A 60,948-nucleotide genomic window follows, 5' to 3' on the forward strand; every position below is an offset into this window, starting at 1 on the left:
GCTCAGGCGATTAGAAGATCATCAGGGGGTCCTTTTGTCCCTCTGTGGGGGGATACTCCCACTAGGTTTATATCTGGGACTCTCCACCATTTGACCTTAGAACTGAAGAAGCTTCTCGGATGAGAGGTGAAACGTCTTCAAGTAACTTAAAGAAGTCCAGACCCTTTTCTTTGCAAGCTCCTTTGACTACGATGACCTGGATGACTGAGAACCTTCACAGACTAATCAAGTTAGCACCGCCGCAAAGCATGGAGGGCCTTAAAGCGCCGCCGACGCTGGTATTGGACTCCAGTAACCTATCACAGACATGTAAGACCTGGAGGGACGAGTTTATGCTCTATGTGGCGCTGACCATGGACTCAGACGGTGAACAGAAAAAAGTAAGCCTGTTCAGTCAAAGGAGCTTGCAAAGAAAAGGGTCTGGACTTCTTTAAGTTACTTGAAGACGTTTCACCTCTCATCCAAGAAGCTTCTTTAGTTCTAAGGTCGAATGCTGGGGAGTCCCAGATTTAAACCTAGTGGGAGTTTCCCCCCAAAGAGGGACAAAAGGACCCCCTGATGATCCTCTAATCGCCTTAGCCAAGGTGTGAAAATGGGTGTGGGTCCCAATCAGCTAGGGTTTCGGGTGAGCTCATTGTGAAACCTGGCCCCACCTTATCATGCGAATTCCTGAGATCAGATGGCCCAGGATGTGAGTGGGCGTTAAGGCGTCTGGGAAGGGAACTCAAAACTGGATTATAGATGGCAGACAGTTGGTGTCGTAAACCACCGCCTCTGTTCAAAGATGGTCGCTCACAGTGGACATAGATGACTTTCTGGCACGTGAAACTGGAGGAGGAGTCGAGCTACCTGACAACATTTTCGACTCCGTTTGGACACTACAGATGGCTGAGGATGCCAATGCGGATAAGTCCAGCTCCGGAAGGGTTCCAGAGGAAGCTCACACAAGCTTTGGATGGTCTGGCAGGGATCTACATCATTGCAGATGATGTGCTGATCACGGGTCAGTGGGACACAGATGCTGAAGCAGTACGTGACCATGACGAGAAGCTGAGACAGTTTTTGACTCGTTCCAGGCAGAAAAACATTAAGTTAAACGCAGACAAGTTTAAACTTAAATAGAAGGAGACTACATACATTGGACATCAGCTGACATGCAACGGTCTGAAAATAGCTCTATAGAACAAATGCCCAGACCTACAGACATGAAGGCAGTACAGAGACTGTTAGGTATGGTGAACTACTTAGCAAAGTTTTGCCCACATCTGTCTGACCACTGCGACATACTGAGACAACTGACACAGAAAGACAGTGAGTGGAACTGGACAACTCAACATGAAGACGCATTCCAGAGACTGAAAGAGACTATAGCAGAGGCTCCAGTCCTGAAATACTACTGCCCAGAGGAGGAGCTGACAGTACAATGCGACGCTTCTGACAAAGGGTTAGGTGCAGCACTCATGCAGAAGGGTAAGCCTGTGGCTTTTGCGAGTAGAGCACTTACACGTACAGAGCAAGGTTATGCCCAGATCGAAAAGGAGCTTTTGGCTGTAGTTTTTCAGTATGGAGAAGTTTCATCAGTACACATATGGTCGTAAAGTGGTGGTACACAGTGATCACAAACCCTTAGAGACCATTGTAAGAAAACCGCTGTTGAGTGCACCCAAACGGTTGCAAAGGATGCTTATGCGCATTCAGAAATATGACTTAGATGTGGTGTATGTGCCAGGCAAAGACATGTTATTAGCAGACACGTTGAGTAGGGCATATCTTCCAGAGTGCTCACCACAGGGCTCCATAGAGGAGGAAATAGAGAGCATTAACATGGTCACTCATGCACCCATCTCACCTGACAGACTAAACAGCATAAGGACTGCTACACAAGAGGACAAAGCACTACAGATCCTCATAGATACAATTCACAGAGGTTGGCCGACTGACAAAAGAGACACTGACGGTGACATCAGACCATACTTCTCATTCCAGGATGAACTGAGTAGTCAGGATGGACTTGTGTTTAGAGGTGAACATGTTGTTGTCCCGACTACCATGAGACAGGAGACCATAACTAGACTACACTCGACACACCTAGGTGTAGAAGGTTGTCTAAGGAGAGCCAGAGAGTGTGTGTATTGGCCAGGCATGAACGAACAAATTAAGACTTTTGTGACTAAGTGTGACATCTGCAGGTCAGTTGACTACAGACAGCAGAAAGAGACTTTGGTCCCACATGAGATCCCGACTAGACCATGGGCTAAGGTGGGCTCAGACCTGTTTATGTTTGACAACAAGGACTACCTTATCACAGTGGACTACTATTCAAACTTCTGGGAAATTGACTATCTCCCGGACACTAAGTCCACTACAGTGATTAGAAAGTTGAAGGCTCACTTTGACAGACAGGGAGTCCCGGACATTGTTTCAGATAATGGACCACAGTATACGTCCGGTGAGTTTCTGAGATTTAGTCGACTGTGGGATTTCCAGCACAAAACGTCTTCACCAGGTTACCCTCAGAGTAATGGGAAGGCTGAATCAGCAGTGAAGACAGCAAAGAGGCTGCTGCTAAAGGCAAAAATGGCGGGGCAAGACCCATATCTTGCGATTCTGGACCATTGCAACACACCATCACAAGGCCTGGAGACCAGCCCAGCTCAGAGGCTGCTCAGCAGGAGGACACAGACGCTTTTGCCAACCAGGACGAGCCTGCTAAGGCCAAAAGTCATTCCAGCCCTGCGGGAGTTGGAGATGAGACAGAAGCGCCAAAAAGTGTGCTATGACCGATCAGCACGAGACATGGACTCTTTGAAGCTAGGGGACAGTGTCAGCCTTTTGACCGCCATTCCACTTGGAGCAGGGGAGTGGTGATTGGGACTGTTGACCTGAGGTCCTGTGAGGTTCAGTTAGACTCTGGAAGTGTCCTGAGGAGGAATCGGAGGCACCTGAGACATGCAGGTGTGATAGATCAAGAAAATTCCATAACAGACACTGGGGCACTGAGCAGCTCAGTGACGGCTCCGTCAGAAACTCGTTAGCAGCAGATCAAGACTGCCGAGGTTTCAGGGGGTGTCAGGACAAGGTCAGGCCGCAAAGTGGTTCCACCACTTTGGTACAAGGACTATGTTACATAATGAGGACTTGACAGCCTTTATTGTTTGAGGGGAAGAGTTGTGTATTCTGTGGAAATTGATGTTCCCTACAGCTTGCAGAAATGTACATGTTTGAATAGTGGAATGCTTTTGTATTCTTTGAGTGTTTCATATTGTTTTCTCCCTCAGTAAGAAGAAGGACAAATCAAAACAAAAAAGGACTTCTGTTTTTCAAAAAAAAAAAAAAGGAGGGAAGGGATATAATAATGTGAATTATTGTTTGCAAGATGGTTTGTTCCACAATGGATTGTGTTGCTGCACGGACGTTTTAGAGTGTCACACAAGTAAGGAGGGCTGGGCCAGATTCTTAGGCTGTATGTTGCTGTTGTACATGGCAGAGGACCAATCTGAGTCGCATGACTTGTTAATAAACCTTACTACCCCGTTGGGTAGGAAATAGATATTCTGGAGTCTGTCGTGAATGAGACCAGAATATAACACCTGCTGGCTCTTATCGTTACTGGCTGAGTCCTTGACACATTTACTGCCACTTTATTAGGTACAGCTTGCTAACACAGGCTCAGACCTGCTTTGCCTTCAGAGCTGCCTTAAATCTTCATGGCTCAGATTCAGCAAGGTGCTGGAAACATCCCTCAGAGTCATGGGATCAGTGACATCTGCTTCAGCACTGACAGATAGAAAACTGCCTCCACATAAACAGTATATATAATAATCAAATGCTGATTTTCAGCTTTTCAGACCTTTGTCTGGGTGCTAATCCAGCTGTGTGTGTTTTAGGGCTGCCACAAACGACTATTTTGATAGTCGACTAGTCACCGATTATTTTTGCGATTAGTCGACTAATCAGATCATCATCCATTGTACGTAAAACGTACAGCTTATTGCACCAGCAGCATCTGCTCTTATATAACTATCATTAGCTTACAGCTGTAAGTGTTTAAGGTTTGTGCTAACTAAAAATAAAGGCAAGATGATAGTTTATTAAATTTTAATGAAATCTGCAGATTGTTTCGGTGAAGTTTAATAAACTCCTTGCTATCTAAAATATAACAGGACAACGGAGTAAATTCTCCAGCATCTCACACTTCTGATAATCAGCTGTCTGCTTGACGTTTATTCAGCTGTGTAAAAACTATAACTTTAATCTCAGCCAAACCGATTTACTCAGGAACAAATAAAATACTAAAAAAAAGCCAAACAATAACATTTTGAAGTTATCTAAGTGACTCATATATGTTTAACCTGAGTAGCGAAAGACGGCGGTGGGTTTGAAAACGATTTGCCGGGAGTCCGGTGTTCTCATGGCTCTAGTGAGCCTTGCTCCCGGCTAACTATCGAGCTAGTGGGTAACAGACGTCTCCGAAAACGTCGGAGCGCTTTTGAAAATATGTGGTGTCTTGATAAACTGAGCAGATATTTGAGGTTTACACAGCTACATTCTCGCCTGAAAATATATTAAACGATTATTTTGTGACCCAGAAAGAATAATAAGAGTAATATTAAAACTAACTAGTTGCCACCATTGTTGGAAACTGAGCTGGGCTGCGCTATGAATTCTGGGACAGAGCTACTTCTTCTTCGGGGTTTAACGGCAGCTGGCATCCTTGTACATGCAGTGCTGCCATCTTCTGTTTCAGTCCGTTATTACACTCTTAAATCCTACTACTTATTCCTGCGTCTTTTGGGATCTTACAAAGCTTCAAACGACGTGTCGACTATTAAATCAGTCGTCGATGATTTTGATAGTCGACGTAATCGTGACTAGTCGACTAATCGTGGCAGCCCTAGTGTGTTTGTGATGATAGTAAATAAATGTCAGACTTACAGCTCCTGTTTTACTGCATTAAAGTGATAAGATGACTTCAGCGCTTTGACATGGATGGTAGTGAAAGCAGGAAATGACAAATGTAGCACAGCAGCAGCGTTTAATACGTATGAGCTGGAAACAGAAACTCTGGTATGAACATCATTCATAGAACAGCTTCCAGTGTCTTTTGCTCTGCTACAGTTTAGATGGATTTGCATTAAAGAGGCAAAGAGACTAAAATCGTTAGGGTTAGGAGGTCAAAAGTCAGAACTGCTGTGGGTCTGAAGGCAGCTTCACGCTGGAGAAGGATGAAGGAGTCTGACCTGAGCCATTGTTTGACATGAACACATCAGCATTGCTATCAGTGAGCCCAACGACAGCCGTTAGCATCATTTCAGTGTTTCAGTCATTTAAAAGCACTTCCTGTCACTGTGGTGGTTACAGTGACATCATGCACTTTGTGTTTTGACCTCCAGAGGGCGACAAATCAGCACAGACAGAGAGCTCCATTCAAACTTTGCTGCCATCAGTAATAATGCTTCAAATATAATCATCAGTGTTTGAGCAGTTATGATATCAGGGACAATCTAGACATGTGTGACAATATTGAACATGTCACATGACACACCTTAAACTGCACTTTCATTCATGACTTCAACATGTTGAAATGAGCTTGAAGAAACATCAGTTTACTGCTGAAATATTCAACCGCTGCAGGAAAAAGAACAACAAAGTGATGACAGATGTTTGTGTTTCAAACAGGAAAACCAACAGAAAAAAATCACAACCTGTCAGAGATTTGGGAGTTTCCGAGGTTCACCTGAACGCAGCATACAGGGTTTCGATGGACCTGAGTGTCCTCAAACGCCTCTTTGGGTGTTTCTCCTTCTTTCCAAGATTCGTCTTTCCTGAAATTGGTGGAATGGAGCTTGTTGTTGGTGTGTGTGTTTGAAGAAATTGTAAGTTTGCTTTGTTTCCTCCTTTAACAGTTTGTCTTTAGGAACTTTGCTGTTTGTTCAGCTCACGTTTGGTTTCTTCACACAACAAACTGTGTGTTTTTATTTCTGTTCTCTCCATTAAAGTCAGTGTGTAACGTTTTCCTGGCTAACAGGGACACACCAAACGAGCAACAGCTAATGGAGAGTCTGAGCTCCGCTTTTTTATATTCACAGAGACAGCGGGAGATAGTGAAATTATTATTATTATTATTATTATTTTATATCGTTATAGCTTATATTTAGATCACTGACCTTACTCACTCACTGGCTTAAAACTACTGCGTCATAAACTGTTGGCTCTGTTCCAACAGCCTATTCACTCCAAAGCAAAGACAGGACTGTGGAGCAGGTTTTACATTTCAAATGTGACTGACTGGATTGTGCTGGGCATACACTGTGCGATTTTTGACTCATTTTGAGCCGATTTTTCAGTCGTGCGACCGTTTTGGTGATCGGCCCGAGTTTCGCCTTCATCGTGTGTCGTGCATCGTGTAGTATACGTGGGATAGCGAGAAGCGATTAACACCTCACGACCAGCTCCCGATCATCAATCGCTTGGTCGTAAAAAATTAAACCTGTTTGAAATCCTGTCGGCCGTCATGAGGGTGTCACCGCAGCATCTCACACTGCGCACGCACAAACAGAAATGAAAGTGAAAAGACGGAGCAGCACGGCAGTGCGGCGTGTGATCTGGACACAAGCGATGGAGGCACAACGAGCCTTTTCGATGTGGCCTCACAAAATTATCACGACCACAACAACCGTGAAAATAATTGGATGGACATCGCTGCTCAATCACAGCTGCCTGCTCAATGTTTTTCATTAGTAATTTAGCAAAGTTGATGGTGGCGGTGTGCGTGTCTGTGTGAGTGAAAGACAGAGAGGAAGAGCGAGCGACAGAATTTCTGTTATAACCTTCATGTTATGGAGGCACAGTGTGAGCACTCAGGTCGCATCAGAGCAACGGGCCGTATAATGTGAGACCCAGCACCGTGACCTATGAACTTCTAAGCCCTGCGAGTCAATCGTACAGTTCGAGCAGAAGCTGAGACTGAAAAAATCGCACAGTGTCTGTCCAGCTTTAGACAAAACAAAAGTTGCTATATTTGACTTAATGTGTTTGGTTAATCACTGAAACTATTTAGAAATGATATGCATATCAGTAATCAATTTTAATTTTAATAGATGTCACAATAACGTTTAGCATTTTTTCTTAAGGAGAATTATATTTAGAAAATATTTTTACTTTTAAAAATGACATTGTAGGGATGTAAAAGCATTGACTTGTAGAATAATGTTATGGCATCTATTTGAATAGTAAGACTCACCAATAAAAGACACTTATATCTGTACAAATTAGATATAATTTGGGCCAAATTACAGATGTTATTCAGTCTGTGTATTTCAGTGTAAAATAACATTTGTTAACATGTAGATTTTTTTTGTAAGTTTTTCTTTATTAAAATTTAGGGAATTAAACTGAATTGAGTTCTGTCCTTTTTTCATAGGACAGATATATTTTTGTTGAAACAGATTAACAACAGTTACTGTAACCGAAAAATAAAAGAAATGCAAACAATTGATTTGGGGATTATATTTTGTTTTTTTCACCTCTTATGGTCTTGCATTTACTTAATTCAGAATAGATCCATTGTTTCTAATGAATGTTAAAAAATACGAATGCAAGCTCTGTTTGAATGGCGGAGTGACTCAGATGGTTGGATCAAGTTGTGCTGAACGTTCTTTATCCACTGCGTGATAATGCTGACAGTATGGACAAACATGTATATCTCTGTATTTTTACAATTCTGGTGGTTTCATTGTATGTAACAGTGCTGCTATGATCTAATATTTCTGCACAACTGGGCTGTTTGAATTTTAAAAAAGCTGAGAAAATGCACTTTAAGCTCATGGTCACTGTAAAACTGTAACATAAATATAGTTTGGCTAAATAGCTGAACTATTAAAAACTGTGTGGTATTGGTCAAATATATTAAGCTCTAAGCTGCATTTCAATGTTAATATCACCCAGTAGTTTCCTATGTGAGTACATGTAGTTAATACCAGTTTAAAATAAGGACTTTGACTTAAAAAGACTTTGATCAGTGTTTCTACAGCAGCTCTGAGAACCTTTTTTTCTAAATCCTCTAAATTCCAGATCTCAATCATCTTTATGTAGGCCTGTTGTACTGTTCATGGTCTCAGTAAAGTTTATTTGAAAATAAAAGAGACTGAAGTCATGCAGAAAACTGAAGAGGCGAAAGTCCCTCTGTGTGCTGTATTCAGGAGCAACACTCCTAGATTAATTCAGAAATGAATCTAATCTAAAATCTCCTCCTCCCACCTGTCCTCCTCCAGGTGGAGTCCCGCCTCCTTCCAGGAAGCCGCTCACCTGTGTGTCCGTGTTTAGTGTCCAGGTGTGGAGCTTGTTGTTGGTGTGCGTGTTGAAGAAACTGTAAGTTTTCTTTGTTTCCTCCTTTAACAGTTTTACTGTTTGTCTCTGTGATGTTTGGACCAAATGTTCAGCTCTTATTTCAGGACAAACTTTGATCACTCTTGTGATTGAAGACAAATCCACATGATTACAGATTATTGATTGAATCATACAATTTGATGAACAGCTGATGTTTCATTGATTTCTTTACTTTTTTTATTTGGAAGAAAACTGTCGTCTCTCCATTAAAGTCACACACAGTAGTGTATTTCTGTTTCCTGCTAGTCTTTTCAAAATAAAATATCAGTATTGTACCAGCACAGGCATCCTTTCACTCCCTCTACCTCTGCCTGGCTGACTCAGCTCCTTGTTGGAGTTGGTGTTTAGTCCCATTCATACACTCATTCAGACTCTACACAGTGATTTGCTGACAGACACACACTCCTTTGTGGTTTCTTGGCTTCATTAAAACTGTGAGCATCATCTACAGACTGTTTGCTCTACCTCCTTTGTCACAGACTTTGGAGCTGGGCTGTGACAGAAATAGACAAAGGTTTTATGTTTTTACAAGTCAGCATGTAAACTTTCCTTTGACTTAAACTCAGTCTGAGCAGTCAGACAGCATATTTTGAGTGAAGACATGAAGGTGTGGCCTGTGCGCGCGCACACATATGCAAAGACAAGAAGCTGCAGTTAATTCCAGTTTGAAGTAAGACTCTAAGATCAGTTTGTACACAGACAGTAAAAAGCTGCATTAAGATGAAGGAAAAGCTGTGAGTGAAGCTCCTCGTTCATGTGATTTGTTTTCATTAAAGGGACATTTTTTCTGCTTCCGTTGGAGACACTTTTACTCTGTTTGATGGAGTGTTTGTTGTTTCTGAATCAGGAGCTGCAGTAAAGATGACTTCTGTTTATCACATTCATTGTTCACATGTTGTTCAATGAACTTGACTCTTGCTTTAAAAAGGAATGCTTCTATTTTCCTATTTGTCTTTTTACTTCCTCTTACTGTGAAAATCTGCCTCCTCTCCTCCCTGTCTCTTTTGTCATTAAGCTTGAGCTGTGACTCCTGATAGTAGCTCTCCTGTTTTTCAGTAACAAGTACAGTAAGCTTGGAGTTTCATACTTGTTTGTAGATACGTGAATTTCAATCAGCAGTACACACTACTGAGGATGGGAAGATGTTGAATTGTGAAAATGTGACAAAGCTCAGCTCCATCGTATTACATACAGGACTAATTACAGTATTTTCATCCATCTATCCATGCTACAATAGGGCGAGAGGCAAAGTATTTGCTAGATACACTGTAGTGTGGTGGTATCAAATTGTAACCTTCAGCAATATACACAATCTCACCGTAAGAGCAGGGTCCTCAGTCTTGGTGGAGACACCCAGTGGCTGATAGTCTCTTGGGGGACCCTGGGCAGAGCAACAGTATCTTGGAAAGTAAGCACAGGTCTACAACTGGCAGTCTGTGAGTCAGCTGGCTCAGGAACACAATAAGAGGTTTCTGGGACCCAACCAAAAGACAAAATGTTATGCAGGCCCAGACACAGGCTCTAGCTGCAGTGTGTAAAACCGACAACACGAGCCCCACTTTCACCTGGAAGAGATAGCTTGGGGCCCAGTGGTGGCAGGCTCTATATTCTCAGTCCACATCTCCACCAAAAACTAAGCTGTTGAGGAGCACACTGGGGAGCTGGAGAGTTGGACCTCTAAGGCTGGTGAAGAGCCAGCAGGCTAAGGGAATGAAGGAGGGGAGTGGCCAGTGAAAAGCTGAGCAAACCTGCACAATCATGGAGGGCTCAGATGAAGACAATCAGGCTCACAGGAGGAAAAAAGGGTCCTAGTAAACTTCAAATCAAATCTGCTGAAAATAAGTGAACATTTATTCAATATGTGGGAAGTTACAAAATTTTATTTAACATGTCTGTGCTTGTGTTATTTTATAAACAATTTTCCAAATGCTTTGTGGGACAAAAAAACAAAACAAAAAACACAAACACCCCCAAAGGGTGTTTGGAGGTAGAAAAACACACGCCAAGGCAGAAACCCTCTGTCGTGGATTGTGGATGTGTGGCAGGCAGAGAGTGGACCCAGAATGCAGGACTCACAGATAAAAGTAAACCCAAAATCAAAGTTTTGTTGGCTGGCAAAAGGTAAACAAACATAGAGACATGACTGACTGTGGAAACAAGATGAACTATAGAGGCGGGCACAAAAGTAACCAGACAAACCATGTAGGTAGGTAAGAACACATGGAGGAAAGGCTGACGTCCACAGGAGACTGACAACAAGACACAAAGATAAGATGAGGACAAACTAGACACAAAAGGGAACCAAGACCATAAGAGCATGGAGAACAAAACTCAGAAGTAGCAGGGAACAATATAATACTCAAATAACAACAATATATTGAACTAAAACACGAGTCATCTCAAATCCAATTTCCTGTTAGTGTGTGATCAGAGTCCGGGACTGAGAGCAGCAGCAGAGTTAGTTGACGGTGAGCAGTTGAACTCTGTGGATTACTGTGGATCCACTTCCTGACGACTAAAGGCAGCTTTTCCTGCCTCCATCAGTCTGTGGAGGAGGCGGAGTGGAGCTGCTGCTCTCCCCTCACTGACACAACAACAGCCGCTCGAGAGACTCAGAGGTCCACTTGTGTTAAGGAGAAAGCAGGAGATATTATTATTATTATTATTATTGTTATTATTAATGTTATTATAGATGTAGCTTAGATATAGATTAAACATGTAGGCCTGATTTAAAATACTGCGTCACAAACTAACTTCGTCTAAATAGAAACTCATGTCAGAAAACACGGTTGTTGCTACTCTTGTTGCATGTTGGTAATAAAACTGACTGGATAACACTGGTTTTAAAACAGTTTGTTTTGTGAAATGTTATATGATAAACAACATTGCTTGGCTGAATGTTTCGAGCAGACAGGATGATTTGGGTTTACATGGGACTTTATGAAGTAATATTTAAAACAGATGCAGCACTGATTGAGCATGCACCACAAAGTCGTTGCCTGTGCTCCAACAAAGGGTTTTCACAAGGAAAGGTGGCTGGTGCATTAGGTGTTGCATTTCTTATGTAATATTCACTGCATGAGACTGAAGAAAACTTATGTTCAGCCTCTAATCCTTAAACCATTTACAAATGGCTACATATCACAAACAACTGAATTAAAATAAGTCAGATGTTAAACTGCAACATGCAGAAACTAATTTTTCAGCTTTTTTTGATGACCAAGTACTTTGAAAATACTATTTGTATTAAAATAATACCGATGATGTTGATGCACAATAAAGTATTTATACAATAATATGCAGCATCAATTTCTATCTGTTAAAAAAAGAAAGAAATTCACTTCAGTCAAACTGTAGATTTTATAGATGTTATTTAGCTCTCAGTATTTCAGTTTGAAACAGGGAAAATTGGGAAAATGCACCGAAATACAAATTACAAATTAAGCTGACAAAGAAATAAAGTTGCTGATATTTGAAGAAAATGAGGATTACAGTTGATGTGCACATGAATGATTTGTGTTTCCTCTGCAGGTGAGGGTAGAAAGTGTGTGTGAGCTGATGTGAATTCAGAAGAATGGATCAGTGTGAGGACAGAGAGGAGGAAGTCCCTCCCTCTAAAAGAGCCAGGGAGAGCCAGACCAAAGCTCAGAGGTGAGATGACCATCTCTAACTGTCCATGACTCTTCTCCATGTCACAGCTCAGCACTCACATCACTGCTCCATCATTATTCACAGGAAGAAACAAGGAAGTAAACGCAAACATGAACCTGAACCCAGCTGTGCGTCCTTAAAGAGTGACGGTTCTATGAAGGCAGTAGTTGATTTTAAAGTCCAGCCTCTGTCTGCTGCAGAGAGGTGAGCTGTTAATAACATGAACTCTTTGAGAGGTGATTTAACTGCTTGATGGTGTTTGGTTGTTAAACAAAAAGAAAAAAAAGTGGGAGTGGTTTTAAGCAGGAATACGATTTCATTATTCATCCAAGAATTAGATACTTGTTAGAAGAACAAAATGTTTTTCCCACTCAAAATGTAACATTTAGATGAACAGAATGTTAAGAAAACGACTGTGACTTTAATTGTGAGATGAGTTATTTCTTACATGGAATAAAGCCATTACTGTTTTTAAGAAATCCCTCAAATAGCTGCTACTCATCAAACTGTTTAATTTCAGTTAAACCGTTAGTGATAGGGTTTAAATAGTTTAAATAGTTTCTTGGGAAAGGCTGATGAGCTCTACTGTTAAAGGCCAGTCCCACCAAATCGTAGAGCCAGATTGAGGCAGGATTTGTATATATAGACTGAGGACCAGAGGGGGAGTCTATGAGATGTGTCCCACTCCTGAAATGCAGATCAATTATCTCCACTCAAAGGAAGTCACTGAGCGAGGAATTTATTTATTCTATAAAACGTATCCAACATGTACATTCATCAATAGTCCTGCACAGTGTAAATGACTGTGTTTACCTCTGGGTGGCGCTCTCTTCTTACACTGCCAGCACTAGTTTGGAGTTTCCTTCTGCTCATCCTGAAAACCTGTTTCTCTTTGGGATGATGAAGATATTCTAATTCTTCATCAGCTTCTCTGGCTGCAAATGAAAAACACAATTTTTCCTCTCCAGCAGGATCAAGGAGAGACCTGCTGGACGTGAACCTGGACCCAGCTGTGTGTCCTTAAAGAGTGACCAGTCTAAATATGACCCTATTGATTTTAAAGGACTGCAGTCGTCTGCTGCAGAGAGGTGAGCTGTTAGTAACATAAACAACTTGAGAGGTGATTAACTGCTTGATGTAGTTGGAAATGTTGGATGTTGTCTTTGCTGGAGAGACTTTCCTATTTCTGATGTAAGTATAAGATGCCAAGTTTTCAGCTAATAAGCCTTTGGGATCACCTTGTTGGCATGAAAATACCATTTTATATGTTTTTGTGTTTTATGTGTATTTAAATCAGGGTGCTAGTAACACAATTCTCAGAGATACAAGTTAAAATTGGTTCTTTGTGTAGGCACAACACTTGTTCATCCATTGAGTTTGGCGCCTTTTTTAATAGGTCAGTGTTAAGTAGCTTAACCACCCCCGATGGTTCAAGGACTGAACTGAAACTTAAAAAGAAAAGTCAGAAAGGCCTTCTAAAAGCCAAAGTTATAATAAAGAAGCAAAATATAAGCTTCCATATCAACTTCCATATCAAGCATCTTGTTACACACATGTATCTACACTGACTGTGAGCTGTGCTAAAACACAGGTGACCTACACTAAATGGTGCACTTGAATGCGTTCTTTGTGAACCACAGTTCTGCACTGCCCAGTACACAGCTACTAATGTAGAGCTTTGTGTTAATTGATAGTTTTATGAATATTTCCAGATTCTGCAAAGGAAAACAAACTAAACAAAAAAAACAATTGACATGGCTCTTTCTCACTCACAGTGCCTTGTAAAAGTAGTCATACTCTTGAACCTTTCCATATTGTACAAACACAAACTTAAGTATATTTCACTGGGATTTTATGTTGTAGATCAACAGAAATGAATGCGTAAATTAAAATCCATTTTTATACAAATACAAATCTAAAAAGTGTCGAATGCATACAGGATGTATGCAGCCCCCCATCCCTGAATCAGTACTTTTATTGAACCACCCTTGATTTGCAGTTAAAGCAAATCAAAGCTACAAAAGTTGTTGCGATAAATCTCTACAAGCTTTGCACACCTGGAGACCATCCATTCTCTTAACCTTATCAGAGCCTTATCCTTTTTAATGTGTTTTTGTTGTCTGTCAATAACACTAAAAAGTTTGAGCATACTTTTTAGTGTTATTGACAGAAACTGATACTAGGTTGTTTTAATTTCACATTTAGGATGTTAAGTTTTACTTGCATCCTTAGTGTAGTTTATGAGGTAACTTATTTAATTAAAGGTAAAATCCCATAAGGAGGAGAAACACCTGGCTCATACCTGAGGAGAAAGGATTTACTTCAATAAACTTTAACCCTTTAAAACCGGTCAGAGCGGGCACGCTCCGTTTTGCGTAACTATTTTTAAATCCTGGTAGCTCTGCAACCATGTAAGCTAGCGCAATGATTTTTTTTGCATATGAAACTGGAGGAGTTGTATTTACATCTTATGCCATCAGCTTGTCCTCGGTCACAGTTTCCTTCCACATATAATTTTGCAAAAACTGCATAAAAAGCACTTGCAGCAACAAAAACATAATATTCCAGAAACACGCTTTGCAGATTCGATCAGCTGTTCATAACACTTCCTACGTCCATCAGCGTGAACTATCGCATGTCCGCCATGACCTGCCCGAAACCGGAAGTGACGTCATTTTCGCGGAAATGTAGTTTTTTACCATCAAGGTCTCATGAGCTTATACTGGTGTTTTTATAAGTTATGTTTGACTTTATGACTTTCTGTGTCGTTTCTGGGATGCTTAGGACTAATATTGCACTGCTGGAAATAGTTTATTTTGATGCATATTCTGCTTTTTTGCAAATTTGCAGTATAATATTTATTTTCGTTTTACCTGCAGTGTATAAAAATTGGTGTATTTCAAAAATAAAACTATGAAGACACTCAAAATAAATTTCCTGTGGTAGGAAACTATTTTGTGCAACTTTTTTGTATTTACAGTTTTGAGGGATAAGCCTCTTAAATTTCTCTAACTAGAAATATATGTTAAAAAAACAAAAACGATTTTAAATTTTGTTGTACTTTATTCCACTTTTTTGCAATTTATGTAATTACTATGCACTTAATGCATGCATATTATTAAAATTTAGGCTGTAATGGTTGTATTGATGTATAACAACTTGAAATGCTCCCAAAAATGGCACTACAACATGTAAAAATATAATATAAGCTCTGGCGGACTTGGTTCTATGGTAGGTCTTAAAGGGTTAAATACCCAAGCAAACCATTACAACAGTGCAAACTGACAAAACAAGAACTGAAAACTATGAGAGCATAAAAATTCTTAAGCAAGCACTGACAGTTCTTACTTGTCAGTCCAATTTCGCTGCAGGTAACTGCAAGTGACAAAATAAAAGGGCTTCATCAATTAGTGAGTTAAAATTACAAACTTATTTTGATGCAAAAAATCATGGGTACAAGATGAGCCTGATATCAAAATGTACATAAAAATGACACTTGAGATATCTTCTAACCTGTTTTGAGCATCAACTTGTCCCACGTAGTGGTATGGCCAGTTTTAAAGTTTACCCAGAATGCATTTCATGAAGTTTTTTTCCAGTTAATTATCAGAAAAACAGGTCAAACATCCAGGATACCAGTGCATGTTTCTGCTCCTCTTCATCTTAGACATTAAATCGGTGGAGTTTATTGGAACTGTAGTATACTACTGAATACTAATACTGGATAAAAATAAGTGTTCAGTCCAGGTTTAAATAATTCTTTGACAATGTTTTATCAGATATATGGCTAGTACGTTGAATGTTTTAGTGACTATTGTATACAATGCAGGTTGGAAAGTGACTTTAATTGTGAGATGAGTTATTTCTTACATGGAATAAAGCCATTACTGTTTTTAAGAAATCCCTCAAATAGCTGCTACTCATCAAACTGTTTAATTTCAGTTAAACCGTTAGTGATAGGGTTTAAATAGTTTAAATAGTTTCTTGGGAAAGGCTGATGAGCTCTACTGTTAAAGGCCAGTCCCACCAAATCGTAGAGCCAGATTGAGGCAGGATTTGTATATATAGACTGAGGACCAGAGGGGGAGTCTATGAGATGTGTCCCACTCCTGAAATGCAGATCAATTATCTCCACTCAAAGGAAGTCACTGAGCGAGGAATTTATTTATTCTATAAAACGTATCCAACATGTACATTCATCAATAGTCCTGCACAGTGTAAATGACTGTGTTTACCTCTGGGTGGTGCTCTCTTCTTACACTGCCAACACTAGTTTGGAGTTTCCTTCTGCTCATCCTGAAAACCTGTTTCTCTTTGGGATGATGAAGATATTCTAATTCTTCATCAGCTTCTCTGGCTGCAAATGAAAAACACAATTTTTCCTCTCCAGCAGGATCAAGGAGAGACCTGCTGGACGTGAACCTGGACCCAGCTGTGTGTCCTTAAAGAGTGACCAGTCTAAATATGACCCTATTGATTTTAAAGGACTGCAGTCGTCTGCTGCAGAGAGGTGAGCTGTTAGTAACATAAACAACTTGAGAGGTGATTAACTGCTTGATGTAGTTGGAAATGTTGGATGTTGTCTTTGCTGGAGAGACTTTCCTATTTCTGATGTAAGTATAAGATGCCAAGTTTTCAGCTAATAAGCCTTTGGGATCACCTTGTTGGCATGAAAATACCATTTTATATGTTTTTGTGTTTTATGTGTATTTAAATCAGGGTGCTAGTAACACAATTCTCAGAGATACGAGTTAAAATTGGTTCTTTGTGTAGGCACAACACTTGTTCATCCATTGAGTTTGGCGCCTTTTTTAATAGGTCAGTGTTAAGTAGCTTAACCACCCCCGATGGTTCAAGGACTGAACTGAAACTTAAAAAGAAAAGTCAGAAAGGCCTTCTAAAAGCCAAAGTTATAATAAAGAAGCAAAATAAAAGCTTCCATATCAACTTCCATATCAAGCATCTTGTTACACACATGTATCTACACTGACTGTGAGCTGTGCTAAAACACAGGGGACCTACACTAAATGGTGCACTTGAATGCGTTCTTTGTGAACCACAGTTCTGCACTGCCCAGTACACAGCTACTAATGTAGAGCTTTGTGTTAATTGATAGTTTTATGAATATTTCCAGATTCTGCAAAGGAAAACAAACTAAACAAAAAAAACAATTGACATGGCTCTTTCTCACTCACAGTGCCTTGTAAAAGTAGTCATACTCTTGAACCTTTCCATATTGTACAAACACAAACTTAAGTATATTTCACTGGGATTTTATGTTGTAGATCAACAAAAATGAATGCGTAAATTAAAATCCATTTTTATACAAATACAAATCTAAAAAGTGTCGAATGCATACAGGATGTATGCAGCCCCCCATCCCTGAATCAGTACTTTTATTGAACCACCCTTGATTTGCAGTTAAAGCAAATCAAAGCTACAAAAGTTGTTGCGATAAATCTCTACAAGCTTTGCACACCTGGAGACCATCCATTCTCTCCCGCTTAACCTTATCAGAGCCTTATCCTTTTTAATGTGTTTTTGTTGTCTGTCAATAACACTAAAAAGTTTGAGCATACTTTTTAGTGTTATTGACAGAAACTGATACTAGGTTGTTTTAATTTCACATTTAGGATGTTAAGTTTTACTTGCATCCTTAGTGTAGTTTATGAGGTAACTTATTTAATTAAAGGTAAAATCCCATAAGGAGGAGAAACACCTGGCTCATACCTGAGGAGAAAGGATTTACTTCAATAAACTTTAACCCTTTAAAACCGGTCAGAGCGGGCACGCTCCGTTTTGCGTAACTATTTTTAAATCCTGGTAGCTCTGCAACCACGTAAGCTAGCGCAATGATTTTTTTTGCATATGAAACTGGAGGAGTTGTATTTACATCTTATGCCATCAGCTTGTCCTCGGTCACAGTTTCCTTCCACATATAATTTTGCAAAAACTGCATAAAAAGCACTTGCAGCAACAAAAACATAATATTCCAGAAACACGCTTTGCAGATTCGATCAGCTGTTCATAACACTTCCTACGTCCATCAGCGCGAACTATCGCATGTCCGCCATGACCTGCCCGAAACCGGAAGTGACGTCATTTTCGCGGAAATGTAGTTTTTTACCATCAAGGTCTCATGAGCCTATACTGGTGTTTTTATAAGTTATGTTTGACTTTATGACTTTCTGTGTCGTTTCTGGGATGCTTAGGACTAATATTGCACTGCTGGAAATAGTTTATTTTGATGCATATGCTGCTTTTTTGCAAATTTGCAGTGTAATATTTATTTTCGTTTTTCCTGCAGTGTATAAAAATTGGTGTATTTCAAAAATAAAACTATGAAGACACTCAAAATAAATTTCCTGTGGTAGGAAACTATTTTGTGCAACTTTTTTGTATTTACAGTTTTGAGGGATAAGCCTCTTAAATTTCTCTAACTAGAAATATATGTTAAAAAAACAAAAACGATTTTAAATTTTTTTGTACTTTATTCCACTTTTTTGCAATTTATGTAATTACTATGCACTTAATGCATGCATATTATTAAAATTTAGGCTGTAATGGTTGTATTGATGTATAGCAACTTGAAAAGCTCCAAAAAATGGCACTACAACATGTAAAAATATAATATAAGCTCTGGCGGACTTGGTTCTATGGTAGGTCTTAAAGGGTTAAATACCCAAGCAAACCATTACAACAGTGCAAACTGACAAAACAAGAACTGAAAACTATGAGAGCATAAAAATTCTTAAGCAAGCACTGACAGTTCTTACTTGTCAGTCCAATTTCGCTGCAGGTAACTGCAAGTGACAAAATAAAAGGGCTTCATCAATTAGTGAGTTAAAATTACAAACTTATTTTGATGCAAAAAATCATGGGTACAAGATGAGCCTGATATCAAAATGTACATAAAAATGACACTTGAGATATCTTCTAACCTGTTGTGAGCATCAACTTGTCCCACGTAGTGGTATGGCCAGTTTTAAAGTTTACCCAGAATGCATTTCATGAAGTTTTTTTCCCAGTTAATTATCAGAAAAACAGGTCAAACATCCAGGATACCAGTGCATGTTTCTGCTCCTCTTCATCTTAGACATTAAATTGGTGGAGTTTATTGGAACTGTAGTATACTACTGAATACTAATACTGGATAAAAATAAGTGTTCAGTCCAGGTTTAAATAATTCTTTGACAATGTTTTATCAGATATATGGCTAGTACGTTGAATGTTTTAGTGACTATTGTATACAATGCAGGTTGGAAAGTGACTTTAATTGTGAGATGAGTTATTTCTTACATGGAATAAAGCCATTACTGTTTTTAAGAAATCCCTCAAATAGCTGCTACTCATCAAACTGTTTAATTTCAGTTAAACCGTTAGTGATAGGGTTTAAATAGTTTAAATAGTTTCTTGGGAAAGGCTGATGAGCTCTACTGTTAAAGGCCAGTCCCACCAAATCGTAGAGCCAGATTGAGGCAGGATTTGTATATATAGACTGAGGACCAGAGGGGGAGTCTATGAGATGTGTCCCACTCCTGAAATGCAGATCAATTATCTCCACTCAAAGGAAGTCACTGAGCGAGGAATTTATTTATTCTATAAAACGTATCCAACATGTACATTCATCAATAGTCCTGCACAGTGTAAATGACTGTGTTTACCTCTGGGTGGCGCTCTCTTCTTACACTGCCAGCACTAGTTTGGAGTTTCCTTCTGCTCATCCTGAAAACCTGTTTCTCTTTGGGATGATGAAGATATTCTAATTCTTCATCAGCTTCTCTGGCTGCAAATGAAAAACACAATTTTTCCTCTCCAGCAGGATCAAGGAGAGACCTGCTGGACGTGAACCTGGACCCAGCTGTGTGTCCTTAAAGAGTGACCAGTCTAAATATGACCCTATTGATTTTAAAGGACTGCAGTCGTCTGCTGCAGAGAGGTGAGCTGTTAGTAACATAAACAACTTGAGAGGTGATTAACTGCTTGATGTAGTTGGAAATGTTGGATGTTGTCTTTGCTGGAGAGACTTTCCTATTTCTGATGTAAGTATAAGATGCCAAGTTTTCAGCTAATAAGCCTTTGGGATCACCTTGTTGGCATGAAAATACCATTTTATATGTTTTTGTGTTTTATGTGTATTTAAATCAGGGTGCTAGTAACACAATTCTCAGAGATACAAGTTAAAATTGGTTCTTTGTGTAGGCACAACACTTGTTCATCCATTGAGTTTGGCGCCTTTTTTAATAGGTCAGTGTTAAGTAGCTTAACCACCCCCGATGGTTCAAGGACTGAACTGAAACTTAAAAAGAAAAGTCAGAAAGGCCTTCTAAAAGCCAAAGTTATAATAAAGAAGCAAAATAAAAGCTTCCATATCAACTTCCATATCAAGCATCTTGTTACACACATGTATCTACACTGACTGTGAGCTGTGCTAAAACACAGGTGACCTACACTAAATGGTGCACTTGAATGCGTTCTTTGTGAACCACAGTTCTGCACTGCCCAGTACACAGCTACTAATGTAGAGCTTTGTGTTAATTGATAGTTTTATGAATATTTCCAGATTCTGCAAAGGAAAACAAACTAAACAAAAACAACAATTGACATGGCTCTTTCTCACTCACAGTGCCTTGTAAAAGTAGTCATACCCTTGAACCTTTCCATATTGTACAAACACAAACTTAAGTATGTTTTCACTGGGATTTTATGTTGTAGATCAACAGAAATGAATGCGTAAATTAAAATCCATTTTTATACAAATACAAATCTAAAAAGTGTCGAATGCATACAGGATGTATGCAGCCCCCCATCCCTGAATCAGTACTTTTATTGAACCACCCTTGATTTGCAGTTAAAGCAAATCAAAGCTACAAAAGTTGTTGCGATAAATCTCTACAAGCTTTGCACACCTGGAGACCATCCATTCTCTTAACCTTATCAGAGCCTTATCCTTTTTAATGTGTTTTTGTTGTCTGTCAATAACACTAAAAAGTTTGAGCATACTTTTTAGTGTTATTGACAGAAACTGATACTAGGTTGTTTTAATTTCACATTTAGGATGTTAAGTTTTACTTGCATCCTTAGTGTAGTTTATGAGGTAACTTATTTAATTAAAGGTAAAATCCCATAAGGAGGAGAAACACCTGGCTCATACCTGAGGAGAAAGGATTTACTTCAATAAACTTTAAATACCTAAGCAAACCATTACAACAGTGCAAACTGACAAAACAAGAACTGAAAACTATGAGAGCATAAAACTTTTTAAGCAAGCACTGACAGTTCTTAGTTGTCAGTCCAATTTCGCTGCAGGTAACTGCAAGTGACAAAATAAAAGGGCTTCATCAATTAGTGAGTTAAAATTACAAACTTATTTTGATGCAAAAAATCATGGGTACAAGATGAGCCTGATATCAAAATGTATGTAAAAATGACACTTGAGATATCTTCTAACCTGTTGTGAGCATCAACTTGTCCCATGTAGTGGTATGGCCAGTTTTAAAGTTTACCCAGAATGCATTTCATGAAGTTTTTTTCCAGTTAATTATCAGAAAAACAGGTCAAACATCCAGGATACCAGTGCATGTTTCTGCTCCTCTTCATCTTAGACATTAAATCGGTGGAGTTTATTGGAACTGTAGTATACTACTGAATACTAATACTGGATAAAAATAAGTGTTCAGTCCAGGTTTAAATAATTCTTTGACAATGTTTTATCAGATATATGGCTAGTACGTTGAATGTTTTAGTGACTATTGTATACAATGCAGGTTGGAAAGTGACTTTAATTGTGAGATGAGTTATTTCTTACATGGAATAAAGCCATTACTGTTTTTAAGAAATCCCTCAAATAGCTGCTACTCATCAAACTGTTTAATTTCAGTTAAACCGTTAGTGATAGGGTTTAAATAGTTTAAATAGTTTCTTGGGAAAGGCTGATGAGCTCTACTGTTAAAGGCCAGTCCCACCAAATCGTAGAGCCAGATTGAGGCAGGATTTGTATATATAGACTGAGGACCAGAGGGGGAGTCTATGAGATGTGTCCCACTCCTGAAATGCAGATCAATTATCTCCACTCAAAGGAAGTCACTGAGCGAGGAATTTATTTATTCTATAAAACGTATCCAACATGTACATTCATCAATAGTCCTGCACAGTGTAAATGACTGTGTTTACCTCTGGGTGGCGCTCTCTTCTTACACTGCCAGCACTAGTTTGGAGTTTCCTTCTGCTCATCCTGAAAACCTGTTTCTCTTTGGGATGATGAAGATATTCTAATTCTTCATCAGCTTCTCTGGCTGCAAATGAAAAACACAATTTTTCCTCTCCAGCAGGATCAAGGAGAGACCTGCTGGACGTGAACCTGGACCCAGCTGTGTGTCCTTAAAGAGTGACCAGTCTAAATATGACCCTATTGAGTTTAAAGGACTGCAGTCGTCTGCTGCAGAGAGGTGAGCTGTTAGTAACATAAACAATTTGAGAGGTGATTAACTGCTTGATGTAGTTGGAAATGTTGGATGTTGTCTTTGCTGGAGAGACTTTCCTATTTCTGATGTAAGTATAAGATGCCAAGTTTTCAGCTAATAAGCCTTTGGGATCACCTTGTTGGCATGAAAATACCATTTTATATGTTTTTGTGTTTTATGTGTATTTAAATCAGGGTGCTAGTAACAAAATTCTCAGAGATACAAGTTAAAATTGGTTCTTTGTGTAGGCACAACACTTGTTCATCCATTGAGTTTGGCGCCTTTTTAATAGGTCAGTGTTAAGTAGCTTAACCACCCCCGATGGTTCAAGGACTGAACTGAAACTTAAAAAGAAAAGTCAGAAAGGCCTTCTAAAAGCCAAAGTTATAATAAAGAAGCAAAATATAAGCTTCCATATCAACTTCCATATCAAGCATCTTGTTACACACATGTACCTACACTGACTGTGAGCTGAGCTAAAACACAGGTGACCTACACTAAATGGTGCACTTGAATGCGTTCTTTGTGAACCACAGTTCTGCACTGCCCAGTACACAGCTACTAATGTAGAGCTTTGTGTTAATTGATAGTTTTATGAATATTTCCAGATTCTGCAAAGGAAAACAAACTAAACAAAAACAACAATTGACATGGCTCTTTCTCACTCACAGTGCCTTGTAAAAGTAGTCATACTCTTGAACCTTTCCATATTGTACAAACACAAACTTAAGTATGTTTTCACTGGGATTTTATGTTGTAGATCAACAGAAATGAATGCGTAAATTAAAATCCATTTTTATACAAATACAAATCTAAAAAGTGTCGAATGCATACAGGATGTATGCAGCCCCCCATCCCTGAATCAGTACTTTTATTGAACCACCCTTGATTTGCAGTTAAAGCAAATCAAAGCTACAAAAGTTGTTGCGATAAATCTCTACAAGCTTTGCACACCTGGAGACCATCCATTCTCTTAACCTTATCAGAGCCTTATCCTTTTTAATGTGTTTTTGTTGTCTGTCAATAACACTAAAAAGTTTGAGCATACTTTTTAGTGTTATTGACAGAAACTGATACTAGGTTGTTTTAATTTCACATTTAGGATGTTAAGTTTTACTTGCATCCTTAGTGTAGTTTATGAGGTAACTTATTTAATTAAAGGTAAAATCCCATAAGGAGGAGAACCACCTGGCTCATACCTGAGGAGAAAGGATTTACTTCAATAAACTTTAAATACCCAAGCAAACCATTACAACAGTGCAAACTGACAAAACAAGAACTGAAAACTATGAGAGCATAAAACTTTTTAAGCAAGCACTGACAGTTCTTAGTTGTCAGTCCAATTTCGCTGCAGGTAACTGCAAGTGACAAAATAAAAGGGCTTCATCAATTAGTGAGTTAAAATTACAAACTTATTTTGATGCAAAAAATCATGGGTACAAGATGAGCCTGATATCAAAATGTATGTAAAAATGACACTTGAGATATCTTCTAACCTGTTGTGAGCATCAACTTGTCCCATGTAGTGGTATGGCCAGTTTTAAAGTTTACCCAGAATGCATTTCATGAAGTTTTTTTCCAGTTAATTATCAGAAAAACGGGTCAAACATCCAGGATACCAGTGCATGTTTCTGCTCCTCTTCATCTTAGACATTAAATCGGTGGAGTTTATTGGAACTGTAGTATACTACTGAATACTAATACTGGATAAAAATAAGTGTTCAGTCCAGGTTTAAATAATTCTTTGACAATGTTTTATCAGATATATGGCTAGTACGTTGAATGTTTTAGTGACTATTGTATACAATGCAGGTTGGAAAGTGACTTTAATTGTGAGATGAGTTATTTCTTACATGGAATAAAGCCATTACTGTTTTTAAGAAATCCCTCAAATAGCTGCTACTCATCAAACTGTTTAATTTCAGTTAAACCGTTAGTGATAGGGTTTAAATAGTTTAAATAGTTTCTTGGGAAAGGCTGATTAGCTCTACTGTTAAAGGCCAGTCCCACCAAATCGTAGAGCCAGATTGAGGCAGGATTTGTATATATAGACTGAGGACCAGAGGGGGAGTCTATGAGATGTGTCCCACTCCTGAAATGCAGATCAATTATCTCCACTCAAAGGAAGTCACTGAGCGAGGAATTTATTTATTCTATAAAACGTATCCAACATGTACATTCATCAATAGTCCTGCACAGTGTAAATGACTGTGTTTACCTCTGGGTGGCGCTCTGTTCTTACACTGCCAACACTAGCTTGGAGTTTCCTTCTGCTCATGCTCATCCTGAAAACCTGTTTCTCTTTGGGATGATGAAGATATTCTAATTCTTCATCAGCTTCTCTGGCTGCAAATGAAAAACACAATTTTTCCTCTCCAGCAGGATCAAGGAGAGACCTGCTGGACGTGAACCTGGACCCAGCTGTGTGTCCTTAAAGAGTGACCAGTCTAAATATGACCCTATTGATTTTAAAGGACTGCAGTCGTCTGCTGCAGAGAGGTGAGCTGTTAGTAACATAAACAATTTGAGAGGTGATTAACTGCTTGATGTAGTTGGAAATGTTGGATGTTGTCTTTGCTGGAGAGACTTTCCTATTTCTGATGTAAGTATAAGATGCCAAGTTTTCAGCTAATAAGCCTTTGGGATCACCTTGTTGGCATGAAAATACCATTTTATATGTTTTTGTGTTTTATGTGTATTTAAATCAGGGTGCTAGTAACAAAATTCTCAGAGATACAAGTTAAAATTGGTTCTTTGTGTAGGCACAACACTTGTTCATCCATTGAGTTTGGCGCCTTTTTAATAGGTCAGTGTTAAGTAGCTTAACCACCCCCGATGGTTCAAGGACTGAACTGAAACTTAAAAAGAAAAGTCAGAAAGGCCTTCTAAAAGCCAAAGTTATAATAAAGAAGCAAAATAAAAGCTTCCATATCAACTTCCATATCAAGCATCTTGTTACACACATGTACCTACACTGACTGTGAGCTGAGCTAAAACACAGGTGACCTACACTAAATGGTGCACTTGAATGCGTTCTTTGTGAACCACAGTTCTGCACTGCCCAGTACACAGCTACTAATGTAGAGCTTTGTGTTAATTGATAGTTTTATGAATATTTCCAGATTCTGCAAAGGAAAACAAACTAAACAAAAACAACAATTGACATGGCTCTTTCTCACTCACAGTGCCTTGTAAAAGTAGTCATACTCTTGAACCTTTCCATATTGTACAAACACAAACTTAAGTATGTTTTCACTGGGATTTTATGTTGTAGATCAACAGAAATGAATGCGTAAATTAAAATCCATTTTTATACAAATACAAATCTAAAAAGTGTCGAATGCATACAGGATGTATGCAGCCCCCCATCCCTGAATCAGTACTTTTATTGAACCACCCTTGATTTGCAGTTAAAGCAAATCAAAGCTACAAAAGTTGTTGCGATAAATCTCTACAAGCTTTGCACACCTGGAGACCATCCATTCTCTTAACCTTATCAGAGCCTTATCCTTTTTAATGTGTTTTTGTTGTCTGTCAATAACACTAAAAAGTTTGAGCATACTTTTTAGTGTTATTGACAGAAACTGATACTAGGTTGTTTTAATTTCACATTTAGGATGTTAAGTTTTACTTGCATCCTTAGTGTAGTTTATGAGGTAACTTATTTAATTAAAGGTAAAATCCCATAAGGAGGAGAACCACCTGGCTCATACCTGAGGAGAAAGGATTTACTTCAATAAACTTTAAATACCCAAGCAAACCATTACAACAGTGCAAACTGACAAAACAAGAACTGAAAACTATGAGAGCATAAAACTTTTTAAGCAAGCACTGACAGTTCTTAGTTGTCAGTCCAATTTCGCTGCAGGTAACTGCAAGTGACAAAATAAAAGGGCTTCATCAATTAGTGAGTTAAAATTACAAACTTATTTTGATGCAAAAAATCATGGGTACAAGATGAGCCTGATATCAAAATGTATGTAAAAATGACACTTGAGATATCTTCTAACCTGTTGTGAGCATCAACTTGTCCCATGTAGTGGTATGGCCAGTTTTAAAGTTTACCCAGAATGCATTTCATGAAGTTTTTTTCCAGTTAATTATCAGAAAAACAGGTCAAACATCCAGGATACCAGTGCATGTTTCTGCTCCTCTTCATCTTAGACATTAAATCGGTGGAGTTTATTGGAACTGTAGTATACTACTGAATACTAATACTGGATAAAAATAAGTGTTCAGTCCAGGTTTAAATAATTCTTTGACAATGTTTTATCAGATATATGGCTAGTACGTTGAATGTTTTAGTGACTATTGTATACAATGCAGGTTGGAAAGTGACTTTAATTGTGAGATGAGTTATTTCTTACATGGAATAAAGCCATTACTGTTTTTAAGAAATCCCTCAAATAGCTGCTACTCATCAAACTGTTTAATTTCAGTTAAACCGTTAGTGATAGGGTTTAAATAGTTTAAATAGTTTCTTGGGAAAGGCTGATGAGCTCTACTGTTAAAGGCCAGTCCCACCAAATCGTAGAGCCAGATTGAGGCAGGATTTGTATATATAGACTGAGGACCAGAGGGGGAGTCTATGAGATGTGTCCCACTCCTGAAATGCAGATCAATTATCTCCACTCAAAGGAAGTCACTGAGCGAGGAATTTATTTATTCTATAAAACGTATCCAACATGTACATTCATCAATAGTCCTGCACAGTGTAAATGACTGTGTTTACCTCTGGGTGGCGCTCTGTTCTTACACTGCCAACACTAGCTTGGAGTTTCCTTCTGCTCATGCTCATCCTGAAAACCTGTTTCTCTTTGGGATGATGAAGATATTCTAATTCTTCATCAGCTTCTCTGGCTGCAAATGAAAAACACAATTTTTCCTCTCCAGCAGGATCAAGGAGAGACCTGCTGGACGTGAACCTGGACCCAGCTGTGTGTCCTTAAAGAGTGACCAGTCTAAATATGACCCTATTGATTTTAAAGGACTGCAGTCGTCTGCTGCAGAGAGGTGAGCTGTTAGTAACATAAACAATTTGAGAGGTGATTAACTGCTTGATGTAGTTGGAAATGTTGGATGTTGTCTTTGCTGGAGAGACTTTCCTATTTCTGATGTAAGTATAAGATGCCAAGTTTTCAGCTAATAAGCCTTTGGGATCACCTTGTTGGCATGAAAATACCATTTTATATGTTTTTGTGTTTTATGTGTATTTAAATCAGGGTGCTAGTAACAAAATTCTCAGAGATACAAGTTAAAATTGGTTCTTTGTGTAGGCACAACACTTGTTCATCCATTGAGTTTGGCGCCTTTTTAATAGGTCAGTGTTAAGTAGCTTAACCACCCCCGATGGTTCAAGGACTGAACTGAAACTTAAAAAGAAAAGTCAGAAAGGCCTTCTAAAAGCCAAAGTTATAATAAAGAAGCAAAATAAAAGCTTCCATATCAACTTCCATATCAAGCATCTTGTTACACACATGTACCTACACTGACTGTGAGCTGAGCTAAAACACAGGTGACCTACACTAAATGGTGCACTTGAATGCGTTCTTTGTGAACCACAGTTCTGCACTGCCCAGTACACAGCTACTAATGTAGAGCTTTGTGTTAATTGATAGTTTTATGAATATTTCCAGATTCTGCAAAGGAAAACAAACTAAACAAAAACAACAATTGACATGGCTCTTTCTCACTCACAGTGCCTTGTAAAAGTAGTCATACTCTTGAACCTTTCCATATTGTACAAACACAAACTTAAGTATGTTTTCACTGGGATTTTATGTTGTAGATCAACAGAAATGAATGCGTAAATTAAAATCCATTTTTATACAAATACAAATCTAAAAAGTGTCGAATGCATACAGGATGTATGCAGCCCCCCATCCCTGAATCAGTACTTTTATTGAACCACCCTTGATTTGCAGTTAAAGCAAATCAAAGCTACAAAAGTTGTTGCGATAAATCTCTACAAGCTTTGCACACCTGGAGACCATCCATTCTCTTAACCTTATCAGAGCCTTATCCTTTTTAATGTGTTTTTGTTGTCTGTCAATAACACTAAAAAGTTTGAGCATACTTTTTAGTGTTATTGACAGAAACTGATACTAGGTTGTTTTAATTTCACATTTAGGATGTTAAGTTTTACTTGCATCCTTAGTGTAGTTTATGAGGTAACTTATTTAATTAAAGGTAAAATCCCATAAGGAGGAGAACCACCTGGCTCATACCTGAGGAGAAAGGATTTACTTCAATAAACTTTAAATACCCAAGCAAACCATTACAACAGTGCAAACTGACAAAACAAGAACTGAAAACTATGAGAGCATAAAACTTTTTAAGCAAGCACTGACAGTTCTTAGTTGTCAGTCCAATTTCGCTGCAGGTAACTGCAAGTGACAAAATAAAAGGGCTTCATCAATTAGTGAGTTAAAATTACAAACTTATTTTGATGCAAAAAATCATGGGTACAAGATGAGCCTGATATCAAAATGTATGTAAAAATGACACTTGAGATATCTTCTAACCTGTTGTGAGCATCAACTTGTCCCATGTAGTGGTATGGCCAGTTTTAAAGTTTACCCAGAATGCATTTCATGAAGTTTTTTTCCAGTTAATTATCAGAAAAACAGGTCAAACATCCAGGATACCAGTGCATGTTTCTGCTCCTCTTCATCTTAGACATTAAATCGGTGGAGTTTATTGGAACTGTAGTATACTACTGAATACTAATACTGGATAAAAATAAGTGTTCAGTCCAGGTTTAAATAATTCTTTGACAATGTTTTATCAGATATATGGCTAGTACGTTGAATGTTTTAGTGACTATTGTATACAATGCAGGTTGGAAAGTGACTTTAATTGTGAGATGAGTTATTTCTTACATGGAATAAAGCCATTACTGTTTTTAAGAAATCCCTCAAATAGCTGCTACTCATCAAACTGTTTAATTTCAGTTAAACCGTTAGTGATAGGGTTTAAATAGTTTAAATAGTTTCTTGGGAAAGGCTGATGAGCTCTACTGTTAAAGGCCAGTCCCACCAAATCGTAGAGCCAGATTGAGGCAGGATTTGTATATATAGACTGAGGACCAGAGGGGGAGTCTATGAGATGTGTCCCACTCCTGAAATGCAGATCAATTATCTCCACTCAAAGGAAGTCACTGAGCGAGGAATTTATTTATTCTATAAAACGTATCCAACATGTACATTCATCAATAGTCCTGCACAGTGTAAATGACTGTGTTTACCTCTGGGTGGCGCTCTCTTCTTACACTGCCAACACTAGCTTGGAGTTTCCTTCTGCTCATGCTCATCCTGAAAACCTGTTTCTCTTTGGGATGATGAAGATATTCTAATTCTTCATCAGCTTCTCTGGCTGCAAATGAAAAACACAATTTTTCCTCTCCAGCAGGATCAAGGAGAGACCTGCTGGACGTGAACCTGGACCCAGCTGTGTGTCCTTAAAGAGTGACCAGTCTAAATATGACCCTATTGATTTTAAAGGACTGCAGTCGTCTGCTGCAGAGAGGTGAGCTGTTAGTAACATAAACAATTTGAGAGGTGATTAACTGCTTGATGTAGTTGGAAATGTTGGATGTTGTCTTTGCTGGAGAGACTTTCCTATTTCTGATGTAAGTATAAGATGCCAAGTTTTCAGCTAATAAGCCTTTGGGATCACCTTGTTGACATGAAAATACCATTTTATATGTTTTTGTGTTTTATGTGTATTTAAATCAGGGTGCTAGTAACAAAATTCTCAGAGATACAAGTTAAAATTGGTTCTTTGTGTAGGCACAACACTTGTTCATCCATTGAGTTTGGCGCCTTTTTTAATAGGTCAGTGTTAAGTAGCTTAACCACCCCAGATGGTTCAAGGACTGAACTGAAACTTAAAAAGAAAAGTCAGAAAGGCCTTCTAAAAGCCAAAGTTATAATAAAGAAGCAAAATAAAAGCTTCCATATCAACTTCCATATCAAGCATCTTGTTACACACATGTGAATGTTTTAGTGACTACTGTATACAATGCAGGTTGGTTAGTGAAAGCTGGAAACCTAAAACACTCCTGGAATCCATCTTTGTCTGTGAACAGTGACCAGACAGGAAAATATACTTTCTGTTCAAGGAAGTGTCAGCCTACTGGACATAAGTAAGGACTTCTAACACCCTGAATAAAGCTATCTGATTTTTTAAAAGTGAGATTCAGTTTAAACCCTCAAATACATCCACTGACTGAGATTAATTTCTCCGAGTGCTGACCCTAAAACTCAAAACTGCAGCCATTCAGTCTCACAGAAAAACACTAAGCTGAGCTCTTAATTCGGTTAATTGGCAGGATCGTTAAATTTTGCCATCTCCAGGGAAATTCAGGCTTGACCTAATTCTTCATCATTCCTCCACAGAGTGGACCAGCAGAGCTCAGAGGTTCCCAGTGGTCAGTCTGCCCAGCAGCATCAAACAGACCTGGACTCCATATTTATGGTCTGTACATGTACAACAACTACTTTTACATCTATTCTGTTCATAGTCATCTCCATGCTGCTCTTTGTAGACCAGTGGATTGTCAGTGTGTCCAACATGGATCTGATGTTTGGCTCCATGATTTCAGTCTGTTTGGGTCATTCACAAAGTATTCTGTTCCAGCTGCTGGAGGACAACATCATCACTTTTGTGAAGAACGAGCTGAAGATGATCCAGAGGGTTCTGAGTCCAGATTCCCCAGAATGGTTACAGAGTCAGACAGAGGATGATGAGCAGAGGAAGAGCAACAGAGAGGCATTTGAGAAGATCACACTTAACTTCCTGAGGAGAATGAAGCAGGAGGAGCTGGCTGATCGTCTGCAGAGCAGTAAGAAGATTTCTCTAAAGATTTGGTGCCAGATTTGCTAAATGGGGCAAAATAGTACATGAGTGCAGTCCCCAAACAGTGATGGTGTAGTTAGTTTTGCAGTATAGTGTCTAGTGACATTCTGATGGCAGCAGACACTGGAGAGTACACCGTTCTGGTTATGTTGGATCGCAGCTCTGCTTTTGATACTGTTGATCACAGCATCCTGATAAATAGGCTGAAGGACTTGTTTGGTGTTGTTTTAAAATGGTTTATGTCGTATCTATCTGAGAGATCCTTTACTGTCTGTATAAATCATGTGCTGTCGGAAACATGGTTAAATGACAATTTCCTTCAGTTAAATGCAGATAAAACAGAAACTTTGATTATTGCACCTGATCACATGCTCTCAGAAATTAGGCAGCATATCAGTTTTTTAGACCCTTCATTTCAGTCGAGTCTCAGAAACTTAGGTGTTATATTTGACAGTTCAATGTCTCTTGAGAAACACTCTAAACAACTTGTCCAGAACTGTTTTTATCATCTAAGAAACATTTCTAAACTCAGACTACTGGTGTCAAAGGCAGAACTTGAGATGATTCTTCATGCTTTTATCTCTTCTCGTTTGGATTATTGTAACGGTCTTTTTACGTGTCTCAACAAATCAGCTCTGGATCGCCTTCAGTCTGTACAGAATGCAGCGACAAGACTTTTAACTGGTACAAACAAGAGGTTACACATTACTCAAGTTTTGGCTTCTCTTCATTGGTTGCCAGTAAATTTTAGGGTTCATTTTAAAATTTTAGTTGTAACTTTTAGAGCTCTCCACGGTGAAGCTCCCCAGTATATCTCTGACCTGTTGAAACCTCATGCTTCATCCCGAGCACTTAGGTCTTCAGGTCAGAGGCTGATGGTGGTCCCACGTACTAGGTTCAAAACACGTGGGGATCGGGCTTTTCAGGCACTGGCACCGAGGCTGTGGAACTCTCTGCCGTTGTCTTTACGCTGTCTAGACTCTACTGACTCCTTTAAAAAGCAGCTGAAGACATTTTTATACAAACGGGCTTTTAATTAATTTTAACTTGTATGTCTGATCTTATTGTGAAGCACTTTGTGATTTTTATCTGTGAAAATGTGCTATATAAATAAATTTTACTTACTTACTTACTTAGATGACCAAGATGTATTCAGTCCTTCTTGACAGAAATCTAATTATTATGTGCACTTCATTGATATTTTTATTTCTTTATTCTTTTAGGAACTTTGAGTGGAATTTGTCAATCTACACTTAAATCTAATCTGAAGAAGAAGTTCCAGTGTGTGTTTGAGGGGATCACTAAAGCAGGAAACCCAACCCTTCTGAATCAGATGTACACAGAGCTCTACATCACAGAGGGAGGGACTGCAGAGGTCAATAATGAACATGAGGTCAGACAGATTGAAAAAGCATCCAGGAAACCAGACAGACCAGAAACAACAATCAGACAAGAAGACATCTTTAAAGCCTCACCTGGAAGAGATGAACCAATCAGAACAGTGCTGACAAAGGGAGTGGCTGGCATTGGGAAAACAGTCTTAACACAGAAATACACCCTGGACTGGGCTGAAGACAAAGCCAACCAGGACATCCAGTTCATGTTTCCATTCACTTTCAGAGAGCTGAATGTGCTGAAAGAGGAAAAGTTCAGTTTGGTGGAACTTGTTCATCACTTCTTTACTGAAATCAAAGAAGCAGGAATCTGCAGCTTTGAAGACTTCCAGGTTGTGTTCATCTTTGATGGTCTGGATGAGTGTCGACTTCCTCTGGACTTCCACAAAACTACAATCCTAACTGACCCTAGAAAGTCCACCTCAGTGGATGTGCTGCTGATAAACATCATCAGGGGGAACCTGCTTCCCTCTGCTCGTCTCTGGATAACCACACGACCTGCAGCAGCCAATCAGATCCCTCTTGCATATATTGACATGGTGACAGAGGTCAGAGGGTTCACTGACCCACAGATGGAGAAGTACTTCTTGAAGAGATTCAGCAATGAGATGAAGGCCATCAGGGTCATCTCCCACATCAAGACATCACGAAGCCTCCACATCATGTGTCGCATCCCAGTCTTCTGCTGGATCACGGCTACAGTTCTGGAGGATGTGCTGGAAACCAAAGAGGGTGGAAAGTTTACCCTGACCTTGACTGACATGTACAGCCACTTCCTGGTGGTTCAGGCCAAAGTGAAGAAGGTCAAGTATGATGGAGGCGCTGAGACAGATTCACACTGGAGTCCAGAGAGCAGGAAGATGATTGAGTCACTGGGAAAACTGGCTTTTGATCAGCTGCAGAAAGGAAACCTGAACTTCTATGAATCAGACCTGACAGAGTCTGGCATCGATATCAGAGCAGCCTCAATGTACTCAGGAGTGTTCACACAGATCTTTAAAGAGGTGAGAGGACTGTACCAGGACAAGGTGTTCTGCTTCATCCATCTGAGTGTTCAGGAGTTTCTGGCTGCTCTTCATGTCCATCTGACCTTCATCAACTCTGGACTCAATCTGCTGGAAGAGGAACAACAAACAACGTCCAAGAAGTTCACAAGAAGTAAATCTTTCGAAATGCTAATTTTTTTCCAGAGTGCTGTGAACAAGGCCTTACAGAGCCCAAATGGACACCTGGACTTGTTCCTCCGCTTCCTCCTGGGTCTTTCACTGCAGACCAATCAGACTCTCCTACAAGGCCTGCTGATACAGGCAGGAAGTAGCTCACAGACCAATCAGGAAACAGTCCAGTACATCAAGAATAAGCTCAGTGAGAATCTGTCCGCAGAGAAAAGCATCAATCTGTTCCACTGCCTGAATGAACTGGATGATCATTCTCTAGTAGAGGAGATCCAACAGTCCCTGAGATCAGGAAGTCTCTCCGCAGATGAACTGTCTCCTGCTCAGTGGTCAGCTCTGGTCTTCATCTTACTGTCATCAGAAAAAGATCTGGATGTGTTTGACCTGAAGAAATATTCTGCTTCAGAGGAGGCTCTTCTGAGGCTGCTGCCAGTGGTCCAAGCCTCCAACAAAGCTCTGTAATTAAATCTGTACTTATACCTTTCTATATATATAAATAATGATTTAACTGGCAATCGAACTTGGAGAGATCCATCGATTAATTGAATCAGCAATTTTATTCAGCCATAGGGCTATATCTTCACACATTAATCCATTTTGATTTGTCAGGTGATATAAAATGTAACCAGTATGCACAATTTTGGTATGATTTTATCTCGGTCATTGTCAACCACCCTTGGGTACAATTTGGATTTTAGCCTTGGAAATTCTAGGCTCTATTCCCGACAGGTGTTCCTGTATACTATGCTGGCCACTTGGTTATGGCTTCCCATGTATGGTAAAATCCTCCATGCATGTTACGAAGCTTTCTTGTTTTGATTCCAGTGACTTACTCTCTGCAGGTATTTGGTGATTGCAGGTTTCCTAGTGACCCCTCACTTCTCCCGCCCCTGAGATTACACCGTAGATGGTTAAGTGGAGAATATTTGATCAAATTTGATTTATTCTCCTGGCTTCAATATCTCTGGTATACTTCTTCAAGCGGTTAACCAAAGTTTTTGGTCTTTGCTTGGCATGGTCTGAGATATAGACGGCTTGTTGTGCTTATTAGCTGCTTCCTTTTCTTTGTCACACTTTTCTACAGTTCTAATAGTTGGCTAACTTTCCTCCAGTCATCTTGGCCTGTAGTCTCCTTGACATGGAGGGTACTGCTTCTTGTGTCAGGAGCAGTGTTGGTCAAGTTACTTAAAAAAAGTAATCAGTAACTAATTACTGATTACTTCTGGAAAAAGTAATCCCGTTACTTTACTGATTACTTATTTTCAGAAGTAATTAGTTACTTAGTTACTTTTTAAAACATGATTTACAACCTGAATAGGTAATAAAGCGATAGATCTTTCAGCCCAATTCTACTTTTTCTGCGTAATCCATCATATAATATATAATCAACTGAAAAAGTCTCTTTTTAAAACTTGTTTTATTAGTTTTAATGTTTTAACTTTATGCATCAAGCAAAAATTTAATTATATGCAACATTCTCTGACTGCTATAAAATAAAATAGTTTTTTGTGTTTACACTGACTCTTTCAAATAGATGCAAGTAAAACACAGCAGAAAATAAATAAAATCACAGACTCAGTGGTCCTGTTGCTCTATTTTCACCTGTATAGCATGAATGGGGCAGGCGGAGGTGTGCCCTGGTGCAGGTGTGCTGCAGCGGTCAGTGGAAGAATCTGGCAGTTTCTCTGTGAAGTTCACATTCCAGTTGCAGCGTATTCAGTAGTGATGTGTCGGTCGCGAACGAAACGGCTCTTAGAGCTGGATCTTTGATGTGAACGACGCGAGCCGGCTCCTTATCGCGAGCCGTGGGTTGTTTTTTTTTTCTTTCTCTCACCCTCTGTGTCGTACTTTTTTCCGCTTCACTCCGCATGCGAGCCTTGTGCTTTACGCTGGGATGAGGGGGGATGGGCGGTAGTTACACTCGCAGTAGCACAGGAACAGAGCGGGAGGGAAAGAGAGAGAAAGAGAGCCAGGGACAACAACGTCACATTAGAAGTTTATTCGTGCAGGCCCATATGACAGAGAATGTGCATCTTCTTTTTGTTTTCATATTTAAATTTATATTTAATTGTGTTGTGGTTTGCAGTGTTTTGTGTTGTTTCACTTTAAATTTGTTTTAAAGGAAAAAGCTGAAAATTTAAATAGTTAAAAGTTGAAATGTGAATAGTTGGTTTTTGTATTATACGATTTATTTATTACATTTTATGTGGATTGAATAAATAAAAGTATATTTACGGTGGCCCCTACAGACAAAGCACATACAAACTTCAAAACACGTACGAACTCTGGAGCACGTACAAACCCTGAAGCACGTACAAACTCCAAAACATGTAAAAACTCCAAAACACATAAAAAGTCCATAGCATGTACAAACCCTGAAGCACGTACAAACTCCAAAACACGTACAAAAGACAAAAGAAGTGCTCCAGAATGCTAGGCGCAGTGTTGAGCTGTTGTTACCTAGTGGCTACATAAGCCAGCAAGTACCAACGACCGGATTTGGTGTGTGGTAGTAACAGGTAAATGAACTTTTTTTAAAATTATTTTAATATATGTGTGTGCTTGTGTATAAATACACAAACAATACACATATGCTTTCAATTGTGTAATTTAAGTAATCTAGGTAGCTCTGTTTTGGAAGTTCAGTTAACGCTAGAAATGTTTTTTGGAGTTTGTACGTGCTTTTTGGAGTTTGTACGTGTTTTGTCTCTAGGAGCCACCGCATATATTTATATATAAACATATATAAATAAAACTACTTTTTTTTAACATTAGTAATTCCTTTTGTTCTTTTTAGTGAGCCAAGCTGAAAGAGCCGGTTCTCTAAAAAGAGCCAGAAATCCCATCACTAGTATTCAGTGCTTGCTCTGAAGTTTAGGGGGGTTTTTTTCGCTGTAAAAAGACTTTTACTTCCCATGCAGTGAACAGCGGACACTAATGTTTTTGTCACTTTATACGGAATCAAACTCAAAGTAAAGTCAGTACTTCCACGCTTTAAACACTGCACAGTCATATGCTCTCCTGCACTCGATATATTATCCATTGTTGATCTGCACACAGCTTTTGCCACGGACGTCGCTCTCGCTTACGTCATTGTCATGAGACACTCTCGCAAAAAAATCACGGTTTTAGTAATGCAGTAACGCAGCGTGCTTTCGGGAAAGTAACAGTAATCACCTTTATTACAATAGTAATCCCTTACTTTACTCGTTACTTGAAAAAAGTAATTGGGTTACAGTAACACGTTACATGTAACATTACTTGTAACACGTTACTTGTAATGTTACTTGTAATGCGTTACTGCCCATCTCTGGTCAGTAGGGATGGGTATTGTTTAGGTTTTATCCGATACCAGTACCAAACCAGTATTTTTGAAATGGTGCCGGTGCTTAAACGATGCTTGAACCGGTGCTTAAAGAATGAAGAACACAAATTTTGTCCACAAAACTCTCATGTTTAGCTGTTTTTTTTGTAAAAAGATAACAATGTTAGCCTTTTCTGCAGCTATAGGGGATTTCTGGTGTCACTCTTGGCTGGAAGCAGTGCTTAATCAATGAAAAAAACACAAACTTTATCCAAAAACCTCTCATGTTTAGCTGTTTCCCACTTTTTCTTTGGTCATTTTAGCCTTTTAGCCAGGGTGAAGGGAGTATCTGCCATCAAACAAGAAGACAGCCGCATGTAACTACGACGGTGTTTGCTAGTTCACGTTACATGCATTAATTTAATAACGTGGTTAGCCCACTCAGCGTAAATTACACACGAACAACATTAAGCTACTGATCCAGAGAAGAACGGCTGCTGCTGCCATCATCATCCGTCATCATTTCTGCTACACTGGCAGGGCTAGGGGCCAGGACTCTACTCTTCAGGTTTTTGGGGGATGTTGCTAACTCCGGGACCGATAACAGGCACCACCCGCAGTAGATGTGCTCGATGTGAGGTCTCGCAGCAAGCTATCAAGTACGGCGCATTTCTCAGCTTTTAAAAAAACGCTATGCGTCGCCAGGTGTTTCATCAGATTTGAGGAGTTACCTCCTTTGCACAGTATCACCTTAAAGCACTTGTTGCAGGCTGCTGAGTTTGCATATTTTGCTGTGAAGTACAGCCAGACTTTTGACCGCTTTGCCTTGGGCGTGTTTAATCTTGTTATCATCTATCGTCCACCTGGGCCTTACACAGAGTTTCTGTCTGATTTCTCAGACTTTATATCTAATTTAGTTCTGAGCTCAAATAAAATAATTATTGTGGGTGATTTTAACATCCATGTAGATGCTAAAAATGACAGCCTCAACATGGCATTTAGTCTGTTATTAGACTCAATTGGCTTCTCTCAAAATGTAAAAGAACCCACCCACCACTTTAATCACACTCTAGATCTTGTTTTAACATATGGCATAGAAACTGAACATTTAACAGTGTTTCCTGAAAACCCTCTCCTGTCTGATCATTTCCTGATAACATTTACATTTACAATAATTGATTACACAGCAGTGGAGAGTAGATTTTATCAAAGTAGATGTCTTTCTGAAAGCGCTGTAACTAAGTTTAAGAATATAATCCACCCACTGTTATCATCTTCAATGCCCTGTACCAACACAGAGCAGAGCAGCTATCTGAACGCTACCCCAACAGAGGTCGATTATCTTGTTAATAATTTCACCTCCTCACTACGTACGACTCTGGATACTGTAGCTCCAGTGAAAACTAAGGTCTCTAATCAGAAGTACCTGACTCCGTGGTATAATTCTCAAACACGTACCCTAAAGCAGATGACTCGTAATCTGGAGAGGAAATGGCGTGTCACAAATTTAGAGGATCATCATTTAGCCTGGAGAAATAGTTTGCTGCTTTATAAGAAAGCCCTCCGCAAAGCCAGAACATCTTACTATTCATCACTGATTGAAGAAAATAAGAACAACCCCAGGTTTCTCTTCAGCACTGTAGCCAGGCTGACAAAGAGTCAGAGCTCTGTTGAGCCAACCATCCCTTTAACGTTAACTAGTAATGACTTCATGAACTTCTTCACAAATAAAATTTTTATCATTAGAGAAAAAATTACCAGTAATCATCCCACAGATGTAATATTATCTACAGCTACTCTTAGTACCATTGATGTTAAGTTAGACTCTTTTTCTCCAATTGATCTTTCTGAGTTAACTTCAATAATTACTTCCTCCAAACCATCAACGTGTCTTTTAGACCCCATTCCTACAAAACTGCTCAAAGAAGTCCTGCCATTGATTAATTCTTCGATCTTAAATATGATCAACCTATCTCTAATAATCGGCTATGTACCACAGGTCTTCAAGCTGGCTGTGGTTAAACCTTTACTCAAAAAGCCATCTCTAGACCCAGCAGTCTTAGCTAATTATAGGCCAATCTCCAACCTTCCTTTCATATCAAAAATCCTTGAAAGAGTAGTTGTCAAACAGCTAACAGATCATCTGCAGAGGAATGGTTTATTTGAAGAGTTTCAGTCAGGTTTCAGAGCTCATCACAGCACAGAAACAGCTTTAGTGAAGGTTACAAATGATCTTCTTATGGCCTCTGACAGTGGACTCATCTCTGTGCTTGTCCTGCTAGACCTCAGTGCAGCGTTCGATACTGTCGACCATAATATCCTATTAGAGCGATTAGAACATGCTGTAGGTATTACAGGTACTGCACTGCAGTGGTTTGTATCATATCTATCTAATAGACTCCAATTTGTGCATGTAAATGGAGAGTCCTCTTCACACACTGAGGTCAATTATGGAGTTCCACAGGGTTCAGTGCTAGGACCAATTCTGTTTACATTATACATGCTTCCCTTAGGCAGCATCATTAGAAGACATAGCATACATTTTCACTGCTATGCAGATGACACCCAGCTCTATCTGTCCATGAAGCCAGATAACACACACCAATTAGTTAAACTGCAGGAATGTCTTAAAGACATAAAGACCTGGATGGCCGCTAACTTTCTGCTTCTTAATTCAGATAAAACTGAGGTTATTGTACTCGGCCCTGAAAATCTTAGAAATATGGTATCTAACCAGATTCATACTCTGGATGGCATTACCTTGGCCTCCAGTAACGCTGTGAGGAACCTTGGAGTCATTTTTGACCAGGACATGTCCTTCAACGCACATATTAAACAAATATGTAAGACTGCTTTCTTCCATTTGCGCAACATCTCTAAAATTAGAAATATCCTGTCTCAGAGTGACGCTGAAAAACTAGTTCATGCATTTATTACTTCCAGGCTGGACTACTGTAATTCATTATTATTAGGATGTCCAAAAAACTCACTGAAAAGCCTTCAGCTAATCCAAAATGCTGCAGCAAGAGTACTGACAGGGACTAGAAGGAGAGAGCATATTTCTCCTGTTTTGGCTTCCCTTCATTGGCTTCCTGTTAAATCCAGAATTGAATTCAAAATCCTGCTCCTCACATACAAGGTCTTAAATAATCAGGCCCCATCTTATCTTAATGACCTTGTAGTACCATATCACCCTATTAGAGCACTTCGCTCTCGCTCTGCAGGCCTACTTGTTGTTTCTAGAGTATTTAAAAGTAGAATGGGAGGCAGAGCCTTCAGTTTTCAGGCCCCTCTTCTGTGGAACCAGCTTCCAGTTTGGATTCGGGAGACAGAAACTATCTCTACTTTCAAGATTAGGCTTAAAACTTTCCTTTTTGCTAAAGCATATAGTTAGGGCTGGACCAGGTGACCCTGAATCCTCCCTTAGTTATGCTGCAATAGACGTAGGCTGCCGGGGGATTCCCAAGATGCATTGAGTTTTTCCTTTCCAGTCACCTTTCTCACTCACTATGTATTAATAGACCTCTCTGCATTGAATCATATCTGTTATTAACCTCTGTCTCTCTTCCACAGCATGTCTTTTATCCTGTCTTCCTTCTCTCACCCCAACCGGTCGCAGCAGATGGCCGCCCCTCCCTGAGCCTGGTTCTGCCGGAGGTTTCTTCCTGTTAAAAGGGAGTTTTTCCTTCCCACTGTCGCCAAAGTGCTTGCTCATAGGGGGTCATATGATTGTTGGGTTTTTCTCTGTATCTATGAAGCGCCTTGAGGCGACTTTTGTTGTGATTTGGCGCTATATAAATAAAATTGAATTGAATTGAATTGAATTGAATTAATCTGTATTTCTGCTCTAAAAGAATGTACGTACCTGGGCCCGCCTACTACGCTTGCAAAGTTAAAATGATTGGCTAGAATCCAAAGTGTATGACATCTCAGTAAAAAAAAAAAGCACCGAAATGTGCGCTGCTTTTCGGTCTGGTTACTACCGTTTATGTCAGAACTGGTGCCATAATGGCACCGGATACCGGTACCCATCCCTACTGGTCAGGATGATCACTTTTGTTGTAGTATACATCAGCTGGTTGGTTTCAGTGATGGTCACCGTAGGGATTGTCCCTGATGCTGCATTCACATCTTCTAGTAGACTTTAAGAGGATATTTCACACATTGTCCTTTTTCATTAGTACGTACTCGGCTCGACTCAATGCAACTTGACTTGACACAGTTATAGTTGTTTTCCATTACAAATAAGTATTACTTCATGTGCTTGGGTTTACCAAGCTCTTGAAATGGTTGTATAGGGATCGAATGGCCCGTAGCAATAGGCCAGACACCCTATACTCCCGCAGCACTTCCCACAGGACACTCCGAGGGACACGGTCGAATGCCTTCTCCAAGTCCACAAAACACATGTAGACTGGATGGGAAATCTCCCGTGTGCCCTCCAGTATCCTCGAGAGGATAAAGAGCTGGTCCAGTGTTCCACAACAGGACGAAAACCGCATTGTTCCTCCTGTATCTAAGGTTTGACTAGCGGATGGACTCTCCTCTCCAGCACCCTGCCATAGACTTTCCTAGGGAGGCTGAGGAGTTTGAGCCCCCTGTAGTTGGAACACACCCTCCGGTCCCCTTTCTTAAAAATGGGGACCACCACCCCGGTCTGCCAGTCCAGGGGTACTGTCCCTGATCTCCACGAAACATTGCAGAGGCGTGTCAGCCAGGACAGCCATACAACATCCAGAGCCTTCAGGAACTCAGGGCAGACCTCATGCACACCTGGGAATATGTTCTAGTCTATATTTATATTTAACCTATGATTACTGTTGACTAGTAACAGAATAAGTTAGTCACCAGTAGTAATATCATTGTTTTGTTTTGGGTTTTTTTTTTTCAGATTGAGTGGCTGTAACCTTTCCGAGAGAAGCTGTGAAGCTCTGTCCTCAGTTCTCAGATCCCAGTCCTCTAATGTGAGAGAGCTGGACCTGAACAATAATAACCTGCAAGATTCAGGAGTGAAGTTTCTGTCTCTTGGAGTGGAGATTCCACATTGTAAACTGGAATCTCTCAGGTCAGATCAAGTCATATTTTGTTTTTCAACAAGCAACAACAATAAACAGTAATAATTGTTGCTAATTAAATGTGCTAATTAAATTGACTTCTTCCACAAAATGCTACCTTTGAATTTTTAGTAATGGAGTAGAAGACACTGTTTAATATTATATCTGTAAGAATTCCAGCCAGTCTTGCTATTAGAAATACTGGCTAATCTCAGATCTTGTCTTATGAATACACTTTATCACCAGGTTTTTTTTTTGTCTTCTTGTTTATTTGTTTTTCCTTAGACTTAGAGGTTGTAACCTTTCAGAAAGAAGTTGTGAAGCTTTGTCCCCAGTTCTCATATCCGACTGCTATAGTCTCAAAGAACTGGACCTGAGTGACAACAATCTGCAGGACACAGGTGTGAAGCTTCTGTCGCTTGCAGCAAAGAGTCCACACTGTAAACTACAGACTCTAAGGTCAGATCAAGTGTTTGTTCTCTCTTAAAAAATAAAAAGATATAACCCATAAGAACTGGCAATAGTTAAGTGAACTTCACCCACATGTTGTTTTGTCTTTGAATTCTCATATTTTAGTATAAATTGCAGTAAACTACTACATTTGTCATGTTGTGAGGTCTAGGTATGAGCCACCAATGTACACTCAGAAGGTGATTTGCACAAAGAAATATTAGTTTTTTAGGTTGGATAAACAATCTAAGAAAATCTAAGAGCAGTCAAAATCTAAAACATTAAACTCTAGCCCATTCAACAGTGGTGAACACATGAGTGTAAAAAAAGACAGCTGAAACCAAGGATAAATACTAAATGCAAGACATGGGAAATGAAGTAATTGAGCTCTAGCGGTCTGGAAAACTCTATAAAGTCATTTTTAAAGCTGTGGGACTCCTGTGAACCACAGGGAGAACCATTATCCACAAATGGGAAAAACATGGAAAGGTTCACCACTGTTCCATGCAATGACTCATCCAAGAGGTCACAAAGGACCCCAGAATAACATCCAAAGAACTACAGGCCTCACTTGCCTCAGTTAAGGCCCGTGTTCATGACTCCACCATAAGAAAGAGACTGGGCAAAAATGGCTCACATGGCAGAGTTCCAAGCTGCAAACCATAAAGGAACATAAAAGCTTGTCTCCGTTATGCCAGCACGCAGTTTGATGATCCCCAATACTTTTGTAAAAATACTCTGTGGACTGATGAGACAAAAGTTGAACTTTTTGGACAGTGTGTATTCCATTACATCTGGTGTAAAAGTAACACAGCATTTCATAAAAGAAACGTCACACCAGCAGTTAAATATGGTGGTAATGTGATGATCTGAGGCTGCTTTGCTGCCACAGGACCTGGAAGACTTGCTGTGGTAAATGGAACCATGAATTCTGCTGTGTACTGAAACATCTTAAAGGAGAAGGTCCAGCCATCTGTTAGTGATCTCTTGCTGAAGCGCACTTGAGTTCTGTAACAGGACAATAATCCAAAACGCAGCAATTCCGCCTTTAAATGGCTTAAGAAAAACAAAATGAAGACTTTGGAGTGACCTAGTCCAAGTCCTGACCTGAATCTGTTTGAGATGCTGTGACCTGACCTTAAAAAGGCAGTTCATGCTTGGAAGCCTACCAATATTTGTTTAATTAAAACAATTCTGGAAAGATGAGTGAGCCACAGTTCCTCCACAGTGCTGTTAAAGACTCATTGCCAGTTTTTGCAAATGTTTGATTGCATTTGTTGCTGTTAAGGGTGATACAACCTGCATTTAGAAACTGCTTTTTGTGTTTACTTGTGTCATCTTTTTCTAATATTTAAATTTGTTTGATGATCTGAAACATTTAAGTGTGACAAATGTACAAAAAAGGACACTGGGGAGGGGCCAAATGTTTTCACACCACTGTATGTGTTTCTCTAACCTTTGGATTTCTTTAGGTCCTGTTTTATTTTAGTGCTCTTTTGTCTCCTGTGTCTTGCATTTAGTCATTACCCTCTAGCTTTACAATAAAGGAATCGACAAGGACTGCAAAAGCATTCATGACACCACTTTATATCTTTATTTTTATTATGTAAACCATAGTACAAGACAGAGTGGCAGATTCTTTACAATCTTGCATTGTGTGTGCTTTGCACTTTAAGGTTATCGCTTCAGATGATGCAAAACGATTGGTATTACCTGGAACATGCTTTTTACACATTTGAAGTTTGTTATTATGCTTCTTTGTTGGGTTTTAATTCCTCAGATGACTCCTTTCAACAATGTCCTTTTCTTTTAAAGCCATAGGATATATACATTGGCATGTCGTCTTAGGTAATGCCGCTTGACATATACATTTGTGAATTTGTCTTTTGTCTTGCTCATAGTCCTAACATGCTGGTCCGTATAGCTGCAGTAGCCAAAAAATGTTGATATCTGCTGCCCACTGCTCCTCCTGATTGTTTGTCAACCCTAATATGATATTGCTCTAGCACTATTCAAACCACATGATTCATTTGCTGCTGGGCTCTTCTAAATGTGACAGTTTTGTTTTAGTCTGTCAAAACATTGATGGAATGAGTTCTATGAATGGTAAAACTTTAAGGACTCCAGTCGGTCGTAAAATAGAATAAAATATTGCCAAATCAAGTAACTCTTCAATTAAGCATAAAAACTCTTGAACTCTAGTGTTTTTTGTTGTCTTAAAAATTTCGAGTGCAGCTGTTGTGGTATTAATAAGATGGAATTTAACTGAATTATTGTTTATAATTTTTTAGAGTGAGTCATGGTAATCTCACAGAGAGAAGTTGTGAAGCTCTGTCCTCTGTTCTCAACTGCCAGTCCTCTAGTCTGAGAGTGTTGAACCTGAGTAACAACAACCTGCAGGATTCAGGCGTAAAGCTTCTGTCTGCTGGACTGAAGAGTCCACACTGTAAACTAGAAGTTCTTGTGTGAGTTGAAGTGGTAATGTGTTTATCTGTTTACATAAATATTTATGTCCCATATTTAATATTTTAATGTCTTACACATTAAAAAATTTTTTTTGATGAGTTTAAGACAATGGTGAGCTCTATTTCTAAACTAGCATTAAACATTGCAAAATCTAGTAGCTCCCTTAATAAGCATGATTCAGCTTTAACATCTGTGTTATTTGTCTTCCTAATTTTTCAGACTGAGTGACTGTGACCTCTCAGAAAGAAGTTGTGAAGATCTGTCCACACTTTTCAGTTCGGACTCATCTAGTCTGACTGAGCTGGACATGAGTAGCAATAACTTTCAGGATACAGGAGTGAAGCATCTCTGTATTGCACTGCACAGTCCACACTGTACACTCAAAATTCTCAGGTCAGACGAACTGATATTGCTTATTTATTTATTTTTCTTTTTGTGTTTCTATCAATTGAAAAAAAATACATTACAAAATGTTGCTAAGTTGATTTCATTCACACTTTTATTTATATTTGTATTTTAAGCATTTGAATTTAATTTTTGATTTGTTTAACATAAAATAGAGGATTCCGTCAGTAATTAAACAAGATTACTTATTTACAAATCTAGATTAAGGAGGTGTAATCTCTCAGAGAGAAGCTGTGAAGATTTGTCCTCAGTTTTTAGCTCCCGGTCCTCTAGTCTGAGAGAGATAGACCTGAGTAACAACAACTTACAGGATTCAGGAGTGAAGCTTCTTTCTGTTGGCGTGAAGAGTTCAACTGAGATGAAAACTCTCAGGTAAGATAAAGTGATATACTTTTGATAAAATTACAAAAATACATTTTAACTATTTTAGGTAATTATATGAACTTTATGAATGCTATTATTGTTTCTTTGTATTTTTTCTAAGTCAAAGTAAACGGCACCATTTCTGACTTGTTTAACACAAGGGACTGCTTTTGTTATTTCCAAATCTAGTAATCTTTCACTAAGGTAGGAATACTCATTAACACCAGTATTTCTTTTTCCTCTCTTCTTCCTAATAAAATTTAGACTGAGTGGCTGTAAACTCTCTGAGATAAGCTGTGAAGCTCTGTCCTCAGTTCTCACCTCCCAGCCCTCTAGTCTGAGAGAGCTGGACCTAAGTGACAATGACCTGGGGGATTCAGGAGTTAAGCTGCTGTCTTCCGGAGTGGAGAGTACACTCTGTAAACTGGAAATTCTCACGTAAGGATTTAGACTTTTCAATAAAGATCATTTATTGCATGAATAAATGGTCATTTAGATGATAACTCATTTACAATCGTATCTGTAAATATGTATTGGCACGTTACCATTCCTCTAAATATTCCAAATTCTACCTATTTAAAACATATTAATGCTAGTGGCTAGTATCATACGTTAATAATAACTGGTCCACAAAGTCTAGTGTGTAGCAAATCTACTGCTGCAAACTGAACTTGGTGGTGAAACTTTGCAGACTTGGAATTTGTCTGTGAGTTCAGTTATAGGGGGAAGTGTGACTAAACATACATTTATAGAACATTTTATCTAACCATGACGTACTTAATAAAAGAAACTATCCTGAAGTATATTGTGATTGGTGAGCTAAGAGTTTCTAGAGGAAAAAGTGAGAGAAAATATTCCTATGTTTTTGAATTAAACATGGATGTATGATGATGATAGCTGGATAACAGGTGATTACGCCAGAGTAGCAAACACTACCCAAAATCTTTGGACCCAAAAATTGTTTGGTTTTTTCTGTTCATTTTTGCCATGCTAGATTATAAATTCAGGAAAATTTGTCACAAGTGAGTCAATGTGGTTGTGTTGGTTATTCTGTCACAAACACCATGCTGATCCCACAAGTGTTCAACGGGGTTGAGGTCTGGAGTGCAGCCAAGCTATTCCATCCCCCCACTCAGAAATTCTGAAAGTAGTCTCTGGAGAGACTACCTCCTTGTTTTTCCAGTGACTGCGAGGCCCCTCCACACAAGTCACATTACCTCTACCAAATGCGATTACTCTATCAGAGCACCAATCAGGATAGTGTTCCCCATATCTTCTTCACAGTTTATCCTTTGATCAAATTGGCTTAGGAAAAATCTGAACTTCTTACTCAGTAGCACTAATCTGATGCCAATCAGGCATCTGAATGTCAGCACCTGGAGTACCAGAAACTCAAAACAAGAGTCAAAAGGAGAATATGCAATTTGGCACTGGCAGAAATGATTTGAGAAGTTTGGTTGGTTGGTTGGTTTGTTTGTTTGTTTTTGTTTTTTAAATTATGGGCAGCACTGTGGCACGGTGGTTAGCACTGTTGCCGCACAGCAAGAAGGTCCTGAGTTCAATTCCACCATGAGGCCGGGGTCTTTCTGTGTGGAGTTTGCATGTTCTCCCCGTGTTAAGGTTAATTGGTTAATCCAAATTGCCTATAGGTGTGAATGCGAGAGTGAATGTGAGTGCGAATGGTTGTCTGTCCCTGTGCGTTAGCCCTGCGACAGACTGGCGACCTGTCCTGGGTGTACCCCGCCTCTCGCCCTATGGCAGCTGGGCTCCAGCGTCCCCCGCGACCCTGAAAAGGATAAGCAGAAGCGAATGGATGGATGGATTATGGGCACAACCGACTCTGATGCTCAACCCACAGAAGTATTCTCCTTAGCACTATTTAGTGATTCAAAACTCCCTAGATCCACCAGGAGAGACCATTTCGACCCTGCCCTGAAAAGTAGAACAGTCAAAGTTTATCTCATTCACATCTGCCTCTGATCATCCAACACCCCCCTTGTCTGCAGCTTCACCTCCTCGGCTCTCCTGGTCAGGCCTGAAACCTGTCCAATTAAACTCTGGATTCTCTTTATTTGCTCTGCTTAATTCTCCACACTCTGGAATCTCTGCTCAATTCAGTTACTATTCCCATGCTGCTCTAAACCAGTTGTATTTCTATTTTGTGTGTCTGCAGACTGTCAGGATGTCTGATCACAGATCAGGGCTGTGATTCTCTGGCTTCAGCTCTGGAGTCCAATCCCTCCCATCTTAGAGAGCTGGACGTGAGCTACAATCATCCAGGAGACTCAGGAATGAAGCTGTTCTTGGCTGGACTGAAGGATCCAGGCTGGAGACTGGACACTCTCAGGTATGGAGAGAATGTCTGATAGAGGAGGAAGAGCTGAGCCCTCTACTACAAAGCAAGGGCAACATAGATGAATTTTCTTTTACGGACCTGGTTTCACTCACATTAACATCAGAAATGGGGACAAGCAGTCTCACAAAGCTATTTATCAAACTGATAAGTAAACCTATGGTTTATCATTTTAGTTACAAGTGTATTTATATGAAATGAGTGGCACTACCAGCATCTGACAAAACATGAATAAGTGTACTAGTAGCAGAGCAAAGATTTTACAAAAGATTAAAAAAATATATACTATGGGAAACTAGGAAGAAGTTAAACACAGACTGCAAAGGCCCTTTCACATAGTAGGTGGTGGTATACTCTGTGCTGACAGCTAACTAGAACACAGGACACAACATTTGTGCTGCGCTGGCCACTCTGTTGTGCTTGTACATAATGTTTGGTTTTTTTTGGGGGGGCGGGTTACGATACTGACGGACTAGATGCGCCTGCTCCTTGTCATTTCAAAATTTTTCTCTCTGACTTTGTATCCTCTACGAGAGTTTGTGTTGTATTATGTTCACAGCTTATGTTTTTCATTTTCTATTATAGAAATCTTTTTTTAAATTACTAGTTAAAGAAACAAACAAAAAGACAGTCTGGGCCATAAGCTACCAGAACTACCAGAACTACACATTTATTTCTTACAATTTAATTCCAAAGAGTCATGCTGACAGATCGTTCTTTGTCACAGCAGCTTTATCTTTAACATGCAGAAAAAGAGTTAAATATTTGACTTCTCTACACTGACAGAAAGGGGAGTTTCAGTGGTTTAGCCTGCTTAAGATCAAAGTGGGCTGTATGTGGCCCACAGTGTAAAATGAGTTTGATAACCCTGGTCTAGATTAACGGATGAATAGAATACATTTTCTGGGATTTCCTTTCCTGCATGAGTGATGATGCATTAAGACATATTTATATGGAACTGAGACTGGTATGAAATAAGATTTTACCTCTTTATATATACACCTATACTGTAGCTATGTTATTGATTTAACTTCATAATGTTTTTCAGTGCTTTTTAAATTCAACATCTATCTTACCATCTCACTCAGCAAAAAGAAGGAACCGTTTAAATATGACAGAAATACTGATTTTATTTATATAAAATTGTATTTAAAATATACAAATATGTTCCCATATTGCCCAGCTTGAAGTGTATTTGTGAAAATGTTGGACTGTTCCTTTATCAGTGTCTAACAGTATGTGTATGAAAAGCCATGTAATGTCGATGTGTGCATGCTGAAAGAGACTGTGCTGGTCTGACCCTCCTCCTCCTTTCAGGGTGGAGCCTGCTGGGCGCCAATGGTTGAGACCAGGTCTGAGGAAGTGTAAGTGTGTTTTTAATGTGATTCATGAAAACAAAGCAGCACACATTCAACCATCTTCAAACTGTCACATCACTCATTCACATCTCTGATGTCAGGAGTCATCATCAAAGTGTCAATCAATGAACAGATGATGGATCAATAACTGCAGCTGGATTGTGTTTGTTTTCTCATCAGATTCCTGTCAACTCACAATTGACACAAACACAGTGAACAGAGAACTCAAACTGTCTGACGACAACAGGAAGGTGACACGTGCGGAGGAGTATCAGTCATATCCTGATCATCCAGACAGATTTGATTGGTATCAGCTGCTGTGTAGAAATGGTCTGACTGGTCGCTGTTACTGGGAGGTCGAGTGGAGAGGAAATGTTGATATATCAGTGAGTTACAAAAGAATCAGAAGGAAAGGAGAGCTACTAGATATTAATTACTGTTTGTTTGGGTGTAATAATCAGTCCTGGAGTCTGGAATGCTCTGCTGGTGGTCCTCATTGTGTCTGGCACAATAACAAGCAAATTCTTATTCCCATCTCCTCCTCCTCCTCCTCCTCCTCCTCCTCGTCTGTCTCTAACAGAGTAGCAGTGTATGTGGACTGTCCTGCTGGCACTCTGTCCTTCTACAGAGTCTCCTCTGACACTCTGATCCACCTCCACACCTTCAACACCACATTCACTGAACCTCTTTATCCTGGGTTTCGATTAGGGTACAGCTACACTGGTTACCTCTTTTCTGGTTCGTCAGTGTGTCTGTGCTCAGTTGAGTGTAAAGAGTGTCTCCTGTTAGAGAAACAGTCTGACTGTTGAACAGATAGTTCAGTCTGTACATGTCTGTCTCTTTCACTCAGAAATACGTTTTCAGATTCATGGATTCAATCAGTTGATGTTTTAAACTGTTCTAAATGATTCCTTGTAAACTTCTTCCTCTTCAGTCCTTTAAAGATGGAAGCTCCCATTATTACAGGATCCACATGTTGTTTTTCTGTCTTTTTCCACTCAAAGCTTCACAGTGAATGTCAGTATGTTGTGTTTCACTGAAGCTCAGTTCACAACCCTGCATTTTCAACAAGTCTAAGCTCACTATCATGTAATGATTTTTCTTGATTATACTAGGTATGGGTTAATTGGCTTTAAGACATGCTGCTTTACTCAATTTATACACATGTCAACGTTTTAACTGAAAGTAGGTCTGAGAGGGTTGATTTTCTGCATGTCAAAGTTGCCCATCAGTGTTGGTCAAGTTACTTGAAAAATGTAATTAGTTACTAATTACTTGTCCAAGAAAGAGAAACAGTCTGACTGTTGACTGTTGAACTGACTGTTGACTGTTAATCACAGAAGAAATTTGCTTAACATTTAAATCTATTTTCTGCATATTCCAGCATATAAAATAAAATAATGTTTTGTTTTTACACTCACTGTTTCAAATAGATGTAAGTAAAACACAGCAAAAAATAAATAAAATCAAAGATTCAGTGGCACTAAGTCCTGTTGCTCTTAAATCTATTTTCACATGTTTAGCAGGAGTGGGGCTGGTGGAGGTTTGCCCGGTGCTGCAGCGGTCATTTCAGTGGGGGGATCCAGGGGTTTCTCTGTGAATTTCATATTCCTGTAGCAGCGTGCTAGCGTGCTTGCTCAGATTTGAAGTTTAATTTTTTGCTGTAGAAAGAACAGTGTACAGCAGATGCTAATGTGGAAGCCACCCGTAGGTAATTGTGTTATGAGACTTTGAGATATTTGTAGACATGTGAAGGCCGAAGGTGTGGTTTAGAAATAAAAATAAAAGACCAACAACGTCTGGAGAACGCCGCTGCAAGGCTCTTAACTAAGACACGAAAAAGAGAGCACATTACACCAGTGTTACGTTCATTACACTGGCTTCCAGTACATTTTAGAATTCATTTTAAAATCTTGGTACTGACTTTTAAAGCTTTGAATTGTGATGCCACTGCCTACATTTCTGATCTTTTAGAACCCAACGCTCCCTCTTGCAGCCTGAGATCATCTAATCAAAGGCTGTTGGTAGTCCCATGAACTCGTTTTAAGACCAGAGGACATAGATCTTTTAGAGCGGTGGCCCCCAGGTTGTGGAATGCTCTCCCTCCATCATTACGTTGCCTGGATTGTATTTATTCTTTTAAAAAGCAGCTTAAGACTCATTTATTTAGATTGGCTTTTAATTAGATTTGTGCTGTATGTTTGATTATTAATGTATTTTATGCATTTCTGTTTTTATATTACTGTGAAGGACTTTGTGGTTTTTATCCTGTGAAAAGTGCTATATAAATAAATTGATTTGATTTGATCTTTAGAAAGCGACTGCTGTTTGAATGGTCATGTCGCATTAAATGTGTCTTCTACGTCACTTACACAAGACAGACGCCAATTATCAGCGCCGGAGAAGCGCCCGATAAGACATCGCGAACGCTTCCTGGCCATCGAGTGAAACTGTTTGGAAGACAACGTTGGAGAAACGTGAACATTTTATTTGTACTGTATAATCTGCAGATTCTGACAGAAATCTGCAACTATCCTTTGAATCACCACTCTTCTCTAAATCAGCAATAAGGATAATTATTCGGCCATATGTAAATAACAAAATAACTTTATAACTTAAAGCAAAATTGGGAAACGTAAAGTCCGAAACAAGTCTTTATATTAATGGCCATCAGTCAAACAATACTGTTTGGTCTGGGTCTAAACAGAGCGCGTTGTGTGTGACGTCTTCTTTTGCGCATGCAGCCGCTTTGAGGGTTCACACTAGAGCACATTTGCTATCACATTTTATTTGTAGTGTGAACAAGCAGACAAAAAAAAAATCAGATTTGACAGAAAAATCTGTATTGAGCATTAAGACCTACAGTGTAAATGTAGCCTTAGTGGCTTGATTCTACTCGTGACATGCAAAATTTCTGATTAAATGACTGATATAAATACAAAAAATAACAGGGAAAACTTGGAATCAGGGTTTGAAATGCCTTTGTGTAACCTGCTCTAACTCTTATATTTGTACATAATACATTATCATGGGGTCACAAGACAGCAAATTACTGGGGGGGGGGGGGGTGAAAGTGGGTCATTAAATATTGAAACAGAACATAACTTGCCAAGAAAAGTAAGGAAAGCAATGTAATTATCACAGAAACAAATCCTCATTAAAAATAATTACACCAAATAAATGCCTGTTTGCACCCTTACCTTCATACAAAGTCCCAGTGGATATGAATCAGAAATGGCATACAGATATGGGATGGTTTTAGGCTGAGATAGAAGGCAGCATTTTAAAGTGATACCTAAAATTATTCTAACCATCATTTTTGCAGAAATAAATACTGGAGAGACACAAAAGTTAAATTGCAGAGAGGGGAAAACAGTTATATTTTGACAAGAAACTGGATGCATCAAAGCCATAATAGCTAAAAGAGACCTGATGGAAAAAATTAAATGAGGAAAAGCATTTTAAAGAAATTCATACATTTTCAAGAAATATACAGCTCTAGAGAGACAGGGGGTGTTGTAATCTGGTTTTGATTAGTTAGTTAGTTAAATTAGTTTTGATTACTTCCTTAATTCAGGTAGTCTTTGGTTTGTTTATATTTACTCATTTAAGATATCTGTACCCTTTTTATTGGTGTATTCTAAGTTAAGGGCCAGAAGGAAAGAGAAAATAAGGGTAAAAACACAAAAGAAAGAACTCTAAAGAGTTCTCTTTCACACAATCACAATCACTCAGACAGATGCACATAGAAGTGGCCACATGCCTATGTACTCATGCAGACTGCTGTTTATGTACATGTATTATTGTCTTGTTTCTATTTCTAATGATAGTTCATTTTTGACAAGGGATGCCAGGAGTGAACAAATGTTAAGTAAAGCACGAAAAAAAATGTATGCAAATTAATACGGTTTTATATGTTGAAATCCTCTTTGTGGATAAAGTCATGGAATCATTTTGTCAGAGATCAAACTTGTAAACAGGTCAAACTTTGACCAGAACACAACATGAGGGTGAAAAAGAATCAAAATGTTTGACACAATACAAACACATTTGACAGAGTGAATACTTCATGCGTGAAGAAGTGGATATCCAAGAGTACTCACGGTATAAAATATTAAAAACATTGAGCATCATGAAGTGATTTTTTTTCTCTAATTATTCAAGGTCATGCTCCAAGAAACAGTTTTTAACAAACTGAGTTTCTAAATGAAATAATGTTATCTCAATTGGAGTTTTTGAAAAAGCTCTTATTTTGGAGGGAGCTGACATTTAATAATCACATATGAGTGTGGACACAGTATCTGAGCAGTGATAGGAATACATTTACAGAGCTATAAATTCCTCAAATGATTCAGCAGCAGCAGAAATGTTCAGCTTGAACAAGCCTGCTTGTTATACCAGTCTATCAATAATTCTGATCAACACATGTTTTGGAGAAATTCCCGTAAAAACCAGGGAAGAAAAACGAGTCTGTTAAAGACAGTGAGCTGTGTTTTCGTAGTAAAGGGTCCAGCGCGTTCTCAGTGCTGCTGTTTATTTCTAAGGTGACGGCTGTTACGTCCCCTGGCTAGCCTAGGGGATAGGAGGGACTAACATAAAGTTAAAATAGTGAATGAGGAGTCAAGATGGCAGTTTTTAAAGGTGTATTTCTTGCTAGTTTTAAAGCTCAGAATTAAGCATTCTGGCACTCTGGTAGCTGGCATCAGAGTTTGGGCCCATCTTCATCTAAGCCCAGCCTCAGTCCTGAAGAAGAGCTTAACAAGAGAGATTCTGGAGATGAAATTTGTTCTGATGAAGATGCAGCAGACTTATCTGCAGGACCACAGAGAGAATCAGTTCTAGAATTAAAAGATTTGAACATATTGAGATGGCACAAGCGTAATCTATGCTTCCTGTCTGGTGTTTTAATCACATAGTCAGTGTCATTTACCCTCTTATCCACCAGGTATGGTCCACAGAAACAGGCAAACAATGCTAGCAGTTGGCAGAAGAATCAAATTTTTGTCACCTGGATTGAAAGATCGAGGAACAGCTTTCTTATTTCTTAACTCTTCATTTTCTCCTGAGCAGAGGAGAGGGCTTCTGCTGCTGCCAACCAGGCCTTATGGAAGCACTCGCTGAAATGTGAAACATAATCCAGAACATTAGTTTCACTACATTGTCTGTTGACAGGAACTGGTCTTTAAGCAACTTCAAAGGTCCCCGAACACAATGACCAAACACTAGTTCATTTGAGCTGAACCCAAATGATTCTTGCTTAGCTTCACGAATAGCAAACACCACCAGTGGTACTCCGTCACCTCACTCTTTTCCAGTATCTAAGTAGTATTTCTGCAACATTGCCTTGAATGTCTGGTGCCAGCGCTCTAATGCGCCTTGAGATTCAGGATGGTATGCACTTGACACAACATGCTTAATCCCAAGAGTCTGCATGACCTGTTTGAAAAGTTTAGACAGAAAGTTGGTTCCTTGGTCTGTCTGAACTACTTTTGGCAAACCAAAAGTGGTGAAAAACTTTTTAACACTTTAATCACCAGAGGTGCAGATATTCTTCTGAGTGGAACAGCTTCTAGAAAACAAATTGAAGTGCACATTGCAGTCAGCAAAATCCGATTACCATTCTTTGTCTTGAGCAATGGACCAACACAGTCCACAACGACATGCTCAAAAGGCTCACCAAGTACTGCTATAGGATGGAGAGTGGCTTTAGGAACAATCTGATTTGGCTTCCCTGCAATCTGACATGCTTTACAAGTATGACAAAACTTCACCACATCAGCCTTTAATGGCCAAAAGAAATGGTTGAGTATCTTATGGTACATTTTTGTAACTCCCAAATGACCGGACAGGGGGTGCTCATGTGCAAGGGACACTACATAGTGACAATAGCCAAGAGCCATAACAATCAAAGTAGTCCTCAGTCACAGTCATCAGATCACTGTCCCTCTACATCTGATTGAAATCTTGGGTGTGCAGTCCATTTGCGCATCCTCCAAAAAAAAATAAGCCTTATCTCATGTTTCAGAAAGAGAAGCAAAGCATTGATTCAATGAGGGATCAGCTTTCCGAGCAACAATAAGGCTTTCACGTGTGACTGGCAAGTCCAACAGAGAGATGGAGATCCTTCCACTTCTCAGTAGTATCCTTTGAGTTGCCTTTGAGTTCTGATTCTGATTCTGATTCTTTAAGTTCAGTCAGGGTTTGCAAGTCATCTGCAGCCAAAGTCTGAGCCAACAAGGAATCTGCCAGATCAATCTCTGCAGCTCTACGCTGTGTTTGAGCCCTGGTGAGAACACAAGTAGGAAAAATAGATGGAAAACATGTTGCTAGGTCATTGTTTTTCCAAGTTTGATTTTGGATCAGCCGCTACTTCAGGAACAGGTCGCACCTTTCCACCGGCAATATCATTTGCCATAAACTGCACCCCTTTTATCGGAAGGGAGGGACGTACTGCCACAGAGAAGATGCCACTAATCAAATTTGACTTGATGTGTACATAATGCAAAGGAGCCTCAACATAACTCATTTCAACTCCCTGGATCAAAATACTACCATGAAAGGAGGAACGGTCACCCACTGATAATACATTAGATAAGATCACACATTGGGACCCTCCCGTATCTCTCAGTATGTCATTGCTTTCCAGTCAATGACACAGTGCCATCGAAGTGGAAGGGTTTAAAGCAGGGATGAAACCCCTCACTTTGATCCCCTTTATCAGCATGAGTAGTTTTAATTAAAGACAAAACACAAGAAATTATTTCACAAGGGAAAAAAAAGTATCCTCCTGGGGGATGTAACACGGCTGCACATTAGAGCTGTGAAACTTTAAACTGGATCCATTGAATGAGTAAAGCTTACCGTCCCACAGCCTGAAAAGGACACGTGGAAATCGCTGCAGTTCGTGGCAGATCAAAGTGAAATGAATGTGATTGGTTGAACAGACATTCTTGGTGTGTGTTCTGTGTTTCCAGCAGTGTGAAGGAAACTCAGTAGCAGATTAGAACAAGGTAGAACAACATTTCTACATTTCTATTGAAAGTAGAAACTAGAGAGTACTGTGGCGCCCTCTCTCTGCTGATATGTGTCAGACAGCCTGCAGTCTGTTTCTGTCTCATCTATATGACAGTAATCCTGCCTATAAGATCACATTAATTTCACCACACTTTAGATCTGGCTGTTTTAAGTGAATGGAGAGCTTTTATTGGTCTTCACAGTCCACAGCTGAAATAATAATGACATGTTAGCTGTTTTCTTTTATACATGCACTTGCTTGGAATAAATAGAAGCCACATTATTATGGCTCGGATGCTGCCAACTCCGCCCCTTTTTAATCACATGTCATGTCATGATCACGTGTGCTCTTCTCAGGCATGTATTGCTGAATTTATTTACTGATTTTTGGAAGGCACATGCAAATATCAGTACTCGCGGCTCCTGAGAGTTCAAAGGGACAGGTGGGAGGAAAAGGGTCAAGGCCGCCAGTAGAGTGCGGCAAACACAGTCCTCCGGGTCACAGAAAATTCACAGCTCACATTCGCAGAAAGGACCACATAAGCTCTGCCTCTACCACACCAGCAAGACGTCCATCTGCTCCTCCTGAATTAAATAAACCAGCTGAATACTAACTAATTTGTCCTTTCATGCCGTCTCAGCAATAGCTAGCATTAGCTGAATACATCCATACAGAGCAGAGTGTGAGCTAAGCAGAAACAACGCTAGGCTAAATATGGGATCAACAAGAAAAGATTTTTAGAATATCACCAAATTAAATCCATAGTAAAAAAGAAATTTAAACTGGGTCAAGTTGAGCTACAAACACCACCAAGTGTGGTTCAATTTCTTACTCTTAAAACCCCCAAATTACTATCCAAAATATACAGAATGCTTTCTAAAACAGATGAATCAATATCACTTCCTATTGCAAAATGGGAAGCGGATTTATCAGTTAACTTAGACCAAAACTTCTGGTCTCAGATTTGCTTAAAAACCTTTCATCTAATTAGAAATCCCAGTCTTCAATTAATTAAATACAAAATACTACATAGAGTGCACTATACAGGTCATCGGATGTTCAAGATGGGCTTTACGTCTACCAACAACTGTGGGTGGTGGGCCTACAGAAGGATGGGCCCATGTCCCTTTTTCGGGCTGTGCGCGGCCCAGCCCCATGGACTAAGGCCTGGTCAGGAGATGCTTGTCCTCGGGCATCCTCCCTGGGCCTGGTTCCAGGGCAGTGCCCTGGTAAATAGGGATGTCCTGATCATGGTTTTTTTTGCCCTTGAGTCCGAGTCATTTGATTTTGAGTGTCTACCGATACTGAGTCCCGATCCGATACTTTTATAATACATAAAAAAAGAATAGTGAAGAAACAGATCCTGAATGTTCCTAATTTTTTTTTATTTAATTCACCTTATTTTAAAGTTCAACAACTCTGTTAACAGACAATAAACCTTTGTGAGGTAGCTTGAACAATCAAGTAATAAATAACATAAATTCTTTAGTGCAACAGTAAATATAAAAAAAAAAGTCTAATATAAAAACAAATAGCACCTCAACTTAAAATATCCGGCAAGCATGTAAACAAATAAAAAAATAAAAGTGCCACAGTGTTTGCAAAGCCAGTAATGTGCTTTTAGGAACTGCACTCCTTACTACTATCAGTAGTAAGGAGTAGTACTTACTACTATCTTTACTATCATCACAGTAGTAAGTTTGTAGTAAGTAGTAAGTTTCACAGAAGGAAATGTATGTTTTTCTTAATGAAAACTAACATCTCTACCTTGTCAGGTTTGAGCCTGTTTCTGTTCTCATCAAGGACGCTTGCAACGACACTAAAATATCTCTCACTGTCCACAGAGCTACAGGGGGCACTGAGATACTGGGTTTCAGCATCAGCCATAGAGGGAAACTGATTAGCATGTTCTTTCCAGTACTGAAGTGGGTCGCTTTTCTTAGGGGTGTGTTTTTTCTGAGAGGTAGGTCTGCACTTGAGTTTCTGCTGATGTGGTACTCATGGACCATCTCTGTGACTGCCTCTCTTGCAAGATTTCCTCAAAGGCAACGTCCAGGCTGCTACATGCTTCACGATGTGGTGCCTTGCTCACTGGCTCATTTTCCTCTGGCACTGCACTGACAGCCCTCTTCCCCTCTGTCTTTGCCACCTCCTGGATAAGTTGTTCCTTTGCAAACAACAGGTTGGCTGACTTTGTGAAAAAGCTAGAAACAGATAAAAGTAACACACAATTCAAAACTATAAGACAAGAGAAGCCACATAGTGCAGCTCTTCAGTTAGGCAACTGCCTACACATATACTTTTAATAAACAATTAAAAAAAAATCCAACTTTAGAACTAAATTACCCAAAACTAAATTAAAAAGGAAGTAAAAAACAAATTGGCTTAATACTGGTGTCTGTTGATGACTTTACTTTATATAAACATGATGTACAAAAGGTACATTTTAATTTCACTATACTTGCCCATCTTTGTATCTGGTATCTAGAAAAGTGGCTCAGTTCAACATCAGCATAGGGCTTCTCCACAGCCTCCAGCAGAGTCCTCTTAATTGTTTTTATTCCCTGGTCATCATCATCCTCCCGAGACAGAACGCGTCTGAGGACTCATGAGTGAATGGATGACTTAATGAATGCACTTCATGAGGTATTATGGTTTGTTTCAAACAATATAAGTAAGAAATAAAAATACCAATTACCTGTTATGGCGGGGATCACATCAGCTGCAGTTACAGTCTCCCTGCTCACGTCCCTGGTCAGCTCTTCAAAGGGGGAGAGCACATCAGCAGTCTTATCCATCAGCTCCCACTGGTGAGCTGTCACTGTTGCTGGTAGAGTGTGCTCAGCTGCAAAGACATTAAGAGCACGTTTTTGTTGCAGTAGGCTCCGCAGCATGTAGAGGCTGCTGTTCCATCATGTCTGAGAATAAGAGAACATGATTCGCTTTATTTTTGTGCAAAGCAGGTAATGTATTAGTGGCTTACTAAATCAAGTGTATGGGAAATAATAATAAAATAGAAATACGTTAATGAATGTTACGAGAGGACTCTCACCTGTACATCTTGCTGTAGGCACTTCATATCCATATTTAAGTCCATCTGTATGTCCTCTCAGGGCTCTAGACTAACTTTTTGCCATGGGCGTACCGGTACGCCTAACTTTAAAAAGTTAGGCGTACCGGCACAAAAGTTAGGCGCACACAAATTTTATAATAATTTATATAATATAATGTGTTTTTCTGGATACACTGTGCTTTTTCAGCATTCAAAGATTGATGACACCGTGTCAGAGCACTGGCTATGAATTTCAGAAGGATCAGGCCTTAACTTAACAGAAAAGTTAGCAATAGTTCTTTTCCTATTACAGCTACATCCACTTCTGTCGTGCCTAGGCTGCTCACAAGGGCTGGGTATCATCACTGATTTCTATAATCCATTCGATTCCGGTTTTCAAAGTCCCGATTCGATTCAACTTAGCCTCAGACAGTCAGAAATATTATAATTCTGATCATTTATCAGTACTGACTTCATCAGAATTGTGAACATCACAGCAGATGCCTTTGTGTGAAAGTAACTGAGAATAAAACACAGAAAAACATGAAGGAGATTTTCCTGGTCTGGCTTTTTATAGCAGATAACCTTAAAAATATTCTACAATGTTCTGCATATAAAGTTTAAATTTCTTCAGTATTGAACAACAGAAAAAATAGGCTTTCTTGTCCGAGGTCATTTAAGTGAAAAAAAGAAAAAGAAAATTAAACGACAGCAGCCGACAGCGCTGTAAACAACGTAGACTGGTGGGTAATAAGCGAATGAATAATACAGAAAACAGAGATTGGAGACGGGAAACTGTTCTTGAAGTATAGAGAGAGAGATAGAGAGAGAGCTAGCTGTGCATGGAGTGTGATTTTAATAGTCGTGGAAGCAAAACAGCAAAATTCATGACGACATTGATCAAATGTGAAGGCAGTTTGCTGCTTCTTTTGCTGCTGGCTCGGTGAATTTTGGTTGGAGAGAGACAAAACCTGCAGCTCAGAATCAGCGCAAAAAGACGTAATCACAGCGCGGACCGGACGCATCAGAATCGCTAAGCTCCGACAGCGTGTCCGTCTACGGGCCGTCGGGTGAGAAAGCCGAGAAAGACAGAGCTGATTCTGATGCGTCGGTTCCGCTCCGTGTTTACGTCTTTGTGTGGAATCCGTGTACCTGCTCTCATTTGCTGTTTGGTTGTTGTTGAAATGGTTTTGTGAGC

At 39.4% G+C, this 60,948-nt stretch overlaps 1 protein-coding gene across 2 annotated transcripts; it reads left to right on the top strand.

Moving 5' to 3' along the window:
- The first annotated feature begins 5,771 nt into the window (after positions 1-5,771).
- Positions 5,772-51,990, top strand: LOC146389483 (uncharacterized). 2 transcript variants are annotated; one of them, XM_084909923.1, is made up of 23 exons: positions 5,773-5,876; positions 8,274-8,370; positions 11,920-12,039; positions 12,124-12,243; positions 13,008-13,127; positions 16,430-16,549; positions 19,859-19,978; positions 22,368-22,487; positions 24,882-25,001; positions 27,396-27,515; positions 29,910-30,029; positions 30,902-30,980; positions 31,143-31,347; positions 32,585-34,388; positions 42,126-42,299; positions 42,574-42,747; positions 45,030-45,203; positions 45,424-45,597; positions 45,811-45,981; positions 46,237-46,410; positions 48,146-48,319; positions 49,643-49,689; positions 49,864-51,990. In XM_084909923.1, the coding sequence occupies exons 3-23, from the start codon at positions 11,963-11,965 to the stop codon at positions 50,490-50,492; spliced, it is 5,016 nt and encodes a 1,671-aa protein (XP_084766049.1). In that variant the 5' UTR covers positions 5,773-5,876; positions 8,274-8,370; positions 11,920-11,962; the 3' UTR covers positions 50,493-51,990. The 2 variants fall into 2 exon arrangements, with proteins under 2 accessions (XP_084766057.1, XP_084766049.1); XM_084909931.1 differs by lacking the exons at positions 49,643-49,689; positions 49,864-51,990 and having other exon boundaries at positions 5,772-5,876; positions 48,146-49,620.
- Positions 51,991-60,948: the final 8,958 nt, after the last annotated feature.

The sequence above is a fragment of the Perissodus microlepis genome, chromosome 3, assembly GCF_051167445.1.
Source record: "Perissodus microlepis isolate ML-2025 ecotype Zambia chromosome 3, ASM5116744v1, whole genome shotgun sequence".
NCBI lineage: Eukaryota > Metazoa > Chordata > Actinopteri > Cichliformes > Cichlidae > Perissodus > Perissodus microlepis.

Coding starts and splice junctions, on each gene's coding strand:
- LOC146389483 (XM_084909923.1), top strand. CDS start 11,963: ATGGATCAGTGTGAGGACAGAGAGGAGGAAGTCCCTCCCTCTAAAAGA. Junction 42,300..42,573: donor TGTAAACTGGAATCTCTCAG/GTCAGATCAAGT, acceptor GTTTTTCCTTAG/ACTTAGAGGTTGTAACCTTT. Junction 46,411..48,145: donor TGTAAACTGGAAATTCTCAC/GTAAGGATTTAG, acceptor GTGTGTCTGCAG/ACTGTCAGGATGTCTGATCA.